The sequence below is a fragment of the Gossypium arboreum genome, chromosome 5, assembly GCF_025698485.1.
Source record: "Gossypium arboreum isolate Shixiya-1 chromosome 5, ASM2569848v2, whole genome shotgun sequence".
Classification (NCBI taxonomy): Eukaryota; Viridiplantae; Streptophyta; class Magnoliopsida; order Malvales; family Malvaceae; genus Gossypium; species Gossypium arboreum.
The window spans coordinates 80,149,862-80,221,950 of NC_069074.1; the positions used below are offsets into that span (position 1 = coordinate 80,149,862).

The following is a 72,089-nucleotide window of genomic DNA, read 5'->3' on the forward strand; positions in this document are numbered from 1 at the left end:
CCACCACTATAAATGAGATGATACACAAATCAAAAGGTCTTTAACAGGGTTGTAATGGGGCTTGGGTTAAAGGTGTGGATAAAGGCTGAAAAAGAGGGCTAGAATCAAGGTTAATGTAATAAATTACCAAACTTAGAAAAATAAAGCTAATTACTGAATTACAAACAAATGCCATAATTAACACTATCCAAAACTAATGAAGTGAGCTTATCTCTCAATAAAATAATTTTAACTTATCCAAGCTCTTTATAATATAAATATAAATATAAATATACTTTTTTTTAAGAATAAGAACAATAATGAAAAATACTTAGTATGGAAAAATTCAACAACTGAAATGAACGGAAAAAATTAGGTAACTAATCAAATCAAATCTCGATAAAAAAAGAGTCAATAAAAATGAAAAAAAATTCTTAACGAATCAAAAAGGGTTAAGTTGTGGGTTAGCATTAAGGGGGAAATCAAGAAACAATGGTTAAGGCTCAAAGGGGTTCACTAAGGGTCAATTATGTGGGTAGGCTTTTTATAGGGTAAATGGGTTAAAATCTAAGTGCCTTTATCATCTCAGTATATTAAATCAAAGGTGTGGTCTTGACATGCATAATCGAAGCAAGTTCTAGAATAACAAATCAATGCTGACACACTCATAACCAATAAAATCAGTGAGCAAGAAAGATATATGCTCTAAAAGGCTCAAAATCTCACAAAAATTATAGGTATTTGATGTCAATCCTGTCAATTCAAAACTTTAAGATAATACCTCAATTCAGGGAAACAACCTAGCAATTTTGATTCTCAAAAGTCAACTTATCATGCTTGATTCTCTAATGCCTTTACAGTTTAAACAATCAATGCACAATTACCCATGATTTACTTCAAAACATATAAATAAAAGTTATAAATCAATCAGAATTCACTTTAATAATAAAATGAGAAAATCATTTGAGAACGAGATAAAAATTCAGGGATAATAAAAATAACCTCCCCACACTTAAGATGTACATTGTCCTCAATGTACAAAGATAGATAATAACAATATAAGCATAATATCAGAAGATGGAGAAAGAAGCGATACTGCCCTGAATTTTGGGATGAAATTCGTGAAATATTGAGAGCGAAAATTGTAGATATGGCCAATGATGTGCATGAGTTTGAGCTACTACAAAGAAAATAAACACAACTATGAAGAGAATTAAAGGGTTACTCGATAATAACCATAAAGATAAACATAGTTTAAAAGTATAAACGACAAGTCTTTTAAAATAAACATAAAATAAAAATAAAAATAAAGTGAAAAATGAAAGATAAAAAATAAATGGACTCAAAAGTGCTCATCAAAAGATGGATCTTGAGGTGGTGGTGGTGGAGGTGAGATGTTGAAGTGCTGGCAAATCTACTACAGAGTCACCTCGATGCTGTCGAACCTCGCAACACACTATTACTCGAAGCGAGTAAGTCGCTCGGATATATCGGTCACGGTGGCAGCAGAAGGTTGGTGACTCGGTGGTTGCAGTGGGTGTGTATCCTCATGAGGGGGAGGGACATCATCAGTAATGTCCTCTGGATCATCATGAGCATAAGAATGGACGAGTATGTATCGAGGGGGGTCAAATCCACGGCGTCACTTTATCATCCTCATGTGGATCATACTAGATATTCCTTGAGGAGACATCTGGCCTACTAGTGTGAGTGTCGATGACATCTCTAGAGTGTCGAAGAGGCCTAAGTGTCGGGCGAGGCGAGTCACGTAGGGGCTAAGTCAAATGGGGCCCTTCCTATGGCGGTCTGTCTGGTGGCGAAAAGTAAGGGCGATAAAATATGCCAAATCAAATACATGACCAGTCATCATGCTCCATAAGAAGTAAACATCGGTGGTGCTAACGACGACGGTGCTCTCTCTCCTCCTAGTCAAGGTATGAGCCAAGATAGCATGGATGCAGCGTAGTGCTGGAGGAAGAGAAATCGCCTTTGAGCGACTTGCGTCATAGGGAACAATACTCGCCGTAAGGTCGATCCAACAGTAGGAGGGCGAGTAGAGTATGTGGCGGCGAAGATGTATAAAATTCTCAGAAGCCATAAACTCTTCCGTGTAGAGGCCCAAAACAGCTCCAAACTCTGGTACACACATGTGTCGTACGAGTCCACCCAGTCTAAAAATGATAGGACCGGCCTTGTCATGGGTATTCATCACATGTTGTAGATGAAAAGTAGTACAAAACTCCTAGGTAAGCTCCGAATAGGTGGGCTCAATAATCGTAAAGAACCTATCCCAAGGGGTAGTAGTGAGATGAAATCGAACCATCTGAGCAAGATGGACCTACTCCAAGGTGGTCCAATCTATGGAAAGGCCCACTCCTAATGGTCGTAATCGAAGAAGCTGAAACAAGTCACCTTGTGGGCTCGACGAAAATCAAATCAGAGGGTGACGAGCTTCGATTGAGGCACTCAAGGAGCTTGCGCCAATACCCTTTATCTTTTTCGATTTGGGGACGACAGTTTTCTTGCCTCGTGTGTTTGTCATAGTATTCTTGAAAAATAGAATATTCGAATATTAGTAAAACAGGAACAAGTATCACCAAGCAAACATAGCTAGCAATTTAGGAGTAGTTATGTGAATAAGACAAAAATGTAATATGAAGGACTTAGTTTGATAAAAGAAAAATGGTTGAGATGTAGAACCTAGTCCTATATGCGCCAATAACCAAACATGCGAAAATATAAAATTGACAGTATGTGAACCTAAATTAAGAGCATATGAATTAAGTGGTCATAATAAGAGTAAAGAGAAATTGCAACTAAGCTAACAAGACAACCCACGGGACCTAATAAGTGAATAGGAAAGAAAATCCTACGATAAGTAACAAACTACCAAAATTAACTAGAAGTAGCATGGTCGAAGGTAGAATAAGAGTGAAACCAAAAACAGATATAACCGATTAAATATAATAATGAATCCAAAACTAAGAAAATTAATAATAATAATACAAAAAATGGCAAGAATAAAAGAAAAATAGAAAATAAATAAGATAAAATAAAAACAAATAAAAGAAATTAGAGGAAATGGGGAAATGAGGTAAACTGACACCGAGATGAGTGGTGGCCGAACGGAGGTGGTGTGGATGGGCTCGGGTCGTGTGGGTTAGGGCGTGGTGTGAGGGTGAGAGTGGTTTGCTTGCAAGGGAGAGAGGGAGAAGTGGCTGCGATTTGGTGTGGGGTTAAGGGTGGACGGTGGTGGCAAAAAGTGGCCGAAGTAGGGGCAAGGTAGGGGCAGCCGGCGGTTTAGAGGGAAAGAAAATTTTAAGAAGATGACCAAAAGAAATTAGGGTTTAGGGGGTTGAATTGGACATGGTCGTGTGAGGCCCGTGTTGGGCCACACGGCCCTATCACATGCCCGTGTGGCTCTAGTTTAGCTTGTATTCGTCGCAAAAATTTAACGACCATTCTTCACACGGCCTTAGACACACCCGTGTGTCCCGTCCGTGTGGTTTACACGGCAGTATTGCACGGCCATGTGCTTTGTTGTGAACTTCTCCCACACCCGTGTGGTATCCCACATGCTCGTGTGTCCGAGCACACAACCGTGTGCCTTACCCTTGTAACTCTCTGACTTGTTTAAAATTTAAAAATTTAGCTCCAGTTTTCAGACGGCCTAAGACACGCCCGTATGTCCAAGCCGTGTGGTCTACATGGTCGTGTCGTAGCCCATGTAGATTTATCACAGGCCATGTGCATGTCAATTTTTGGGAAATTTTAGCTCTGTTTCCACACGACCAAGGACACGTCCATGTGTTCAGGCCGTGTGGGTCATTGTTCCTGCATAAAAAACACGAAAAATAGATAAAATAAACGGGTTATGGTGTTAGTGCTCGGGTTGTCTCCTGAGAATCGCTTATTTAAAGTCTAAGCTCGACTCACCTCATATTTGCACGGTCATGGTGGTTTGAGAAGTTGAGACCCCTCTTTCTCACTGTCAATTCTATTATCCATATACAATCTAGGTTGAATAATATTTACCTTGAAAGTGTCGAGTTTAAAATGATGTACCTCAACTGTGCCGTATGGGAAAACATTAAGTTCCATAAACGGAGTAGCTCTGTTTGTATTGAGCTCTGAAATAGCAATTCTAGGGTCCATTTCATCTAACAATACTTTGTCTCCGACCTTAAATTACTTTGCTCCATCCCTACGCTCATTGTAGTGTCACTTGGATTCATCGTGTACTTTTGGTTTCTCCTTGACATGTGTTCGCATTTGTCTAGTTCATCGATCTGAAGACTTTGTTCTTCGTGAGTCGCTCTATTTTTGTTGCATGGATTAGAATGAGGCTCTATCACGTTTTTCTTATGGGATTCCTGCAAAGAAGTTTGTGCCTTAACATTACTCAAGTTAACAAAACTTAAAGAATCATCTCGATTACTAGATATATTAGCAGAATCACGAGCTTGAAGTTTAATCGTGTCATCTCCTACATGAAGTATCAATTCACCTGTGTCAACATCGATGATAGTTTTAGTAGTTGCTAAAAAGGATCATTCTAAATTTATAGGTGTGTCACTATCCTCATCCATGTCTAAAACAACAAAGTTTACTAAAAATATAAATTTGTCAATTTTTACGAGCACATATTCAATTATACCCCTAGGAAATCTAATGGTTTTATCAACTAATTTAACGCTCATCCTAGTTTGTTTGGGTTTCCCAGGACCTAATTGTTTAAACATTTTATAAGGCATAACATTAATAGTTGCCCCTAAATCAGCTAAAGCATTGTTAACATTCAAACTACCAATTAAACAAGGAATTGTAAAACTCCCTGGATCTTTCAGTTTGTTGGGTAGCTTGTTTTGTAGAATAGTTGAGTAGACTGCATTTAACTCCACATGTGATGACTCATCTAACTTTCGTTTGTTTGATAAAAGCTTTTTTAAAAATTTAACCGAGTTGGGCATCTACGAAAGAGCTTCAATAGACGGTAAGTTAATGTGTAACTTTTTAAGTAGTTTAAGGAATTTACTGAATTGTACGTCTATGTGGTCTTTCCTTTTTGCATTAGGATATGGTACACGAGGTTTATATTCTTTGCTTACCGTCTGCTGTACACTATGATTCATCTCATCCTTACCATTACTTACCATAACTTTGTGCCTTGTTTCAAATTTAGATTCAACTAGCCCTTCTTCGTCGCACACAGTGATGGCATGGAGTTGCTCCCTTGGGTTAGTTTCTGTATTACTATGCATGCTACCTTGTGGTAGTTCTGAAATCAACTTAGCAAGCTGTCCTATTTGAGTTTCGAGCTCTTGAACCGATGCTTGCTGATTCTTAAGTACTGTTTTGGTATTCTAAAAATGAGTTTCTGACACCGAGATGAATTTTGTGAGCATCTCTTCAAGGTTCGGTTTCTTCTCTTATTGATAAAGTGGTTGTTGAAAACCTGGAGGATGTTGTGGTCTTTGATTTCCTTGACCACCCCACGAGAAATTGGGATGGTTTCCTCCAACCTGCATTATAAGTGTTACTATACAGATTATTTTGAGATCTAGAATTATTACCTATATAGTGGACTTGTTCCTCCTCAGTGCTAGAGTTGAAGGATGCATAATCTGTGTTGTGCACTCCTCCTCCATTTGAATCACACCTCATTACTGGATTTACCTAAGTAGAACTATACAAACTATCAATCTTTTTATTTAAATGTTCTACCTGGTTAGATAGCATGACCGCGTCGAGGTTGAAAACACTAGCTGCTTTTGTTGGCTTTGTTCTCATGATTTGCCACTAATAGTTATTCAGTGACATCTCTTCAATAAATTCGTAAGCCTCTTTAGGTGTGTTATTGTTTAAAGTTCCACCGGCAGTTGCATCAATCAGTTATCTTGTTGAGGGGTTCACACCGTTGTAAAAAGTCTGAACCTGCAGCCATAGAGGTAACCCATGGTGGGGGCACCTTCTCAATAAGTCCTTGTATCTCTTCCATGCATCATAAAGAGTTTCTAGATCCATCTTCACAAAAGAAGAGATATCATTCCTTAATTAAGCCGTTTTAGCCGGTGAAAAATATTTAAGTAAAAATTTTTCGGTCATTTGTTCTCAAGTAGTGATTGACCCTCGTGGTAACGAGTTCAACCACTGTTTAGCCTTATTCCTCAATGAAAAGGAAAACAACCGAAGGCAAATGGCATCGTCAGAAATGCCATTGATCTTAAAGGTGTCACAAAATTCCAGAAAATTTGCTAAATGAGTGTTTGGATCTTCGTCCTGCAAACCATCAAACTGAACAAACTGTTGTATTATTTGAATCGTGTTAGATTTCAATTCAAAATTATTTGCAGCAACAACAGGTCTAACTATACTCGACTCAGTTCCTGTTAAATTGGGCTTAGTATAATCATACATAGTATGAGGAGCAGGATTCTGATCTACTGGATTTGCAGCAACCACAGGAGGTAACAGATTATTCTGATTATTAGCCATCTCCTTGGTTGTAGTACGGATATCGCCCTCTCGCTCTTCTTCTATGTATTGTAGGCTTTGCCTTATTTCTCTTCAGTTTCTGCGAGCTGTGCTCTCAATCTCACTGTCAAAAAGTAGAGGTCTTGACAGGTTTCTTCTAGTCTTTAACTATAAAAAAAACTTGTCAGAAGTAAAGAAAAGAAAATTTAGTGATTAAAATAAAAAAAAAAATTAAATTGCAATAATAAAAAATGCCTAAAGTAATGAAAATTAAGTGTTCCTAATGTAACACCCTCTAACCCCGAACCATCGCCGGAATAGAGTTACGAGGCATTACCGGACGTATCAGACAACTTATGAATAATTCATAAATAAAATAACATTCATAGCATAATTTAATTACTAAATCCCTATATTGAACTATTCAAATCTAAATCATACATTTAAGTGAAACGGGACTCATTTAAGTACTCCAATTTTATTATTATTATTATTATTTTATAAATTTCGACAGTATTTCTGCTTATTTTTACATAAAACCCCTGCAATTAAACCATATTCATTTCAAACATAACCAATTCAACCAATTGATTTCACACATTCATTTTCTATTCTAAATGCCTTCTAATCAACTTAATCAATATAATATCAATTTAAAATTATCATTGTACTAATTTGTAACACCCCTAGCCCGAGTCCGATCGCCGGTTTAGGCTATGAGGTATTACCGAGCCAAACAATTAAATTTTTTTTGGTCCATATAATCGATCAACAAAGACAGAAATTAAGCTGAGTACATACTGATCTTTAAGGTATATAAATGCCATTTTCATATGGCTAAAATATTTACAATACAAAACATAACTGTCACCGGCCTAACCTATACATGCCATACCAAGGCCAAAATATAACTGTACCAAAAAGATCGATAGTATGATGAACTACTGATGATCCCCGAGTCGGTGGCCAAAATTGACAATCTATAAAACAAAGAAATAAAATAAAACAGAGTAAGCTTTCGAGGCTTAGTAAGTTTTAAGTGTTTCAAACAATTAAAACGTATCATTTAAAATCTAACATTAAGTATCACAAGAACCCAAATTTAATTTGTAAATTACTTGGCCAAAAACTCATAAGTACATTAATTATAACCTATTGGCGAATATATATATATACATGAATACACAAGAAAATTCTCAAGACATATTTCACTATACTATATGGTTCATAAAATTTCTTTAAGACACATGCTTTTACAATGACATACATTGACCAAATAAGTCATTCTCTTATTCATAAATACGGTATTCATTCACATACATATACACACACTCACATATATATATATATATACCATTCTTTGATACTAATAATTTGTTTTGAAGTCAATTCACTTATGAGTACGTAATACGTACCTTAGTAGGTATAGCATATATAATACTTACTCGCATGGATATTCAATGTTGTAATCATACTTAACTTACTGACACCGGTCCTATCAAGTCTTAGGACTCGAAACACATATCTAGCACAGCCTGCAGGTTTTTAACACTGATGTCATTCCAGCACGAAGCCTGCGGGTCTTTAAGCCCGGATACAATTCCAGCACGAAGCCTGCGGGTCTTTAAGCCCGGATACAATTCCAGCACGAAGCTTGCGGGTCTTTAAGCCCGGATACAATTCCAGCATGAAGCCTGGGGTCTTTAAGCTCGGATACAATTCCACATCAAATAACATGTCTTTTTTTTTTTTAATCGTATTCTAACACATTTTATAGAACATTTCACATTATTAGTAGCCATTGGCTACATTCGGACATGAGCTTCTTATGAACACCATTATTTCATTTCAGCTTAAAATCATGCGTGAATATCACACGTACCTTTCATCAATCAAGCTTAACCCTAATTTACCATTCAACTATAGGTCATACACTTAGATTATTTACCATTCAACTTAATTCAAATAGAACCAAAAAGATCAAAATTCATGTAGTATATATATGTCAAGGCATTATAAATTTTATACTAAAGGCGATTACTCAAAACTTACCTTGTATCTTTCTGAACAAATTTCGGGTTGGCTATTCCGCGACTTTAGCTTTTCCCTTATCCGAGGTTGCCCCTCTATGCTCTTGAGCTTTAATCCAATAAATTTTAAACTAATCATTAATCAATTATTAAAGTATTACTTTCAGAATATAATACATATATATTTGACTTTCACACATACAGATTATAGTAAGCTTATAAGAAATCAATAAGCAATTCGTTTGCAAAATTTTTCTTTTATCAATGTTTACTATATAATCACAATTTCACTATAAGCTGAATTCCTGAGCAACAGTCATTAAATTACTTATAACTGGAGCTACAAAACTCCAAATCAATTTCCGTAAATTTTCCTTGAAAATAGACTCATTTATATTTTATCCATAAAATTTTCATAATTTTTAGTCTATCCAATCAATACCATATTTTTCCTAAAATTTCCCTTGTTTCACTATTTGAAAAATCTGACCATTCTTCACTACGAAATAAATTTCTCATTGTACAGAAATCAAAATATGTTGTCGTTTATTTCATTTGAAACTAGACTGACTAAGGAGTCTAATCATATAAAATTTATTCTATGACCATTTTTATACATTTTATAATGATTTTATAAAGACAGAACAGGGGATCTAGAAATCATTTTGACTCTGTCCCACATTACTTCAAATATTTCATGATCGGGAATTCTTTTACTTTTACAGTTTCTATTATAGAAAACTAGACTCATCAAGATTTAATTACATAATTTATTCAGCTTCTAATTCAACTCCTACAATTTATGGTGATTTTCGAAAATCACCTTACTGCTGCTGTCCCAAGTAGATTATTACCAATTCACTCTTTCACACATTCTTTGCATACATATTATTTAAGCATGTATCTCACCAATCAATTTCATCATATATATATCTATAAATTTACTTATACATAATATCAATACCACATTGTGCTCAAATCATTTTTCAAGTTCAATTTCACCAAGCTTCAACCTAACTTAACCTATAATAGTTCATAACACATTTAAAGCACATACCTTACAAAATTTTATCATAGTCCACAATCAGCCATAGTACATTCGGCCATAGCATAGACACAAATACATTTAACTTGATTTCTTCATGAAAATTAAGGCTATAACCGAATAGTCTTTAACCATTTAAACTACAAAACACAATTTATAACTTCAATTTTACAAGCTTATATCATAAGAGTTTCTCCATTAAAATTTTCAATGTATATTCGCCATAACACAAACACTTAATCTTTACAATTACAAATTCAAAACTTAACATACTTTTATAATCTCAACCAAATAGAGTACTTTTATTGATTCACAACAAAACATCAACATAACATTTCTAAATGAAAAATCCTCTCATGACCGATTGCTCCTATAGCTACCAAAATGAAAATTTGCACATGGGTTATGGAGGAATTAAGAAACTATCCTAAAACACACAAGAAATTTCTATCAAAACACTTCAAACATACCTTAAACAAGGCTAGGAAGGGGTAGTCGAATGTTTGTTTTCCCCCCTTCTCTTCTTGAAATTTTCGGCCAAAGAAATCAAAGGATGAACCAACTTTGGTTTCTCCTCCCCACTAAGCCATTATTCTTTTATTTTTATTCTTTAATTCATTTAGTTTAAATTAATGTTAATATAATATACATATAATATATATGAATCAACTACATGGCCGGCCACTAAAGAAAAATGAATAATTTGACATGCAAGTCCATTTTTTTTTAACATGCATTAGTAGACCATATTTAAAATTACCTATCACATTTCACAATTGTCTCACATAAGTCCTATTTAATAAATTTTACATACAATTGACAAAATTAAAGCAAGAAACTTTCACACATGCAGGTTCACATACAATAAGAATAAGATATAATGGTTAATTATTTTTTTGACTCGGTTTTGTGGTCCCGAAACCACTTTCCGACTAGGGTCAAAAATAGGGCTGTCGCATAATTAAATTGAAATGGATAGAATTTTTCATTATAATTCTTAGACTTGTAATACTAATATTTTAAACCATTTATATTCAAAACATAATAACCTTTACACACATCCTATGTACATGCCACATTACCAAAAGAAAATATATATAACAGAAAAGTTTGCTGAAGTCGGGTCTGGCTTTGGATGCTGGTTTAGTACTTGACTTCTACAACCTGCGCATGGAAACAACCGTACGCTGAGTATGCATATACTCAGTGGTATCACTATAATTCAGTTTATAATTAAATACATTAAATCGCACACATACTTTTACATTACAATTACCATCACTTAATGAACAATTTAATCTTTTTATGTTATCATTCGATTATATATATACCATTATTATTTCTTTATTTCAATTCTCAACTTTCACATATGTCATATCATTCAAATTTAGTTTTATCAGTAGATTTATTTCATTTTTCCCTATTAACTTGACTCGGACTCGACGGATACACGGATTCCAACCAACACACCAATACGGCACAATGTGCCTTAACGGTACACAGTACCTAATCGAGAATCGATAACGGTAGCGATGGCGATATGATAACGATATTCAACACACAAAGTGCTGAATCATAACGATAATAACGATTCGACATAGAAAGTGTCGAATCGGTAACAGTAATGATAGTCAGCCCATAAGTGCCTGATCAGTAAGCCGGCAAAACCCGTACTCTTCCATATCCTATGGCATGCCAACTATATCCGACTAGCCCGACTAGTTAATAAGGTATTTAAATCATTTTTTTCAGTACAATTTCCATTTTGGATTCAATATTAATTATAATTTATCATTTTGATCAATTTTCGCAGTAATCAATAATTCACTTCATTAGAAATTTTAGAGTTCAATGCAATATGCGTAACATTATTCAGTAATTTCAAAGTTCAATTCGGTATTCAAAACAATATTCAGAATCCCATAATTCAGTTCAGTATCAATAACAATTTTAATACCCAATCACAAATTTTATCAGTTCATTAAATACTTACCTTAAAATACTTACCACATATTCATATTAAATTAAACACATATTAATTATAAAGCTTGAGTTATAGTGATACAAACCAGAATTCTCTTCGGATTTAATCCTCGACAATCTTTCCTTTTCCTTTTTGGGCCAATGCTTAAGGCTCGATATTAGCTACGAACAATTAAAATAATTTCACAATTATTAGCATAACACAATTTAAACGTTGAAATTTTTATCTAACTTTTACTTTAATTCCAATTTAATCCCAACTAAACCTTTATATTTTTCTTTCTCAATTCATACCTTTTTGCTACTCAATTTCTTGCCAAACCCACATCTAACTATTTAATTTTTATCATATTTTCATAATTTCAAATTTATTTCAATTTAATCCCTAAAACTCAAAACTTATAGCTTAGTTTACAATTCAATCCTGTATTCAATTCTAACTTAAAATTCATTCAATTAAATCCCTAATTCATTATTTTGCTCAACATGAACTATATTCAAGAACCTAAAAACTTTCAAAACCTTAACTTAATTTCAACAAAACTTTGTTCTAAAGCTTCTAAAACATCAAAATTAACTAAAAAGGACTTAATTGACTTACCAATCAAAGTTTCAAGCTTCAAATCTCTAGTTTTTCCTTTTTCTTTTTGTTTCCCTTTTAATTTCTCTTTTTCTCCACTGTTTTCTATTCTATTTGTTTAGTTTCTATTTATTTTATGCTTTATCTTCTTCTTTTTTTAACTTTATTTAATTTATATTATATTTAATTAATAAATATCTATTTAATAGCAATTATATATATAACAATTGTACACACACATGTTTTACATTTGTCCAATATCACCACCCTACATTTGTCATAATTTTATTTAATTATCACATAAAAATCTTATTTTATAATTATTTAATTAATAAATATCTCTTAATAATAATAATAATAATAATAATAATAATAATAATAATAAATATCTACTAATTTAAATAAAATATAATAATTGTATAAATATTATTATTACATATGTATATTGTTATCACCTTACACTTGTCATAATCATACTTTATTTAACATATAAAAAAATCTTATGATATAATTATTTAATTATCAATAATTTAATTTAATCTAGTAATCTATTATTTTAATATTAAGTAACAAATTATTTTATAACAAGTACACATGTATCTATTTATTACAAATATACCAATATTTTTATTACCATACAATTCTCTACTATTTAATTTATTTAATAATAATAATAATAATAATAATAATAATAATAATATAAAACCATAACAATTAATAATTATAATAATCAATTATATAATATAATATAATATATATAATCTAAATAAAATCTTAGATTTTTAATATGCTTATGCCGCCTCAACCATTACTTAATGGCATATTTTCCATTTTGGCCCTTTTACTTTCTATTGCTTTAGAATTAAACTTTTATCTCTTATTCAATTTAATCCTTTTTACTAATTACTCTAAATTAAGCTAAATTTACTTAATTAAAATCTAATTAGACACACCACTAGACTCATAAATATTTTTAATAATTATTTTCGAACTTATTTCACTAAGACGGAGGCCCGATAACACACTTTTTCGGTACCCATGGATTTTGGGTCGTTACATTTCCTCCCCCCTTAAAAAAAATTTCGTCCTCGAAATTTTACCTGAAAATAAATGAGGATACTGTGATCTCATAGTTTCCTCCGGTTCCCATGTTGCTTCTTCTACACTATGGCTTCTCCACAGTACTTTTACCAGAAGAACTCGTTTGTTTATTAACTCTTTCACTTCTCGAGCTAGTATTTGAACTGGTTCCTCTTCATATGACAAATCTGGTCTAATCTTAATGTTTTCAGTAGAGATAATATGAGATGGATCCGATCGATACCTTTGTAACATGGAAACATGAAAAACATCATGAATTTGTTGTAATTCCGGAGGTAAAGCCAATCTGTAAACAACTGGTCCAACTCTCTCTATAACTTCATATGGTCCGATAAACCAAGGACTTAACTTTCCTTTTTGGCCAAATCTTAATACTTTCTTCCAAGGAGAAACTTTGAGAAACACTTTATCCCCGACTTAGTATTCAATGTCCCAACGTTTCAGATCAGCATAAGATTTTTGTCTGTCAAAAGCTGCTTTTAATCTCTGTTGAATCTTCTTGACTGTTTCTTCTATTTCACGAATCAATTTAGGTCCAATTATCTTCTTTTCATTTAATTCTGTCCAACATATAGGTGATCGACATTTTCTACCATATAGAGCTTCATATGGAGCCATCTGAATACTAGACTGAAAACTGTTATTATAAACAAATTCAGCCAACGGCAAGTAACGTTCCCAACCAGATTCAAAATCAATAACACAAGCTCGAAGCATGTCTTCCAAAATCTGAATTACTCACTTAGATTGCCCATCAGTCTGTGGATGAAATGCTGTACTGAAATTAAGTTTAGTACCCAAAGACTCATGTAACTGTTTCCAGAATCTCGATGTAAATCGAGGATCTCGATCAGAAATTATAGAAGCCGGTATACCATGCAACCTTATAATTTCCCGAATATAGACCTCTGCAAGTTTCTGAAGTGACCAATCCGTTCTGACAGCTATAAAATGAGCCGATTTTGTGAGTCAATCAACTATTACCCATGTAGCATTTTTCTTACTTACAGACAATGGCAATCCTGTAATGAAATCCATCGTAACACGATCCCATTTCCATTCTGGAATAGTAATCCGCTGTAATAATCTAGTAGGAACTTGATGCTCTACTTTCACCCGCTGACAAACCAAGCATTTACTGACATATTCAACTATATCTTTTTTTCATCCCTGGCCACCAGTACAATTATCGTAAATCACGGTACATCTTTGTGCCTCCAGGGTGTAGAGCAAATGGACCGTCATGTGCTTCTCGAAGAATTAATTCTTTAATCTCTGAATTGATTGGAATACAAATCCGATCTCGGTATCTCAAACAATCATACTCATCAATACTAAAATTCCCTGCTGTGTCACTTTGAACCATTTCTTTTTTCTTCATTAGCTTATCATCTTCTAATTGAGCTGACTTGATCGTTTCAAACATCACTGGTTTAATTCTTAATTCAGCCAATAAACCTCCATCATCACTAATACTGAGCTGTGCAAACATCGCTTGCAATTCAATTGCTGCTTTCCTACTCAATGCATCAGGTACCACGTTAGCTTTACCTGGATGGTAATCAATAACACAATCATAATCTTTTAGGAGTTCTATCCATCGACGCTGCCTCAATTTCAACTCTTTCTATGATAAAAGATACTTGAGACTTTTATGATCTATATAAATGTAACATTTTTCACCGTATGAATAATGTCTCCATATTTTCAAAGTAAATATCACGGCTGCTAATTCCAGATCATGTGTCGGATAATTACATTCATGTGGTTTCAATTGCCGAGAAGCATAAGCTATCACTTTCCCATTTTGCATCAGTACACACCCGAGCCCATTTAAAGAAGCATCGCTATATACAATAAAATCTTTTCTTGATTCTGGTAAAGTCAAAACTGGTGCCTCTGTCAGCATCTGCTTCAATTTCATCAAGCTTTCTTGACATTGATCATTCCAAACAAACGAAACATTCTTTTGCAATAATTTTGTCATCGGTAAAGCTATTTTTGAAAATCCATTCACAAACCTTCGATAATACCCAGCTAATCCAAGAAAACTACGTACCTCTGACACATTTTTGGGAGTCTTCCACTGAACGATTGCTTCAATCTTTTTTGGATCCACTTTAATTCCATCTGCTGATACCACGTGACCAAGAAATACCACATCTGATAACCAAAATTCTCATTTACTCAATTTCCTATATAAATGTTTCTCTTGTAACGTTTGCAAAACAATTCGAAGATGTTGCTCATGTTCAGATTCGGACTTTGAATATACCAAAATGACATCAATAAAAACTACCACGAACTGATCCAAGTACGACTAAAAAATTCGATTCATAAGATCCATAAAAGTAGCTGGGGCATTTGTTAACCCAAATGGCATCACTAAGAACTCGTAATGACCGTATCTTGTACTGAATGCTGTCTTTGGTACATCACTTTCTTTCACCTTTAACTGATAGTAGCCCAATCTTAAATTAATCTTTGAAAATACTGAAGCTCCTTGCAATTGATCAAATAAATCATCAATACGTGGTAATGGATATTTATTTTTGATTGTCACCTTGTTCAATTGCCGATAATCAATACACAATCGCATCGAACCATCTTTCTTTTTAACAAATAACACTGGAGCTCCCCACGATGAGGTACTAGGTCGTATAAAATCTCGTTCCAGTAAATCTTGTAGTTGTACCTTCAACTCCTTTAATTCAGTAGGTGACATACGATATGGAGGTATCGACGCTGGATCTGTACCTGGGCATACTTCAATTGCAAATTCTACTTCTCTGTCAGGTGGCAATCTAGGTAGCTCTTCAGGGAATACGTCTGGAAATTCACATACAGTTCTAATTTGACTACACTGACTTCCGACTGAATCAGAATTAATAACATATGCTAGATATGCTGTACAACCCTGATGAAGCAACTTATTAACTTTAATCGCTGATATGATTCGAGCTAACCCACTGGTACGAATTCCATTTACCTCAACATTATCACCATCTTCAGTCTGAACGCTAAATTTCTTTTTATAACAGTCCAAAATTACCCCATGTTCAGCTAACCAGTCCATACCCAGTATAACATCAAAATCCCCAAAAGGAATTATTAATAAATCCACCGGAAAAGTTTTATCATATATCATTAGGGGGCATCTCGGGCACACCTGATTAACTAATATTGTTTGCCCCAATGGACTTGATACTTCTATTGAGACTTTAGACATTTCTATTTTTAATTTCACCGACTCTACTAATTTTGAATTAATATATGAGTGTGAAGATCCAGGATCAATCAAAGTATAAATAGGCTCAGAATACAGAAAAAATATACCTGTCACCACATCGTGAGCATTTCCTTCTTCCTAGGTTCTGACTATGTAAGCTCTAGCTGGAGCTCTGGCTTCAGATTGCTGTGTAGCTATATCACTGCTTCTACCAACTCCTCCTCTCCTCGAAACAGAACCTCCTCTGAACATTTCCTCTACCTTTGGCAGTCGATACCGATTTCTCAGATATGGCAGGTGTACTATTCTGAGTTCTTGGACAATCTTTAACAAAGTGTTCAGTAGAGCCACAGTGAAAACATCCTCCGGTTTTCTTCCAGCATTCACCAAAATGTCTTTTCCCACAATAATCGCATTCAGGATTTTCACTTTCCCGGGGTGGAGCTTTAATACTACCAGTGGAGATAGTAATATGTTTTCCTCTACTTCTGTCACTCTTATCAGACCGAAAGTGAGACAACCCTAATTAGACCTAGTCGAAATGTAGTTTCGGGACCACAAAATCGAGTCACAAAAATTTATTTTAATTTTAATTGCATATATTTATGTATGATAGTGTATGTATGAAAAATTAAATGTTTTAAAATAGTCTTAGGAATGTAAATTTTTCTTGAAATGACTTAGTTAAGAAATTGAGAAAAGATGATAGGTAATTTGTAAGGATCCAATAACAATAAGGTGAGAAAGCTTGGGTTTGCATGTCAATTTACCCTTAATGCATGTAGTGGCCAGCCATGAAATGATGTTACTCCACTAAGTCTAATTAAATACATTTTAATATGGTAAATGATAAAATAAAATTAATTAAAAAAAGGAAGGTAAGAGAGTGTTCATCTTCTCATTTCAAAAGCCGAAACTAAAGTAAGGGAGGAAAGAAAATTTTTGAAGGCATTCAGCCAACTTAGAGGTTGATTAAGGTAAGATTTCATGCTATTTTCATTAAATTTTATGAGAATTTAGTTCATAGTTAAGTTCATATTCCAACCCATATGTTGATTTTCTTTATTTAGTGACAAAATATACATACGGTTACTATGGTTAGATGTTAAGAGATAGTGTTGAGGCTTAGGATGGATATATTAGAAGGTGAAAAATGAACTAGCTAATGGACATATGTGTTTTTGAATAATAGCATGAATAGATGAGGAGTTTTGTTAGTTAGAAATATTTGGTCAATTTGATATGTGGTAAAAAAAAATTAAGTGTTAAATGAAATGAAAATGATATTATATTGGAGTATGTATATTCGACCATATGAGTAAATACATAGATGATGTTAAATTTGATTATGTATAATCGGCCATATAGGGTACACATTTGTGATATTATCTTTAATTCCCTATAATTGATCAAATGGGTGATATTGGCTTATACGGTTGAATTTGATTCATGAATATGTACATTGAAGTGAAATATATCATAGGCTACGTTATTTTGGAAGTAAGAATGCAATCGGCCTTGAGACACTTTATAAGCATTAGTTAAGGTTTTAATGTTTTGAACAATAATGGTTGTAAGATGAAGTGAAAATCAGTAAAATATATATGTGAGTAATTACCAAGGGTGGTTGCCGTGTATATATTATATATATGTGTTTATATATGAGTGTAATTAAAGTATTGATTGGATTATTGTTAATAAAGTGATATTAGGTGGTTGGTAGTCGAATAGCATAAAAGCATAAGGTAGAATGATAAAAATTTTACCGTGAGTTTCTTGTGTTATGTAATCATTAATATTATTGGAGATAAATAACTAGCAAGGTAATTAAACTAGTTAATGTATTTTGATTAAGCTCAAGAACTTAAAGGAGGAGAATCAAGCAAGGGCAAGTCGAAGGACATCGAGTAGCTGATTAGGGTCGTTTTTATTCGAAACAAGGTAAGTCTATAAGCAATTAAGGTTGTTTATTTTATACATAATTGGTATATGCATATCATGAAAGAATTACCCTCATAAAAAAGAAATCCTTTGATTGAAAAGAGTAATGGCCGATTCTATTTAGTTAATTAAATCAATCATTTTGTAATAACGAAATGACTTGGCACTAAGTGTGCGGAAATTATATGGCACTAAGTGTGAAAATTGTATGGCACTAAGTGTGCGGAAATTGTATGGCACTAAATGTACGGAAATTTTATGGTACTATGTGTGCGAATATATATGGCATTGGTGTGTAGAGTTAAACTGTCATTTCGCATGTGGATTTCTAAAGAACCATGTGTGAGAGTTAATATGGTATGATGGGTATAAGAATTTCTTATTCGAGCACTTCTTGTGTGAAGTTGATTATATAATACTTAGATTTAATGGTGATAGTTGACTAGTAGTGAATTGATAATTTAGACATTATGTGAACCTTTTGATATCTATTTTTTTAGTTAGTTAACTATTACATTTCATTGCTTACGACTTACTGAGTTGAATACTCCTATTTAGATGCTCTGACCCATTTTGCGTGCTTTGGACCATCGTCGAAGTCATCACACCAACTTGCAACATTTTGGTACCCTCTTCTTAGTTGTCTAAGTGAACATTATGGCATGTATAGGCTAAAATGTATTTTGTTTGAATTTTGATATGTATACTTCCAGCCATGCGAATATGGCTTAAATATTAAGTTTGAATTTGGTTATGTTTAATCATGGTATTATTCATCTTGGTTATAATGTTTAATACTAAAAATGCATGATATAAAAAATATATATATAAGCTTGAGCGCTGAGAATGTCAGAAATATCGAATTTATGTTTGGAGTGGTTCGATTATGATACATTTATATAAGTGAACAATTGTAATTTGACTATGTATTTGATCTTAGTATTTTAATTTGAGATAGCGTAATGAGTCATCTGGTTATGTTGGAACATAACATCAAATCTTTTAATACGATTGTTATATGTCGTAAACTTATGTGGTGGTTTAAAGTACCTAATGAAATGACTATGATAGAAGTAGATGCATGAAAATTTATGAAAAGGTATTTGGTTCGGTAACATCTCGTAACTCATTCCAGTGATGGAAACAGGTTAGGGGTGTTACAGTTTATTAGTATCAGAGCTACGATTTAGTTGGTTCTAGGACTACCGTAGTACGTATGAGTCTAGATATACATGCCATAATGCTATTAAATGATAGTGTGATGACTTCTGACGGTTGAAATTGTGGTTTTGATTAGTAAATGGAATCCCCTCCGGAAAGAGCATTAGCGGATGATGTGGAGAGTGTAGCTCCTGCTCCCACGCAAGGGACAGCGCCTCTTGAACCTCAACCTTCTGCGAGTAATCAAAATGATGGGGCTAAGCAAGCCTTCTTCACCATGATGAATGAGTAGGTTGCACAATATGCTCGAACAAACCCGGTTGCTCAACCATTTCCAAATTTAAGTAATCCTCCTCCGGTGCCTATAATACCAGCAGCTACTGATCTTTGAGGTTGATTAGTTGATTTGATAAAGAAGCGCGGGACCGAGGAATTTCGAGCCACAGCTACTGATGACGCTGAAAGGGATGAGTTTTGGCTTGATAATACTATCCGTGTTTTCAATGAGCTGTCTTACACACCTGATGAGTGTCTAAAATGTGCAATATCCTTATTACGAGATTCAGCCTACTATTGGTGGAGAACCCTAATTTCGATTGTTCCAAAGGAACGAGTTACTTGGGACTTCTTTCAGACGGAGTTTCGTAAGAAGTATATTAGTCAACGATTCATCGATCAAAAACACAAAGAATTTCTGGAGCTTAAACAAGGCCGTTTGACGGTATCCGAATATGAACGTGAGTTTGTAAGACTCAGTCGTTATGCCCGGGAGTGTGTAGCTAATGAAATTGCCATGTGTAAAAGATTTGAAGAGGGGTTGAATGAAGATTTAAAACTGCTGGTGGGTATTCTAGAAATAAAGGAATTCGTAACACTGGTTGAACGAGCTTGCAAGGCTGAAGAGCTTGGAAAGGAGAAAAAGAAAGCTGAATATGAAGCTAGAGACTTTCGTAAAAGATCGGCGAGTAAAAATTCTTTTTCAGCTGTAAAGAAGTTCAGAGATGATACTAACAGATCAAGGACGACAGCAGGAATTTCTATTAAGGAACGACCATCAACGGACTCTCGAGCTACTTCGGTTGCTAGTGTGGGCAACAATCGGCAAGAAAAACCCGAATGTCCACAGTGTGGAAGACGACATGTAGGTGAATGTTGGGGTAAGTCTATTAACAGAGCCTGCTATAGATGCGGTTCGCGAGATCATTTCGTTCGAGATTGCACGGAACCTGATGAGAAAAATAAGGTACAAGGTGCAAGATCGAGTGGTACAACGATTAGAGGTAGACCACCGAGAAATACTGGAGGTAGGGGTGGTAGTCAGAGAGGGACCTTCAATACGGCTGTTCAATCAGAGACTCGTGCTCCTGCCAGAGCTTATGCCATTCGTGCACGTGAGGAGGCATCTTCCCCTGATGTTATCACTGGTACATTCACTCTCTATGATACTAGTGTACTTGCTTTAATTGATCCTGGTTCAACTCATTCTTACGTATGTGAAACATTAGCGTTCAGCAAGACTCTACCTGTTGAGTCTACTGAATTTGTGATAAGAGTGTCAAACCCTTTGGGTCGGTATGTGTTAGTTGATAAAGTATGTAAGAGATGTTCATTGATAATTAAAGATTTCTATTTCCCGGTGGATTTGATGTTATTACCCTTCAACGAATTCGATATTATTCTCGGAATGGACTGGTTAACCGAACATGATGCTCTGGTAAATTGTAAGCGAAAGACCATAGACTTGCGATGTTCGAGTGGTGAAATGATTCGAATTGAGTCTAGTGATTTGAAGGGGTTACCAGCAGTGATATCTTCTGTGTTAGCTCAGAAATATGTGAGAAAGGGTTATGAAGCTGATCTTGTATATGTACTAGATAGCAAAGTATCGAAACGAAAGTTTGAGACTGTGCCTGTAGTTTGTGAGTATCTAGAAGTGTTTCCTGAGGAATTACCGGGATTGCCACCTGTTAGAGAAGTAGAGTTCGGCATAGAATTGGTTCCAGGTACGACACCTATTTCGATCGCTCCTTATCGTATGGCACCAACCGAGTTAAAGAAATTGAAAGCTCAATTACAAGAATTGACTGACAGAGGTTTTGCGCGACCTAGCTTTTCACCCTGGGGTGCTCCAGTACTGTTCGTGAAAAAGAAAGACGAAACTATGCGAATGTGTATTGATTATCGTCAGCTCAACAAAATGACGATAAAGAATAAATATCCGTTGCCACGGATAGATGACTTATTTGACCAGTTGAAAGGAGCTTCGGTGTTTTTGAAGATTGATTTGCGATCTGGTTATTATCAGTTGTGAGTTAGAGATTCTGACGTTCCTAAGACCGCTTTCAGAACGAGATACGGACACTATGAGTTTTTAGTGATGCCGTTTGGGCTCACTAATGCCCCAGCGATTTTCATGGATTTGATGAATCGGATATTCAGACAGTATTTAGATCGATTTGTAGTGGTGTTCATAGATGATATTCTGATTTATTCTCACAATGAGTCCGAGCACGCTGAACACTTGAGGTTGGTACTTCAGATTTTACGAGATAATCAGTTGTATGCAAAATTCAGTAAATGTAAATTCTGGTTAAAGGAAGTCAGCTTTCTAGGGCATGTTGTATCCGCTTCGGGTATTAGAGTTGATCCGAACAAAATGTTAGCCATTCTTGATTGGAAACCTCCGAGGAATGTTTCTGAAGTTAGGAGCTTTTTGGGACTTGCCGGTTACTACAGACGGTTTGTAAAGGGTTTCTCGATGATAGCCACACCGATGATGAAACTACTTCAAAAAGATGTTAAGTTTGAATGGTCAGAAAAATGTCAGAAAAGTTTCGACCGATTGAAAACCTGTTTAACTGAAGCTCCAGTACTAGTACAGCCAGAATCCGGTAAAGAGTTTGTTATTTACAGTGATGCATCCTAATTGGGCTGGGTTGTGTGTTAATGCAAGAAGGTCGAGTTGTGGCTTACGCGTCAAGGCAATTAAAGACGCATGAGAAAAACTATCCGACCCATGATCTTGAATTAGCGGCCATTGTATTCACTTTGAAAATATGGCGACACTACTTGTTTGGAGAGAGGTGTCATGTTTATTCGGACCACAAAAGCCTCAAATATTTGATGACTCAAAGAGATTTGAATCTGTGACAAAGACGTTGGCTTGAGTTGTTGAAAGATTATGAGCTCGTCATTGATTATCACCCGGGAAAGGCTAACGTGGTTATCGATGCTTTAAGTCATAAATCGCTGTTTGCTTTGAGAGCGATGAATGTTCACCTGTCCGTTTCATCCGATAATGTGTTAGTAGCAGAATTAAAGGCCAAACCATTATTGATTCATCAAATACTTGAATCTCAGAAAGTCGACGATGAATTGGTTACTAAACGAGCTGAATGTGTTTCAAATGTGGAATCAATGTTTCAGATTGACGACAATGATTGCTTGACGTTCAAGAGTCGATTATGTGTTCCAAGAAATTCAGAACTTATTTCGGCGATATTGAGCGAGGCTCATAGTAGTTGAATGTCAGTCCACCCGGGTAGTACAAAAATGTACAACGATCTGAAACGTCAATTTTGGTGGCCTGGTATGAAACGAGACATTTCTGACTTTGTTTCAAAGTGTCTGATATGTCAACAAGTGAAAGCGGAACATCAAGTGCCTTTAGGATTACTTCAGCCTATCATGATACCCGAATGGAAATGGGATCGAGTCACGATGGATTTTGTATCTGGTTTACCATTGACACAGAGTAAGAAAGACTCAATCTGGGTTATTGTTGATAGATTGACGAAATCTGCTCATTTTATCCCTATCCGTATGGATTTCTCACTTGATAAATTGGCAGAATTATATGTTTCCTAAATTGTTCGATTACATGGAGTACCTATTTTTATTGTGTCAGATAGAGACCCAAGATTCACATCACGATTTTGGAAGAAATTACAAGAAGCATTGGGTACCAAGTTGCATTTTAGCACCGCTTTTCATCCCCAGACTGATGGTCAATCTGAGCGGATAATTCAGATACTTGAGGATATGTTGAGATGTTGTATTCTAGAGTTTTGTGGTTTATAGGAAAGATATTTGCCTTTGATTGAATTCGCTTACAACAGTAGTTTTCAATCAAGCATTAAGATGGCACCTTACGAGGCTTTGTACAGTCGTAAATGCCGTACACCGTTGTTTTGGACCGAACTTAGTGAAAGTAAAATCTTCAGGGTTGATTTGATTAAAGATGTTGAACAGAAAGTAAAAGTGATCCGTGAAAGTCTGAAAGCAGCTTTAGATTGTTAGAAGTCGTATGCGGATTTAAAAAGAAAAGACATCGAATATCAGGTTGGAGACAAAGTGTTTCTTAAAGTATCACCTTGGAAAAAAATACTTAGATTTGGCCGTAAGGGCAAATTGAGTCCGAGATTCATCGGGCCGTATGAAATATCTGAACGAATTGGGTCAGTCGCATATAGATTGATTTTACCCCCTGAACTTGAAAAGATTCACAACGTTTTTCATGTGTCAATGCTTCGACGTTATAGATCCGACCCATCACACGTAATTAATCCATCAGAGGTCGAAATTCAATCTGATTTGAGTTATGAAGAAGAACCAGTTCGTATTTTGGCTCGTGAAGCAAAAGAACTACGAAATAAGAAAATCTCATTAGTAAAGGTACTGTGGCTTAAACATGGGGTCGAAGAAGCTACTTGGGAACTCGAAGACACTATGAAGGATCGATATCCTAACTTATTCGCTGGTAAGATTTTTGAGGACGAAAATTCCTTATGTGCGGGAGAGTTGTGACAACCCTAATTAGACCCTAGTCGGAATGTGGTTTCGGGACCACAAAATCGAGTCATAGAAATTTATTTTAATTTTAATGGCATATATATATGTGTGATAGTGTATGTATGAAAATTTAAATGTTTTAAATTAGTCTTAGGAATGTAAATTTTTCTTGAAAGGACTTAGTTGAGAAATTGAGAAAAGATGATAGGTAATTTGTAAGGATCCAATAACAATAAGGTGAGAAAGCTTGGGTTTGCATGTCAATTTACCCTTAATGCATGTAGTGGCTGGCCATGAAATGATGTTACTCCACTAAGTCTAATTAAATACATTTTAATATGGTAAATGATAAAATAAAATTAATTAAAAAAAAGGAAGGTAAGAGAGTGTTCATCGTCTCCTTGCGAAAGCCGAAACTAAAGTGAGGGAGGAAAGAAAATTTTTGAAGGCATTCAGCCAACTTAGGGGTTGATTAAGGTAAGATTTCATGCTATTTTCATTAAATTTTATGAGAATTTAGTTCATAGTTAAGTTCCAACCCATATGTTGATTTTTTTTATTTAGTGACAAAATATACATATGGTTACTATGGTTAGATGTTAAGAGATAGTGTTGAGGCTTCGGATGGATATATTAGAAGGTGAAGAATGAACTAGCTAATGGACATATGTGTTTTTGAATAATAGCATGAATAGATGAGGAGTTTTGTTAGTTAGAAATATTTGGTCAATTTGATATGTGGTAAAAAAAAAAATTAAGTGTTAAATGAAATGAAAATGATATTATATTGGAGTATGTATATTCGGCCATATGAGTAAATACATAGATGATGTTAAATTTGATTATGTATAATCGACCATATAGGGTTCACATTTGTGATATTATCTTTAATTCCCTATAATTGATCAAATGGGTGATATTGGCTTATACGGTTGAATTTGATTCATGAATATGTACATTGAAGTGAAATATATCATAGGCTACGTTATTTTGGAAGTAAGAATGCAATCGGCCTTGAGACACTTTATAAGCATTAGTTAATGTTTTAATGTTTTGAACAATAATGGTTGTAAGATGAAGTGAAAATCAGTAAAATATATATGTGAGTAATTACCAAGGGTGGTTGCCGTGTATATATTATATATATGTGTTTATATATGAGTGTAATTAAAGTATTGATTGGATTATTGTTAATAAAGTGATATTAGGTGGTTGGTAGTCGAATAGCATAAAAGCATAAGGTAGAATGATAAAAATTTTACCATGAGTTTCTTGTGTTATGTAATCATTAATATTATTGGAGATAAATAACTAGCAAGGTAATTAAACTAGTTAATGTATTTTGATTAAGCTCAAGAAATTAAAGGAGGAGAATCAAGCAAGGGCAAGTCGAAGGACATCGAGTAGCTGATTAGGGTCGTTTTTATTCGAAACAAGGTAAGTCTATAAGCAATTAAGGTTGTTTATTTTATACATAATTGGTATATGCATATCATGAAAGAATTACCCTCATAAAAAAGAAATCCTTTGATTGAAAAAAGTAATGGCCGATTCTATTTAGTTAATTAAATCAATCATTTTGTAATAACGAAATGACTTGGCACTAAGTGTGCGGAAATTATATGGCACTAAGTGTGCGAAAATTGTATGGCACTAAGTGTGCGGAAATTGTATGGCACTAAGTGTACGGAAATTTTATGGCACTATGTGTGCGAATATATATGGCATTGGTGTGTAGAGTTAAACTATCATTTCGCATGTGGATTTCTAAAGAACCATGTGTGAGAGTTAATATGGTATGATGGGTATAAGAATTTCTTATTCGAGCACTTCTTGTGTGAAGTTGATTATATAATACTTAGATTTAATGGTGATAGTTGACTAGTAGTGAATTGATAATTTAGACATTATGTGAACCTTTTGATATCTATTTTTTTAGTTAGTTAACTATTACATTTCATTGCTTACGACTTACTGAGTTGAATACTCCTATTTAGATGCTCTGACCCATTTTGCGTGCTTTAGACCATCGTCGAAGTCATCACACCAACTTGCAACATTTTGGTACCCTCTTCTTAGTTGTCTAAGTGAACATTATGGCATGTATAGGCTAAAATGTATTTTGTTTGAATTTTGATATGTATACTTCCAGCCATGCGAATATGGCTTAAATATTAAGTTTGAATTTAGTTATGTTTAATCATGGTATTATTCATCTTGGTTATAATGTTTAATACTAAAAATGCATGATATAAAATATATATATATATATATATAAGCTTGAACGCTGAGAATGTTAGAAATATCGAATTTATGTTTGGAGTGGTTCGATTATGATACATTTATATAAGTGAACAATTGTAATTTGACTATTGTATTTGATCTTAGTATTTTAATTTGAGATAGCGTAATGAGTCATCTGGTTATGTTGGAACATAACATCAAATCTTTTAATACGGTTTTTATATGTCGTAAACTTATGTGATGGTTTAAAGTACCTAATGAAATGACTATGATAGAAGTAGATGCATGAAAATTTATGAAAAAGTATTTGGTTCGGTAACATCTCGTAACTCATTCCAGCGATGGAAAAAGGTTAGGGGTGTTATAGAAAGCTTGATCTCCAACCACTTCTTGATTCTCTGAATCTCTTCGGTAATGGATTAGAACTGGTAGTTCCCACACATTTCTCAGTTGATTTACCTATTTCTGACTTTTTATCCAGGCCTAGTACTTGTTCTATCATTTTTGCTTGCTCAACCAGATCAACAAGTTCAGTGATTCTGAGACTTACTAATTGAATCTTGATTTCATCTCGCAGTCCTCGTAGAAATCGTTTACAACTATCAGCCTCGGTTGGAACATATTCTGAAGCATACCTGCTCAATCTAGAGAACTCTCGCTCATAATCCAGTACTGACATATCCCCCTGTTTCAACACTAAAAACTCTTGTTTTTTCTCTTCGATATACAATTCCCCAATGTAATTCTTCTGAAATTTTTTTTGAAACAAGTCCCAGGTTACCTAATCATCCGACAAATGTCTAACCACAGATTCCCACCAGAGATAGGCTTCTCATTGTAACAGTGATACAACACATATCAGACTCTCTCGGGGAGTGCAGTTTAATTGTTGCAAATTTTTTTTTGTTGTTTCCATCCAATTTTCAGCAGCAGACGGATCAACTCCTTTTAATCCTTGAAATTTCGTGGCACCATATTTTCGTAGCTCTTTAATCGGGGCCTGTCTGATATGTTGTAATGCATCATCTATATCTCTTAACAGTTGTGAGGCATCTCTTTCTCTTCCTACGTTAGGAGGTTGATTATCTAACGGATTCACACTAGGTGTAGCAGATTCAGTTTCTTCAAATTCTCGACTTCCAGTATACATTTCCTGTTCAACATTATCCATTCTTTCATCTGACATTTTATCTATAAAACAAAATCAAATAAATATATTAGCATCCAAAAACCAGACTCAGTTTCGACTTAAATGTGGTATGTACTTCTAGACTCATTTACGAGCTTGATTTAGTTCGAAAATTGGCCAAACCTTAGCTCTGATACCAACAATTGTAACACCCCCTAACCTCGAACCGTCGCCGGAACAGAGTTACGAGGCATTACCGGACGTATCAGACAACTTATGAATAATTCACAAATAAAATAACATTCATAGCATAATTTAATTACTAAATCCCTATATTGAACTATTCAAATCTAAATCATACATTTAAATGAAACGGGACTCATTTAAGTACTCCAATTTTTTTTTATTTTTTTTTATAAATTTCGACAGTATTTCTGCTTATTTTTAATAAAACCCCCTGCAATTAAACCATATTCATTTCAAATATAACCAATTCAACCAATTGATTTCACACATTCATTTTCTATTCTAAATGCCTTCTAATAAACTTAATCAATATAATATCAATTTAAAATTATCATTGTACAAATTAAATTGAAATGGATAGACTTTTCATTATAATTCTTAGACTTATAATACTAATATTTTAAACTATTTATATTCAAAACATAATAACCTTTACACACATCCTATGTACATGCCACATTACCAAAAGAAAATATATATAACAAAAAAGTTTGCTAAGTCGGTCGGCTTTGGATCTTTGGTTCAAGATTTGACTTCTACAACTGCAAGACGGAAACAACCATACTGCGAGTATGCATATACTCGATGGTATCACTATAATCCAGTTTATAATTAAATACATTAAATCGCATTACATACTTTTACATTACAATTATCATCACTTAATGAACAATTTAATCTTTTATGTTATCATTCGATTATATATATACCATTCTTATTTCTTTATTTCAATTCTCAACTTTCACATATGCCATATCATTCAAATTTAGTTTTATCAGTAGATTTATTTCATTTTTCCCTATTAACTTGACTCGGACTCGGCGGATACAGGGATTCCAACCAACACACCAGTATGACATAATGTGCCTTAACGGTTTACGATCTAATCTAATCGATGTCGATGTGATGGCGATGGCGATAACGATAACGATACTCAACACACATAGTGCTAAATCTGTAATAATGCTGATAATGATTTGACACACAAAGTGTCGAATCGGTATGATAATGGTAGTCGGCACATAAGTACACGATCGATGGCCAAGCAAAACCCGTACTCTTCCATATCCTATGGCATGCCAACTATATCCGACTAGCCCGACTAGTTAATAGGGTATTTAAATCATTTTTTTTAGTACAATTTCCATTTCGATTCAATATTAATTATAATTTATTATTTTGATCAATTTTCACAGTAATTCAGTAATTCACTTGATTAGAAATTTTACAGTTCAATACAATATACGTAACATTATTCAGTAATTTCACAGTTCAATTCAGTATTCAAAACAATATTCAGAATCCCATAATTCAGTTCAATATCAATATCAATTTTAATACCCAATCACAAATTTTATCAGTTCATTAAATACTTATCTTAAAATACTTACCACATATTAATATTAAATTAAACACATATTAATTATAAAGCTTGAGTTATAGTGATACAAACCAGAATTCTCTTCGGATTTAATCCTCGACAATCTTTCCCTTTCCTTTTTGGGTCGATGCTTCAGGCTCGATATTAGCTATAAACAATTAAAATAATTTCACAATTATTAGCATAACACAATTTAAATGCTGAAATTTTTATCTAACTTTTACTTTAATTCCAATTTAATCCCAACTTAACCTATATATTTTTCTTTCTCAATTCATTCCTTTTTGCTACTCAATTTCTTGCCAAACCCACATCTAACTATTTAATTTTTATCATATTTTCATAGTTTCGAATTTATTTCAATTTAATCCCTAAAACTCAAAACTTATAGCTTAGTTTACAATTCAATCCTTTATTCAATTCTAACTTAAAATTCATTCAATTAAATCTCTAATTCATTATTTTGCTCAACATGAACTATGTTCAAGAACCTAAAAACTTTCAAAACCTTAACTTAATTTCAACAAAACTTTATTCTAAAGCTTCTAAAACATCAAAATTAACTAAAAAGGACCTAGTTGACTTACCAATCAAAGTTTCAAGCTTCAAATCTCTAGTTTTTCCTTTTTCTTTCCCTTTTAATTTCTTTTTTCTCCCCTGTTTTCGAATGCTTCTATTTTCTATTCTGTTTGTTTAGTTTCTATTTATTTTATGCTTTATCTTCTTTTTTTTTTTACTTTATTTAATTTATATTATATTTAATTAATAAATATCTATTTAATAGTAATTATATATATAACAATTGTACACACATGTTTTACATTTGTCCAATATCACCACCCTACATTTGTCATAATTTTATTTAATTATCACATAAAAATCTTATTTTATAATTATTTAATTAATAAATATCTCTGAATTATAATAATAATAATAATAAATATCTACTAATTTAAATAAAATATTATAATTGTATAAATATTATCATTACATATGTATATTTTATCACCTTACACTTGTCATAATCATACTTTATTTGACATATAAAAAAAATCTTATGATATAATTATTTAATTACCAATAATTTAATTTAATCTAATTATCTATTACTTTAATATTAAGTAACAAATTATTTTATAACAAGTACACATAAATACTACAAATATACCAATATTTTTATTACCATACAATTCTCTACTATTTAATTTATTTAATAATAATAATAATAATAATAATAATAATAATAATAATAATAATAATATAAAACCATAACAATTAATAATTATAATAATCAATTATATAATATAATATAATATAATATAATATAATATAATATAATATAATATAATATATATATATAATCTAAATAAAATCTTAAATTTTTAATACGTTTATGCCGCCTCAACCATTACTTAATGGCATATTTTCCATTTTGGCCCTTTTTACTTTCTATTACTTTAGAATTAAACTTTTGCCTCTTATTCAATTTAATCCTTTTTACTAATTACTCTAAGTTAAGCTAAATTTACTTAATTAAAACCTAATTAGACACACCACTAGACTCATAAATATTTTTAATAATTATTTTCGAACTTATTTCACTAAGACGGGGCCCGATAACACACTTTTCCGGTGCCCACGGATTTTGGGTCGTTACACCTAATATCTTAGTCCCCGGCAACGGAGCCAAAAACTTGATGGTAGCTAAACTAACAAAAAATTTGACTAAGGCAAGCGCACCTATCGAATAATAGTATAGTTATGGTGAGACTGGAAATATCTATCCACAAGGACTAAAAGTACTAGTAATTACCATCTTATTATTATCTAGCCTAACAATTAAAGGAATGTTTTAACTAAGACTAATTATCTAATTAACTAAGATTACGACAGAAATTAGAGTTGGAAAATACTTTTTTGGAAAACCGATGAAGGAGACAATACCCAAGGAAGAATCCACCTAGACTTCACTTATTACTTCTGAACTAGACGATTTATTCACTTGTCTTAATCCGTAGAAATCCTTGATTTATGTTAATATCTCTCTCGAGACTAAAAACAACTGACTCTAGGTTGATTAACTGAAATCTCTTCCTAATTAAAACCCCTATTGTCGCATTAGCTCGATTTATAGATTCCCTTATTAGATTTGACTCTAATTTGGCAGATTTATGTCGTCCTATCTCTAAGATTGCATACAACTCCGCTTAATTATGAAAGATTTACTCTTAAACAGAGACTTTTGCTCCACTGAATAAGCACATCAACAACCTGAATAATATCTTGGAATATTAAAGCAAGGATTAAAACTCACAATTAAAAATAAGAACAAGTATTTATCATATAATTCAAATAGTAATAAGATCTGTCTTAGGTTTCTTCTTCCTTAGGTATTTAGGGAGTTTAGTTCATAATAATGGGAAACATCTCAAAATTGGGAAAACAACAAAACATAAAGAAACCCAAAGAACTTCTAAGGAAATTGAATAGAGATCTTCAATCTTGAAGTAGATCCTGTTTCTGAGCTGATTTCGATGGCTATCCTTGCGTATTTTCTGCTTTCTACTCTGCGTGTCTCCTTTGATCCTCTTCTAGGGTGTTTATATAGACTTTGGAATGCTTCAAAACCCTCAAAATTAGCCTTTTTCGAGTAGAATTAGACTTGGGCTTGATAGGGACACGGCCGTGTGTACGCTCGTGTGAAGGTGCTCAATCCGTGTATAATTCTGAGTTGGTTTTTAGTCGACACGGGCGTGTAGCCTGCCCGTGTATCTCACATGGGGGTGTGTTTACCCGTGTGAATCGTGCCTAGGCCGTGTGAAACACTAAATTAGGCCTATTTTATCCCTTTTTGGCCCATTTCTTACTCTTTTCACCTTCCTATGCTCACCTAAGTGTAAAACATGAATTTAAAGGATTAGGAGCATCGAATTCAATGAAACCAAGGAAAAATCATCCATAAATATGCCAAGAATGGGATAAAAATATGTATATAGTATGGTTTATCAATCAGATAGTCCTCGTATAAACAATTTTAGTCATTCGTTCATTGGGGAAACCAATATAAAAGTTTAGCATCATTTTTGGCCTTAGAAACAGTTTTCGAGCCCGACATTCTGGCATAAGACCTGTGGTTTTCAAGCACAAACAGTGAGTTATACGACCTAGGCACACGCCCGTGTCCTTGGCCGTGTGGTTCTTAAGTACAAACAGTGAGCTACACTGCCTGGGCACATGCCCTTGTCTTTGGCCATGTGAACCCTGTACTAGAATTGGCCATACACAACCTAGTCACATGTATGTGTGGCCGTCCATGTAGCCTTAATTCAGTAAATAGTGAGTTACACAGTCGTTTGCATGGCCTGCCACATGCCCGTGTGGCCCACATGGCCTAGTCACACGCCCGTCTGCTTAGCCTTGTGGTGTCGATAGCCACCATTTTTGGTGATCCAAAACTTGAAAAGTAAAGTTTTTGGTATGCACCTAATTTCTCTTAGATGGAGGAATGTTACGGAGACTACCGGGAACCTAAACAATCAATCATTAATCAATTTCACCACCAATTTCAATAATAGAATAAAATGACCCACCGTCAGACATGTCAAAAAACATTCGATGAAACCCCAACATCTTGCACACTCACCTCGCACGAAATAGAAGAAATCCGACTATCACAACGGACTACCACCTCTTATAATATCTCCGCCTAAAAAGGTAGCCAGTCAAACGATTAAACGAAGCATTCAACCAACTAAGTAAAACTATTTCAACATAATATCGTTAACTTGTCAAAACTCACAAAACGAGAGAAAACGACAGCAGAACTTACTCAATATTTCACAGTCGTCCTAACAGGTAATGAAGAGTTCTCAATTAACAATGAATCGAATCCCGAAAAAGACAAATTGAAGGGAAATAAGAGAAAACTTAGTAGAAAGAGGAAAAAGTAAAAACAAAAAAGAGAAAAAAAGAAAAAAAGAAAAGAAAAGAAAAAACTTTTGATTCAGACAACTTAAACACTAACCACCTTCTTCCAACAATGGCCAAAAATTACTTCCTAATGCATACTATGGGATTCAAACTCGGAACCAGACAGAATATAGACAGATGCTTAACCAGTGAACCAGCAGGCTCATTCTTGTCACCGAATTGCCTAAAATTGAACTTAACTACGGAATGCCTAGATGGAGATTGTTTAAAACAATCACAAAATTTTAGCAATGTAACATGAACTTCAGACCTTAAACATAGAAGTAGCACACAAAACAGAGATACATAATTTATTTACTGCAGATCTCACAATTAAACTCTTAAAAATTTTGGGGCGTTACAGGAAATGTAGTGTCAATGAGGGCACATTGGTTAAGCACTTAGGTTGTATACAATTGGCATGTCTTGAATTGTTTTGAGGTGTATTTGATGATATTTAAAGGGTGATTTTAGGCTTGGCTTGGTAGCCAAGGTAGGTCTGCAAATTACCTTGTTTTGAAAGAAAAATTTGGTGCACACGGCCTGGGGCATGAGCTATCACACGACCGTGTGTCACACATGGCCTATCCATACAACAGTGTGTCTTAATGTTTTTTAGGTGCAGGTTTCACATGGTCTGATATACGGCCTGAGACATGACCGTGTGTCCCAAAATAGTTTATACACACATTTTAGCACACGACTTGCGGCATGGCCGTGTGACCCTACTCCAAATACCCACATGGGTGGACACATAAGTTGGGACACGACCGTGTGATTGGACTTCAAAGGTTCACACGGTCTGAGCCAAGTTGTTTCCAAAATTTTTAACTTTTACCTAATTTTTCTATTTTGTTTCAAATTAACCCCAGAATGTTCCCAAACTATTTTAGGATCCCGTAAACTCGGTTAAAGGCTAATGAGTGCATATTATTATGAATAAAATATGTTACGATTATTATAATAATGCATGTATATTTGCTTCTATGAAATGTTAAATGTGTGAAATGTTCATCATAATTCTTCGTAGCCCAATTTAGCGACGGAGACAGGTTAAGGACGTTTCAGACACGGGCGTGTGCTGGGCCATGTGGGCTACACAGGCTAGCCATCTAAGCTGTGTGAACCCACACAGATGTGTGGGCCAAAAATCAGGATTTTTCCTAGGGTTGTAATCGTCGTTCGAATCGAACGTAGGCCTACTGTAGGGTTTGTATGATCTAAATTCAACAATGAAATTGTTATCTGATGATCTGTTACTGAGTAATAAGTTATTTCTATATATATATATATATAATATGAAATCTGATAAATAAGTGCAATAGCATTATATGAGCATGTTCTAAATCTGTACTTTTGTATATGCATATCTGATATCTATTGAATCTACATCTACATTAGGTTGGGATTGTGAACAGGCGAAAGTTTTGGCAGTTTAATAATATGCTGAATCTGGTGGCTAAGCTACAAACTTATATCTGACTCTAGCTAATTACCACATTCTTATCTGGTAGCTTGATTGCAGTCTCTCTGAAACGTGACATTTAGTCACTATACGGTGTGTAGGGATGGTTAGGTACTTGATACCCTATATGGTGTGTAGGGATGAATGAAGATGGTGTGTAGTGGTTAGGGGTAGGAATCTGCATCAGTATCTGAATTGCTTTGCAATAGTATCTGATATCCTCTGTTTCTATTTCCATATTCGATTCTGAGAATTGACTGATTAATGAAGAACTGAAATCACATCTATTATGTTATTGTTTAATTGAGAAGGTAAGTTACACACTGTGTTGTAAACTCATTAAGTCTGTTTGTTTGGATTACAGGTAACCCACAGACTTAGACAGGTCAACGTGGCAGAAGCTCGGTCATTTCTCTCTAGTTATTTTACTGTTTTTATAAAGTCATGCTATTGTGTGTTTATTTTGGTTTACATTTCGAAAGTTTGAAATTCTATATTTGGTTTAACTAATTACATGATTTCCGAATGTTGAATTTCAAGTAGTTAAAGGTTGGTTTGTTCTAAAATGATTTGGTGTAGCCTCCAGACTTGGTCTTAACGTCTAGGCCAGGTATGCGCTGTTACATTAACTTAATGTTGAATTTCAAGTAATTTTGTGGAAAAATGTTGACGTGGAAGGTTCAGTAAGCAATCCGTTAATGAGATAACAAATGAGTGACCATTTTGAACAAATTTTCTAATGTCAATGACTAAATTGACAAAAATTTAGAGTTACCAAAATAGAAACAACCTTATTTTAGTGTGATGTATAGGGTAATTTGCCTTAAATGAAATTTAAATCATGATCCAAAAATTAAATGAAAATATTTAAACGTATCAAAATATTAATAACCATACTGATAATATTTAGTAGAAAAAATGAAAATGAAATAAAAATAAAATATATTATTCAATTTGTAATAATATGTTGTAAATAATTATAAAACTAACATATTTGCTTATCATGGACTATTTTAAATCATCATAACAAAAAAATCATACAACAAAAGATTTTTGTAGATTAGAAACTTTGTTTTATTTACGTATTGACTCAATAGCTATTGTTTAGTTGTTTAATATTATGATTTATTAGTTTGACGAAAATATTTTACATAAGATATTCAAACATTAAAAATATCAACTGTTTTAAATAAAAGTAATTTTTGGAAAGTTGTTTAATGAAACAAATAACAGAGGTTCAGAACGGATGGATTTTCAGGTAACCTCCTTTTATATAATTGCCTTCATTCAATTGCATCTTCCTATTAAAAAAGTTGTACAGAAATTTTCTTTTTCAGTTTATATTTTCCGCCACCCAGAAGGGGTGGCATGGACCCGACCCCCGAAAATAAAAAATTATTATTTAGGTCTTTTAAAAATTTTTAAAATTTTAAATTAATAAAAATAAAATTATATTTTAACCTTCTTAAAATTTTATTTAATTTTTTAAAATTTATAAAATATAAACTATAAAAAAGTTAAAATCTCACTAAGCCCCCTTAAAAAGTGTTCTGACTTCGCCCCTGTGTAGCCGGCACCTTATGTTGCTACTAGCTGGCCATGTAGTTTCCGGAGCTCTAACAGATTCTTCCACTATAGTTTCATCAACTGATTGGCTTTCCTGCAAAACGAATTAAAGCTTGACATATTACTGTTTGTTTATGATGATGAAAGCAAACAGAATTTTCCCATGATTGAGCAAATGATAATGACATATTAACAACAAAAGAAAATAATAATGCAACAAGGATATCCAGAAAGAACTACTGATAACCAACATAAATTAATTACAGTTAATGTAATTTCATTTAGTAATTAAAGCATAAAACATAATTTCTCTCAGACAACCAAAATGAAAATCTTGCATTAATTCATAGAAATTAAAGACACAGAAAAAGAATTCAAATAGATGAACATTAGTTTTAAAGCTCATTACTGAGTTTGGGAGAGAAATGCACCTGTGTTTCGGCATGCACTGATTGCTCTGAATCAACACTAAACCTTGTGGTTAGGTTGGGACAACCTTTTACGTCTAAATACTCCAAAGATGGGAAAACAAAATGATAACCTACAGGGCCGAAGCTGATGAGGTTTGGTAGCGTATCAAGGTCTAAGTAGGTTAATTGAGGTAGGTGTATCACTTTCTCTTCATCCGTACTCACATTTGCTTCATCTCCTTCAAATACCTGCTCTAATTTGGAGACGTTTCTAATGCTTATTGCCTCCAATTTTGGGAGGCCACCATGGGCAGAAGTAATCGGAAAGAGATATTTCAAGTTTTCACAATCCCTGATACTAACGACGGCCAGACTAGGGAAGCAAATAGGTTGGAGATGATGTTGTGATGACGTTTGATCCTTGTCAATAATTTGTTCCAAATATTCACAATCAGATATATGTAACTCGCTCAATCGTGGCAAATATTGAGCAATGGTAGGTGAGAATATGTATCTTAAGCTTCTACAGTTTCCAACATTCAGTTCAGTGAGATTTTGAAAGTTTACAGCTTGGATGGGACCATTCCATATCACTTGCAATTCAGTTAGTTCCATCAAACTTAGGAACTTCAGGCTTGAAAGATTATAGCTAGAGTCAAATAACTCTTTAAAATTGGAAATTTTTAAATATTCCGTACTGACTGATGATCCTCCTCTCCCCATCATGTTGCTCATTTTCTTCCTTCCTTTCATCATCAGAAGGGTCAATTCCTATAAACATATCATCAGTCATCAATTTCAAAATGTTCAAAGCAATGAACAACTTATCACTCATTTTGTTAATTAATTTTCTTGCATATATTTTATTAATTTTAAAAATTATCAAATTATTTAAGTTTAAACAAATACATATAGTTCAGTAAATCATCAAGAGAGGAAAATAAATAAAAGATTAATGAGCAATTTATAAAGCTTACTTTTATTTTAGCTGAAATGATAAAAGGTGTCAAGTCAGGACAATTCACCACTTTTAACTTCTGCAATGATGAAAGGGTAAGCACAACCTCGTTTCCACCCCTTCCTTTGAATTGAGGTAAATTTTCCAACACAACCTCATTCAATAGAGGAAGACCTTGAGCCATTGAGATTGGAAAAGTGTCTTCCAATTGAAGGCAATCGTAAATTTCTAGATTTGTCAAACTTTTCAATATGTGACCATGGGACAATGAGGCAAGAGATGTCAACTTGTTGCATTCACGTACAAATACTTCCATTAGACTATGGAGACATACGTTGGCAGCCTCTTTTGCTTTGATTATTTCTTCCAATCCAAAGCACCGACTTATTTGTAGAGTTCGCAATCCCTGAAGGCTATTAGCAATAGACATCGGGAAAAGATACCTCAAATTATTGCAGTTTTCAACTTTTATTTCCCTTAAACATTGAAGGCCTATGTTTGACACTTGTGGATCTTGGATTATTTCTTCCAACTGGGAACAGTTCCTTATCTCCAGAGTTTGCAAATTAGACGCACTTAGAAGTTTTGGAAAGCTTCCATGAGCAACAGTGATCGGGAAGAGACAGTTTAAGTTTTCACAATTGAAGATACTAATCAGAGTCAAATTAGGAAAGCAAATAGGTTGGAGTTGATGATCATGTGATGAAGTTTGATCCTTCTCAGTAATCTGCTCCTCTTCTTCACAATTACATATATCCAAATTGCTCAATTGCTCACTTGTCATTCTCCGTAGCTCCAATTTCTATAAACAAATCATTTCAAAATGTGTAAAGAAAGTGAACAACTTATCATTTTATTAATTAATTTCTCTTACAAATCATAAAAAGTCTATTAATGAAATTTTATCTGAGTTATTAAATGGTACTATAGTCAGCTAGCTGTAATTTGGATTAGTTTGTAGACCAAAATTATAAAATGAAAACTACATATCTTTTAAACAGCTATACAAGCATTTGCTCTATTGGGATCACGAATTATTAACGAGGAAAAAAAATTAATAAATCTTACTTGTATTTTAGCCGAAATGATAAGAGGTGTCAACCGCGGACAATCGTCCACTGATAACTCCTGCAACCTGTGACCATGGGACAATGAGGAAAGAGATGTCAACTTATTGCATTCACTTACTCTTATTTTCCTTAGACTTTGGGGGCTTATGTTTAACACTTCTGTCCCTTGTATTATTTCTTCCAATTGTGAGCATCTCCGTATATCCAGAGATTGCAATTGCCCAAGGCTATTATTAGCAGCTGACATTGGGAAGAGATATTTCAAACTGTTGCAGTCACTTATTTGTACAACCTTTAGACTTTGGAGGCTTAAATGATGATTGGGCCACTGTTCTATGCTTCTCAATTCAACAGTGTGGAATAGCATTTGCATTTTACCACATTGATGAACTTGAAGCGCTTCAAGATTTTGTGAAATTGGAATTGCACCAATCATTTCATTGCAATCCTGTAAGGACAAGGTTTCTAACTTTTGTAAGAAACCTTGTGGTTGTGGGCCATTGCACAGCTCTTCTAAAGCAAGCATAGATGCTAATGATAAGCTTCTCAAATTAGAGAATGCAGTGGTTGGCACCTGTTGCTTTGATGCATCAATTAGGCATTTCATACCATCGCAACTATCAAGACCTAGAGAAGTCAACTTACTGAATTCCAACTCCAAGCTTGGAATAAGGTTTGGATAGCCCTGCACTGTTTTTAGGTCAAGAGATTCTACATCTTCAAATAGTTGCTTGCATGCATCTATGGACTTAATGTCAATTATTCTCAAAGATCTTGAGATTGGACAAGGTTTAAATGACGTCCACCAATTGGACCTAATCCAAACATCAAACTTCCATAATTTAGGAAACACAAAGCCATCTGGAAGATGTTGAGGATCCAAATCCAACGATAGAACACCCAACTTGGGCAATAAATTCAACTCTGATAGGCTAGAATAGCATTCGTTTTCAGTTGTGTTCTCAGTCGCCCATTTCATTGACCAACAACCATGAAAGTATAGTTCTTCTAAATTGGACAATCTTTGTATTAATCGATAAGGGATTCTTCGTAGTTCTTTGCAATTTGACAACTCCAACAGTCTTAGATTTTCTAAATCACCAATTTCGTTCGGTAATTCAGAGATACGAGATTCACTTAAAGAAAAAATCTCAAGTGTCTTCAACTTCCCAATCATTGAGATGTCAGAGAATCTAGAGTAACGCAGATTCAAAGTTTTAAGGTTGATTTGAAATTGAAATGGAACTCGAGATATCAACTGATGATCCAAAGCACAAGCTTTTAATGCTTTCATACCCTCAAAGAATTCACTTGAAGTTTCCATGCGATCCTTACCTGTTCCTCTAAGTAAAAGAAATTTGAGATTTGGGAAAACCAATCCTTTGGGAAGTTCACCCAGTTGATCAGTGTTGAAGGAGATTGCCATGAAATGCTTGAAACTTTCATCCATCGGCAATGTTCCAACACTCGCAAAAGAAAACTCCTCTCTGGAGGATGCAATCCATAAAGCAACTTCACGAACCACATCATGCATTTTGACATGCCTTTCTTCGCAATCTAACAACAAACAAGAGTTCTTGAGGATCTCAATCGATGCAAGCACTTCGCTTCTAACTTTTTCAATTGAGTTGATGCCTTTATACAACTCCAATCCCCATGCATATCTCACCAAGTCCTCCACATAAATCTCATGATCTTCGGGATATAAAGAGCACAATAAGAAACATGTCTTCGTCTCCATACCCTTCAAGTAATCGAAGCTCGCCTCAAGACATAGATAAGCATTTTCTTCATTAACATCTTCAATTTCAGTTAATCTACGATCTTTGAGTCTCCGATATGCCGTTTTCCACTCGTGACAACTTTTACCTTTCAAAGCACTTCCCAACGGAACTATAGCAATGGGCAAACCTTGACATTTTCTGATGATTTTAGTTGCCACCTTTCTAATAGCGTCATCAACAGAGCCATTTAGACTTGCTTTCATTGCAAACAAAGTCCAAGCTTCATCGCCATCTAAACAACCCAGTTGTACCACCTTTTGACAATCCGTAGCAAGACATACTTGTTGGCGGCGTGTTGTTAAAAGAACTTTGCAGCCTTTATGATCTTCACCGGTCGGAATTCCTATCTTCTCCTTTAAGTTGATATATGTCCAAACATCATCAAGGATAACAAGAATCCTCTGTTCATTCTTCAGTCTGAGCCATAAATCTTGCACTGATCTTCTTCCTCGTTCATTCTTCATATCAAAGTCTATGTATTGTGCAATTTGATCTTGAATTGCTTCGAAGTTTGGCTTTTGAGACACAGTTGCAATCACAACTTTATTGAACAAGTTCAGCTTTTCAGCTTGATTTCCAACTTCACGAGCCAAGGTGGTTTTGCCCACCCCTCCCATCCCCCACAATCCAATCATGCTGATATTGTCATCTTGTAGGGCTTCAATGATTTGATGGAAAGCAATCTTTGAAGATTCCGAAACCACAAATTCCTTAGAGCATAGGAATTCTATGGTGGGAAGGGTATTAGGAGCACGGTAACCGACTCGTCCAGGTTGACCAAATTTGTTGATCTTCTCCAAAAGCTCAGATATATCCAGAGTTTTCTTCATTGCTTTCTTGCTTAATCGATATCTCCAACTCCAATTAGGACACCAATTGAGACACCTCTTATTCTGTTGAATTTCCATTTCCAAAGTTTCCACATTCGATAGGATTTCCACTGCCTTCGTTTGCAAATCCCGTACATCATCTTCAATATGTAAAAGCTGCCTTTCAGCAAAGTCAGTCTCATGACGCAGACGAGTTCGTGACCTTACAAGTTCACCTTTTTTTTCCACGAGCTTTTCAACATTGTCATGAAAGCGGCGGACATAATCAAGTTGACGTCCCACCGGCTTTACCACATTGTCCACAACTCGTGTTCCAACGGAGTTAGAAAGAGAAGACTCGCAAAATTCATAACCCATTGTTGACAAGCTCTATTGAAGAATACGATTTTCCAAGTTCAAACACTGTAACAAATCATAAGTAATTATATTAGAAAAAAAAATATTAAAGAAATAAAAAATGTTGAAGATGGACATCTATATCTTAGACATACCATGCAAGGTGAAAGACAATTCCAAGTACGAAAATTAATCGGCTTTTATTCAATTCAGTCCAGCTGTAGACAAAACACAAAAAGTGAATACTATGCTAAACTTAATAAAAAAATAGTATTTGAAATCTTATAATTTTATACCGACAGTAGAATTGATATGATGCAAAACTAAAAATAATTTTATACCATAGAAATTTTGTAAGTATGGTACAGAATTGGTGAGATAAGTAGTAAGAAAGAAGACTTAGTTGAGAAGTTTTTATTACATTTTATTTGTTGCTTATCAATTCATACTAGTTGACAAAATCAAATACACGAGTGTAATGCCATCTTTTAGCTTTGATTTGCTTCAAGAAAAAAACAGAATAAGAGATGATTAGATCAATATATATATATATATATATATATGTATGTATTTAAACACAATTTAAGAAATGAAGCATATATAAATACCTTTACCTCAATTGAGAACTTCAAAATCAAACTAGACTTGGTGCTGAGAAAATGCTCCACTAGTTGAAAACAATCAAAAGGATTCGAAGATTAGGTATTTTTTGGAATAAAAGAAAGTAAATAAAACTGAACACAAAAAGCAAACTCGAATTTTATTTTATTTTTTTTGTCTTTATGGAAAGGGGAAATAGAAAAGAAGAGAGATGAAGGTAGCACTAAAATGATGAGAAACCTTGACAAAGAAATTGGAGTTTATGTGCTTGGAAAATTCCAACACTGAAGAATATAAGGTAGGATTTCTTGGTTTTGGTTTAGCCAAAGGGTTTGTGTTATGAGATTACTGTAAATTGTAATTATTAGTATTTGCTTTTTAGTGGATTGGCAAGTCAAGAGGAATCTTAGTGGCTACTGGTTGATTTATCCGTAGTTTTCGCTTGTTTTGTCGGTAAAGCAAACTTAATCAGCGCCACTTGAACATGTTAAGTCTTTGCTCTCACACTTTCAATTTTTCTTTAACATTTTCACTGCATTTAAAAATATGTATTTTCTATTGACAAAAACAATCTATCGTTATAGCAAATGAAAATTAGTTTTCCTTAATTCATTTTTATTCATTGAAAGTGATGAGATTTTTATTGTTTTGTAAAGGTATAATGACAAATTTAATCCTTTACATTTATATTTTTTATCAATTTGGTCATCAATCTTATAAAAGAGTCAAATTTGACATTCAATTATTCAAAAAGAGTTGAATTGTTGTTTTTTTAACAGAAATATTAATTAAAACATTATTTTATTTTATGATGTCCAATAAAAACTACTGTTAATGCACTTGGAAAATTTTGTCCTTGCAAGACTTCAATGAAAGAATAATCAAGCAGTGTTGAAAAGTAACTAATGAGGGGATTTTTTGCCTTGACGAGGTGACATTCCTACCTTAATTGAAGTGGGACCTTATGCTGAAAATAGAGAGCCCGAGCCACATGAAGAGTAAGATCATTCTTGTCAAGTAACCAACTTTCACAGATAACAAATTAAATTCGAAATCCAGAATAAAAAGGACATTATGTAAGAAAATGTTGGATGTTAAAGGGCAACGTTTCCAACATAATGAACACCAACCAAATGGCCATTGGGAAGAATGATAGAAGCATTGGAGATCGTATGGAGAGAATCAAAAATGGATTCAGAAATATAAATGTGCTTCGTGGCTCCATCTCAATTATCTCGTGATTGAAAGGTATGTTGTCGATATAATGAGGAAGCTTACCCTGCATGGCTAAATTGACCGAGGTAGTCGAAAGATCAAAAGTAGATGTTGACTTCAAGTGACAGGTAAGTGCATCCAACAACTACTAACATTGAGAGGATGATAAAGAATAGTTAAATTTTCATATGCTTAGACACGTATTAACATAATAAACCACCGGAATCACTACCTCTCGCCGTTAGGTCCCTTTGATCACTCGTTCCTCCTAAAAGATGATCTTAACCACCTATTCCCTCTTGAAGATGGCTTTAGCCATCTGCTTCCTTGACAAGGCTGCCCACTCAGCAAGTTACCTCATCAGACACTCGTTTTTTAGGTACAAACACTTTTCTTAGTGTGAACACACCTCAAATTTTGAGTAGGCACCATCAAAGAATAACAACCACCTCATACTATCTAGGACCACTACGTCCATAACTCACATACACTATGCCAATATTCCACTATCCATTGCAACAACTTGCTACGTCACACTACAGTACAAGAGGATCCCTCCTATAAATACCTTTCCTGTAACACCCCTTACCTGTGTTCGACGTCGGAACAGGGTACGAGGCATTACCAGAACATATACATGCAATCGTACAAAACCAAGACATAATTTTTACATCCAAATTAAACTTTTCAATTTTCATCACTAAGTCCCTGATATGGATCTATGAGGCCGAAAACATACTATGGAAGCGGTCTGGGACTAAATCGAGAACTTTGGAGAACATTGAAAAATTTCTTGAAAATAAGGGCATATGCCCGTGTCCAAGGCTGTGTCCTTCACACAACGATTCACATGCCACATTTTCCATAATTAGTTATTACACACTCATTCAACCAACTCATGCCTCTTACAAAATGCATCATCATAACATATAACTTAACTAATATTAGCCAACATCGATGGCCTTATACAAAATGAGTTATCAAATATTAAAGGCCAACATTTTAGGCCAAATCAATTATGACATATGACAAAATAACCAAGTCCTCTATACATGCCATAATTCAAAATATGAATTTCAAAATACCAAAAAAATGATGATAGTGTGGATGGATCTCTGACGATTTCCGTACCCGAGCTAGCTTAGTGACACTATAAAACAAGGGAAAAGAAAGGGGGGTAACCATGTAGCTTAGTAAGTAGGTATGTAAATAAAAAAAATATTAACATGCTTTTATAAATCCTCAAAATATGTTTTCAAAATAATACAATCATAACTACACATAGATCCACTATTTACTCAAGTTCAAAACAAGCTGTCTATTCGAGTTACAGTCACTAAATTATTTATATCTGGAGCTATGGAACTCAAAATTAAGATCTGCTAATTTTTCTAGAAACTAGACTCGCATATATTCTTACCATAAAATTTTCAGAATTTTTGGTTTAGCCAATAAGTACAGTTTATTCTTTAAATTCACCCCTATTTCGCTGTTCGACAGTTCTGACCCCTCTTCACTAAAAATTAATTATCTCCTCATTCGAGATTCAGATGATGTTCTTGTTTATTTATTTTGAAAATAGACTAATTAAGGATTTTAAGCATATAAATTATAACCCATAATTGTTTTTGTACAATTTTCATGATTTTCCCAAATCAGAATAGGGGATTCTGAAATCATTCTGACTCTGTCTCACAAAAATTCAAATATCTCATAATATGAAATTCTTTTGCTTACATCGTTTCCTTTATATGAAATGAGACATATCTTATTCAACCTCTAATTTTATTTCAACCATGTTTGGTGATTTTTCAGAGTTGCACAACTTTTGCTGTCCAAAACTGTTTTATTACTAAATTTCACTCTTTCATGTTTTCTTTGTAGTAACTTTCATTGTAACACTTACTCCATATCAATCTTACCAAAGTTCGATCACATATCGAGCACATTGTTTATAAGTTTACACACACATACCTGTACTTATTCATCACATAGTCAAATTCAATTACACCTAGTCATTTCCCGTTGAACACATCGGAATAATAATAGAGACCCGGTGGCCTGCACATAGTACCACCTTTGTAGTTAAAGCTACCTTCTTCATAAAGTTGCCTTCACATAGTACCACACTTGTGATCAAAACCATCTCTTACACATATTGGCCTGCACTTAGTACCACACATGTGATCAAAGCTATCGGGTATGCATAGTAGCTTACACTTAGTACTACACATGCGACCTAACCATCTGGTACACGTAGTAGCCTGCACTTAGTACTACACACATGACCTAAAACCATTTTAAGCACATAGTACTACACATTTGTTCTCACAACGGATTATTCGTATCTTTTCTATTCCGAAGGTCCAATCGGGGAATTATTCACTTTTCAACCTTTTACAAATTCATCCATAATCAATTTCAATTCATAATTTACATCAAGTGATCGTTCAATATGCAACCACATTTCATATAATAACAAAATATTGTAACATAAATAAAAATGATATACTATTTACATACAAACTTACCTCGGTGCAAAAAATATAGTAATTTTACAATTTAGTCTACAATCTTTTCCTTTCCCCGATCAAAGTCAATTCCATGTCTTTCTTGGTCTATAATAACTCATTTGACTTATTCGATGCTCACATTATTCAGATCAGCTAAAAAACATCCTATGGCAAAAATTACAATTTTACCCCTAAAGTTTCACAAAATTACGATTTTACCCCTAGGCTTGAAAAATAATTTTTATTCAATTTCCTTGCATTTTAGGTATAGCCAACCATTTTCATAACTATAGCAGTCCACAATTTGCACTAAATCACACACTTACACACATTTTACAACTTTTTACAAACTAGTCTTTTTATGCAATTTCATCAAAAATAACTTAGTAAAAGTTGTTTATCACACTCCAAACATTCATATTCTTCCATAAAACATCAAAATACATGCATGTAATCCATGGGTAAAATTTTAAATATAAACCCTAGCTCAAAATATTGGTAGAAATAGGTAAACTGAGCAACGAGGATCTAAAAAATGTAAAGAACATTAAAAACGGGGCTAAAACGGACTTACAGTCGAGCTTGGAAGCTTGAAAAACCCTAGCTATGTCTTCCTCACGTGAAATTCCGCCAATGGGTTGAAGATGGACAATAATTGGCTTTTAATTTTGTTTCTAATTCATTTTAATAACTAAATGACCAAAATGCCCTTAATGAAAAACTTTGGAAACATGCCTAGCCATATCCATTTTTGTCCACCAACTTAAAAAATGGTCTAATTACCATATAAGGACCTCTAATTTAAAATTTCATAACAATTGGACACCTCTAGCATGTAGAACTCAACTTTTGCACTTTTTACAAATTAGTCCTTTTGACTAAATTGAGTTCCCAAACGTCAAAATTTTTGAACGAAATTTTTAAAAAATAATTCCATAAAAATGTAGACCATAAAAATATAATAAAACACATTTTTCTATGTCAAATCTATGGTCCCGAAACTACTATTCTAACTAGACCCAAAATCGGGCTGTTACACTTCCAACGATAAAGAAAGGATCAACTCTTTGTGCTCTTAACTTACCTTGAGCAGTCCTTCCTTCTTGGAAGCAACCTATCCTCTTGTCATTTTCCATCTCTCCGCCTCTCAAAGTAAACTGGCCTTACTTAACATCATCATACACTCCTCCCTCTTCCATATCTCTTCCCCTTGTTGTACATTGTATCAACAATTGGTGCAGTGAACATGGACTAAAATGACTTCATCTTAGAATGATGCTACCTTCAACCCCCCAAACCCTTCCAACTCCACCAACTCTACTAACTCCTTTGCCCCGATAAACATCTTCTTGCCAACAACGACCCCCTACAAACCAAACTATCATAGCCAACACCCAACCTGATAAGATATTGTTCACTTTGGGTGCATATGGCCCTCACAGATTTGTTTTCAAGAGCGGCCATAAACCCCCAAAAGGCATCTTACCACTTAAGTGTTACTACCTCTTTATATAGTCCAAGTTTCTCCTATGCTTTGCTGATGTGGGATTTACTTAGGGTGTTATATTCACCCCTTTAGGGACTCAGCGTCCTTGTTGAGGTTTGCCCCACCATTGCCCAATAGGCACGACGAGTGGCTCTAATACCAATAAATGTCATAGCCAACACCCAACTCGATAAGATATTATCCGCTTTGGGCGTACATGGCCCTCACGACTTTGTTCTTGGAAGCACCCACACACCCGTAAAAAGGCCTCTTACCACTTAACTGTTGCTACTCCTTTATATAGTCCAGGTTTCTCCCATACTTTGTCGATGTAGGATTTTCCTAGGGTGTTACATTAAATGTGGTGCTCAAACTCTATCGAAAGGGTTCAACTCAAATCTGAAACATCACATTAGCCACTTACGTGACTCTCCATACTTACCACCAAAACACACCACAGAAGTCGCCATTCACACCATATGGGTACACACTTAATTATCAATAAATAAATGAAATTAAACACGCAAGCCCTAAAACCATGCTCTTTTAGCAAAACCATCAAAATAACATTCAAGGGTAAAATGTCTTTTTACATAAGACACATGAAACATTCATAAAACCACAAACATAAACATACATACATGCTATGGCATATTATTTAAAACATTAATTGGAAGAAAAGACTAGAACCGATAAGTAAAATCATTTAATTTTAAAAATGAAGGTTAATGACTAAATCGTAATTTTGGCAAAATATTCAAAAATTATCCTTTTATAAAATTGGCAGAAAAATTATGAAATTAATCTTATAAAACTTGGAATGGAAATTTTCAAAACATTTTATAATTTTTAAGGACTTTGATTGCATAGTATAAAAGTTAGGACTAAATTGCGATGACCGCAAAACATGCCAAATGTCCTTAATCTAACATATTATATAGCATACATAGAATACACAAAACAAGCTTACAGTCATTAAAATATAAAATAATATGATTTAACACTTCATCTGATTATCTATACTAGCATGCACATACAAGTCCACAACCAATTTGTTTAGCATACCAATTTTGCCTCCAATACAGTTTTAAGTGAATCAAAGGTCCATTTCATAACAATAAATCATTTAAAATTCACCTCAATGTCTAGCATGTTATTTCACCTGCATTTCACATATTAGCCAAATATCTCGCATACGAATTCACCATACATACCACCCATTAATTTTTATACTCATTCAAGCATTTGAAGTGACATTCTAAAACAATCCAAAGTCTCAAAAACCAATTAAATAGTCCATAATGTCTTATTACAACCCTTTAACAAAACAAAAATCTAGTTCCCTCTAAGAATGAGTCCCACATTGCCTTTATTATTTGCAAAATCAAACTAAGTCACCTACTCAAAAGATTGCCTTTTTTTTTTATCACCACTTGCACACTTTCCCCTCCCCACAGAAGCTATTTTTGTAACACCCCATACCCAACCTGGACGTTACGGTTAGATTATGGAGATTACATCGTATAAGCAAAAGCAACAAAAGGGTAATTTTATTATAGAATTCATTTTCAGCGAAAAGAAAAATAAATTTGATTAACTCTTTGTAAAACATAGCAATTTTCAAAATCACATCTTAAAAATATTACTAAATTCAAAACCAATTTATTTGAAAACATTTGCGAGCTAAAATATTTAAAGAATGTCAATTGGTCTTGCAGGGGAGAAACCATATAGCAAATTGTTTATAAAAATGTGGTTTATTAGCTTTAGTCATCTAAGTTAAGCATCATTTAAAAGTTTAAGGCTTATGCGTAATAAATACCAGAATAATCCTAACAACCTAAACAAAACATAAAATGTCCAAAAATAAACAAAACCCAAGAAAGTCCAAAATATCCATATTAAACAAAAATATAGTCCATAGTTCTTAAATCAAAAACATGAAACTCGAGCTCTAGAGTCGTTGTCCAATTCTAAGTCAGAGGATCACTTAAAACAAATCAAACAAGAACGTGAACTTTAAGCCTAGTGTGTGATTAAGCCCATAAAGACAGTACAAGTATTAATAATTAGTAGAACTATTTCACAGCATATTATAATCCCACTGAACCATATTAGGTCATATCATATCATATCGCATCATATCATGTCATATCGTAGCAAAGCATTGCATAACATATCATATCATATTACATCCTACCCCCATCCGCTACACACCATTTCTGTCTAGCCAATCACACCATATAGGACTACAAGAGTCCATGCATTCAATCATACCAAAATGTGGCGATGTGCCACTCATATAGTTGTAGTTGAGTTGCCATACACAAATTTGTGGACTAGTCACTATAATTGCAGTATAAACTGCCATATAACACTTCCTCCATCATATTAAATCCCACCCCTTAACATAAACAAATCATATATCATATATCATACTTGTATGTATCATAAATCATACAGCATGCGTATTTACATAATTTTCATATCAATCATAGCATATCACATGATTAAATGGTACCTTTCCTACTTAACATACCTCCTAAGCTTAACCGTATACTTTTACATACTGAAACTTAGGCTTTTTTGACCCCATACGATGTCTACTAACCCAAATTTTGAGTCCCTCAAACAGCCTCTAATCGGCCCCTAAAATTGGGCAAAAAGGCCCACACGGCGCAAAAACCTAGCCCATGTGGTCAACATGGCCTGCCCACGTGGTCTGCAAAATTTTACAAGGTAGTGTGCCACGCACGGCCTGGCCACATGGTCTACCACATGGCCGTGTCAAAAAACAACCTCTGATTCACGATTTTTGGAGTTTTTAGAACTCACCTGATCGAAAATACAATTAACCACGCTCCTAGAACTCATGAAATCTACAATCATTTATTAAATCATATCAATTAATCGAAAGAAATATCCTCAAACATGACACATCCTTAAACGAAATTTCAAACCTCTAAACCGAAATTTGATTACTTACTTCTTTGAAACATTGTCCAACACCTAACCTACTCCCCTAGAGGAACTTGAGCTTACAACACTTCGCCTACCCAAGAATCACGATACATTTAACATCACTTAGTACAAAAACCAAAACCAAAACTACCCTAGAACAATGAATGAATGAACCACCAACAATAGCAACAAGGGAAAAACAAATGACCACACATATGCTATTAATGGAACTAAAATCGCAACCAAAAGCCAATCAAACGACCCACGTTGAATCGTCAACAATACGTAGGAATCAAACCAAAAAAAAAAAAGGAAAGAAAAGCAAAGAACCCAAGAGAAAGAAACAAAAAAATGTGCTACCAAAATTGAAGAACAAGAAGAAGTAACGTGAAAAAGGGGATGTGGAAGTTTGGACGTTTGTAATTGGAAATAAAATAGGTCTTTGATGAGATTATGCTAAAATAAAATAGAAAATAAATTTGATTCAAATCCTAACTATCAGACCTTTATTATAGAATTCAAATACAACACTAATACCCAACAAAAGCCCACACAAAAATTTTACCACACTCGCGCACCATGGAGCTCAAACATAAGACCAAAGGCAAACCTTTAAGACACTTAACCAACATACGAAATCAAATTACTTGACAAACAAACATGTTCAAAAATCCAAAAATTTGGGGCATTACAATTTTTTTGCAAAATAAATATAATGAAGTGTGAGTTTTTCCAAGCTTAGTGAGTGTACAAGGAATTGCCACAGTTACACATAAAATCTGTAGTTAAAAGAAAACATACTAAATCATGTAACCATGGCATAACACCAAACATATCACAAGGCAAACATAGTGATATATTGGCATAATGTGACATGGAAATATATATAATCAATAATGCATTGGAGAATATTGTTCTCCAAACGATGCTATCCACTGGGGGATACTATCTGCCAGGTGATACTTATTCGCCATTGATAAAAATCTTCCATAGTTGTATGTAGGAGGGTATACGCCCATTCTATTAGCGTGAATCTGCTCGCTTTAACCATAGGGTATGACCTTATAGGTTTTTGTAACATTGGTAGTAATACTTGAACATTTCTAATGTTATAAGCAATGAGTGGCATCTAGTAATGCATCATTACTACCCAAGTTACAAGAAGTCATCATTTGACATAACCTTTATGTGATAAACTTTTCATGTATTATATCTTTTTATCCTTTATACCAAGATTTGACACAAGTTATGGTATAGTCACACTTGTATAGTCCAATCTCATATTCCTTGATATTCTTAATAGACTACAATAAACAAATAAATGTAATATCTCTTATCAACTTATTTGAGCATGTCCATGCATTTCTAGTTTCACTTCATCAAGTGGCCAAAGATATTACTCCCATTATGTACGAGGGATAAATCCTATCTTAATCAACCATATCCTACAACATGGATTGTGGCATATCCAACATCAGTCTTTATAGTCAACCTGTTATGGTAGATGTTTGATTGTATCAAAACATACAACTCATGATGTTGGGACAATGATGATCTCAAGTTTGAGGATCATATACATAGTTATCACTATGAGTAACGTTTGTAACTATTACATGATAATCTAAGAAACATACTCATGGCAAGTTAGTCCAGTATGTTGTTCTAGTCCAGTATGTTGTTCTCTAACACATACTCATGTGATGATTTTGACATCCTTATGTCAATGACAATATTTTGTCATCAATCAACTACACATTAGACTCAATGTATTATTATTGTCCAAGCCCATAATAATACTTGACTAAGAACCTTTTAAGAATAATCATATTATTCTCAGGACTTTATTATTAATCGGTTTATTTATACACACAAAAAAATAAAGTGAAACAACAATAACAATGCCTTATATTAATAAAGAGGTAAAATGAGTATGTAATTATGCTTGCTCAAAAGAGCCATAATCAGTCTAAAACATAATAGTGTGTATAAATTTAGCAATTCTTTTAACAAACAGTCATATTCACATATCACTCTCTTAAATATTTCACAAGCTCACATACAAGTATCAGATGTAATAGGATACAATTCAAGTAGAGTTACTTACTCTCGAACTTATATTATGTGTTTAGACCAACCTAAGCCCCCATTCGACATTAGAAATCGTGCATAAGAGCTACAATTCAAACCACTCACCTAGTCGAAGCCTTCGTCCAACGATCTCAAATGAGCTTTTATTTCCCATTTGCCTTACTCGTAGAAGCTCCCAATGAGTCTGGCACTTTGCATACACATTAAATACATTAAAAGCACATTATTAACAGTTTTAAACTCAAACAAACAGTAGCAAAATCACCACTTTAAGCTCACTTTTCTCATACAGAAAATCAACTCATTTTTTCAGAATATGAGGTTTCCACACTCATTTTTTGTTCCTAAACCTTAATTAAGTTTCTAAACATCCTATTTAACCTATTATTAAAAATATATGTAACACCCTAAATCCAGGCTAGACGTTATGGCCAAATCTGGAAGGTTACAATAATACATAAAAATCTTTGCTTTCCAAAACGTGACTCAATACAAAACCTAAAATAATCATTGATAGAAAAACTTGCCACTCTTAAAATGCTTATGGGACTCCATCAATTACTAACTTAAAGTCCAAAATTTTCTAAATCATTGTGCTTATGTTGCTTGCTTTATAAAACTCGTAATTTTGATTAAAACTTTACATCAGTAATTTTAGAGATGATAATTTGGAAACCGTGATCTTGATAACTGAAAACGTTTAGTTCGCCAATTGGGCATATTCTAAATAATTCGATATAAATTTTCATAAAACCCATTTTAAGTTTGCAACTAAAAGTCCTTAACTTGTTTTAGTGAAAATTGAATTCTAATTTGTTAGCTTGTATGATTTTGCAGTTTTACGTTAAAACTTCTAAAAACCGACAAACAAATCAAAACCCAAAAACAAAACTAAATTCAAAAACATAGTCCAAAACCAAATGTTCAAAAATCTTAATTAACATAAATCACACCATATTATTTGAAAGACCATTCTGAGCTTTCACAAGCTATCCGGTCCTAAGTAAGAAGTTCACCTGAAACGTATTAAACAAACGAGTGAGATAGAAGCCCAGCGTGTGACCCGACCTACAACGAGAAATATCTTGTGGGTTTTGTATATACAATTATTAGATCAGAATTTCATATCATATTACATAACAGAGCATATCACATAATTAGATACATGTATTAGATCAGAATATCATATTTTCAAACATATTTCAGATCAAAATTTTATGTTTTCATAAACACATATATCATACTAGAACAAATGTGGACATAGATCCTATCCCCATCCGCCACTAACTTCGTCCAGTCAATCACACCAAATAGGACTACAAAAGTCCATCCGTCCAATCACACCAATATATGGCGGTGCGCCACTTACAAATATGCAGCTGAGCTGCCATATAAAAATTTGTTTTCTAGCTGCCATATATTTGCAGTAAAACTGCCATGTAACACTTCTTCCATCATATCATAATCCACCCCAATGCATATGCAAAGTCACATTAACATAAATATATCACATAGGTTGTATTTCATGCATACATAAACATATATTAAACAAAACATAACATAACACATAACTTATACAGATCGTAGCATAACATATTACATAGTCGAATCGGATAGCTTATTAGAACGGATAATATATATATATATAACACAAGCTTAACTCATGTACCTACTTATACCAAATCATAACACAATATTATACTTGTCGAAACTTATTTAACATACCTCCAACACTTACCCATGTTCGTTTATTGAAACTTATGCTTTTCTGGGCCTACATAATACCCACGGGCCTACTTTTTAAGTCCTTTAATTAGCCCCTAATCGAGCCTCAAAATTGGCCCGAAAGGCCTACATGGCCATGTTGCCCACACGACCCAGGAACCTAGATCGTGTGATCCACACGGTCCATGTAATTTTACACGGTTGTGTGTTCCATACGGTCTAGTACACAACTTGACATACAACTGTGTGGGGCTGGGCAATTTTGAAAATAGAAACTGTTTCACAATTCTTCCAAATTTCTAATGAGTTTTTTGGGTTAGATCACACACCTGATATCGAAATTGATCAACCATACAACTAGGAACTCACGAACCAACAACTTTTCAAAATCTCAACCAAATGAACATCATTTTATCAAAACCAGTCCCTAAAATGAATTTCTATTACTTCTCTAAAACAAAATCCAAAATTAAGCCTACTCCACTAGAGGAAGTTCATTTTCGATCCCTTCATGCCACAAACGACTAGCGATCCAAAAGCAACAATACACACGAACTAAAATAGAAACACCCAGAAATAATCCAACTAGGGAAGAAAAGAGTTCAAGATGAAGAAAGAAAATAAAAGCAATTGCATAGTATAGGAAAAGAAGAAGAACGTGCAACAAATAGAGGGTGAAAATTGGACAGTTGCAGGGAAAAAATGGATTTGGTCAAACAAATAAATTAAAAATAAAACAAATAAGAGATTTAATCAAATCCAAATCCCTCCTACCATTTTTTTTATAATTTAAATTAAACTCCATAACTAACAAGTGCAAAGAACAAAAACATTACGCTCATGCGCATCACAAGTTTCGAACACAAGACTTAAAGGTAAACTAACTCCTCACCACTAAACTAATAGTCTTATTCTTATCATTAGTTGAATGAAAATAACTTATAGGCCAGATGTTCAAAGACAAGGGTTTAGGCAAAATATAACAAAATATAAGGAAAAAGATTTGAACCCAAAACGACACACACACTACTCACATCCTTTAACCGTTAAACCAGATTAATTACTTGACAAAATTTTCACAATCTTAACTCAAAAATTAGGATGTAACCACTCTTGGTTTCACTAATCCAATTTCTTCTAACTCGATTTTTAAGATGTGACAATATAAACCTTTAATTTTACCTAATCTCGCGAATTTAAAATTTTTGAAAAATCAAGCTTGTATGAACACACAAAAAGGGAAACTTGAAATTCATTAAAATTGGATATTGATCTATCAAATTCAGTTCAAATACCTTCTATTTAGTTTAAAATTGGTTAGAAATCAATTAAAAATAGTAGGTTTACTCATTATATCAAATTTCTCCATTGTTGAACTAAAATTTGATTAAAAAGCTTTAAATATTAAAAACTCTCAAACACACTTGGTTAAACTCTGAATTAGAAAAGCAAAAACCTTAATCTAATGATAATAAGTCAAGAGATTACCTCAATTTAAAGAAAACAAGGTGTGGAGCTAATTTGAAGTTGAATGATGACGAATTTGATAAGGATATAATGATTTTTCTTTAAAATAAAGTGATGAGTTGTTTAGGTAGCTAGGAAATCACTAAGGATGAGTTAATTTTTAGAGAGAATATCATATTTGAATTTTGAAAATTTTGAATGTGAAACTAAAATGAAAGGGAAAGGACGTCAGGTTCTTTTAAAGAAATAAGTGAAATGAATAGATTTTTTAAATTAAGAAAAACTTGCCTTTTAAAAACTCCTAGTGTCTCCTTGTTTTTCAAATCAATCATTAGTTTAATTAAAACACATTTTTTTTCTAAATTATTTTAAATTCAATTTTATTTTTAAAACCCATTTTAAGTTATTTAATAACAGACCACCTAATCCTAATTTTCACCACTTAATTTTATACCCGATAATTATTTTAATATTTTATTATTAAATGCTCTAATCCTATTTTCGGTACTCGATTCTAATATCTGATCCTTTACCCAATTCTAATAACCTAGTTTTTCGGATGTGACAACCAAACTCCCCACCCAAGCCCTAGACAACAAACCAACAAACTATTACTGTAACTCCCCTAACCCGAATCCGTCACCAGAATAGAGTTATAGAGCATTACCGGAGTTACCGATTTATTTATCAAATATTTCATTTCAATTGACGTTCATATTTGGAACCAATTAAAATCAAACATATTGTCCCTTAACGTACTTATTTTTCTCAATATGTTGTACTTGAATTTATTACTCGTCTTAATTTAATTAATTTCCTTGTATCAACGTATCAAAGATAATCACCTATTTACATGTCATGATAAATATTATTTTTTTGCCATTTCTTCATAAACATAAATCAGGTAATTCATTATATCGATATTTCATGCATTTAAAAATACAATTCAAGTTACACTAACTTACCTCGTTACTTGTTCATGTTTATAATTTCATTAATCCGATATATTTTCTTTTCCACGTTCAAGTCTCGTATTCGAGTCATCCGGATCTTTACAAAGAAATTTGATCGTCATTTTCATTTATTTCATGTTCTAATACATTCAATTGATGCTCTAAACAAAATTATCATTTTACCCCTAAACTTTTTAATTAATGACGATTTCATCCTTAGGCTAATAAAAATAAAATTCTTGCAATTTAATCCTTATTTCCAGCTGTTATTCTCAAACAAATTGATAACAACCCACGAATTCTATAAAATATCAGAATTTTCCATAATTTCAACAATTTTTAATTTAATCCTTAAAACATGTTTTTCCCCGGTCTTGAGCTAAATTAATAATTTCATTTAATTTTGTAATTTTAAATAATAAAATAATCCATTTCATGCAAATTGGTCATTTCTAAAATTTTTACAAAATTACCCATAAAGTTTTACTTTTATTCAATTTAGTCCCTGAGCCTAAAACATGCAAATTAGCCATGCTAGATAAGTATTCATACATATTTTTCCTCCTCCTCCTCTCCATTCCACATCCTTAGTGTATATAACACACTTGTAAGTAACATTATCTATAATTTTTATTATTTACTTTTATGAATATTCAAGCTGTCCAACTGTGTCATAGTCACTAAATTATTTATATCTTGAGCTACAGAACTCGAAATTAAGATCCAATAATTTTCCATGAAACTATACTTATGTATCTTATTACCATAAAATTTTCATAATTTTTGGTTCAGCCAATAAGTACAGTTTATTCTTTAAATTCACCCTTATTCTACTGTCTGACAATTCCGACCCTTCTTAACTAAAAATTAATTATCTCATTGTACAGAATTCAAATGATGTTTCTGTTTATTTCTCTTGAAAATAGACTCATACATAATTCTTTTTCTCCAATGTTTTATGATTTTCCAAAGTCAGAACAGAGGAACCCAAAATCATTCTGACCTTATCTCACAAGATTTACTCTATATCACAATTTACAATTTCATTTCTTACACCATTTCTTTTATAAGAAACTAGACTCAATAAGATTTAATTTAATTTTTTATTTAACCTCTAATTCTATTCCCACAATTTTGGTGATTTTTCAAATTTAGACTATTGTCTTTGTCTAAAATCTGTTTTAGTGCAAGGTATTATTTACCATGTTTATAACACCCTTATTTTCTTTCTTTACACTATTTTTCATTACTTTCTCTTATTTTCTCTTCACTAACATGACAAGAACATAAGACCATATATAAGAAAACTCTAAATCAACATCAATTCCATGCTTTTTCAACAATATTAAACTTAAAAATATATTGAAATCTTGATGTTATTACCTTTTCTTATTGACTTCAATCTTTAACTTGATTTTTCTCTCTCCTCCAGCTTCTATTTCTTGAATCCAACTTGATATTCTTGCTCCCCATCATCTCCTTGCTATCTTTCTCTCTTGATGGCTATGGAAATTCTTTCAATTTTTAGGTGAAAATAATGAATTTTTGGTGGAAGGACTAAATTATAAAGAAAGAAAATTTCTTTTCTTCTTCCTCTCTCACGTTTGTTTGCATGGGAAAGAAAAGATGATGATTCTTCATCTTTCTTTCCTTCTATATACTAAATAAAATAATAATAAAATAATAAAATATTATTTAAAAATCAATTTAAAGTATTAATAAACTAATATTTATTTATTTAATTTATCTAAAATATCTCCAACATATCATTGTTTCTAGATTTCTCTCTCTTCCAATTGACCATTTTTCCCTTAGTGATCTTTTAAAATTCCATTCTTGAGTCATCACTTAATTTGGTAAAATTACAATTTAGTCCCTTATAATTCTTCACGTATTCAATTTGATCCTAATTTATCAATTTTTCTTGGTTTCTAGATCATTCCACCCTTAAAATATTTGCACTATTAGTCCTTCAACTTTTCATATTTACACTTTAATCCCTCAAATTTTGAGTATTTACTCTTGGGCCACAAAACTTTTCTCACTTTTATAATTTAGTCCTTTCTTGAATCAATATGTCATAATATACTTCCCAGTGACATAACTCAATTTTTCCTCTTCTTGTCACTTTATTTCCTTATTTTACTATATTAAGGATAATATCTTACTGTAGAAATTTTTAGGGTGTTACAATTACTCCCTTAGAAACTTTTACCCAATTCATGGTATTAGTTAACATGCCTTTCCCTACCACCTCAACCTCCCCTACCACTGTTATACCACCGACCACCCCAGGTACTTAGCCACCGTCTAGAACCTCTTCCAAAATCCTAAGGAACAACTTTTATGAAAAATATTCTCCTATTTGGTAACTCCCCTTATCTCAGCCAACCATTATCGTCTTTCCCCAAGATTAAACCTCCCAACAACAAAAAGCATTTGTATCCCACCACCAAGTCAATGAGATGCATGAAAATATGTAGTTTATGCAAGAGCAACTCTTGGCTTAGCAATACCGATTCTAGGAGTAAAAGGAGCGTCAACGCCTGTTGGACTTGTAGCTTTTTTAATTATCCACTATCTCCTCTATTTCCTCCCATGATCCCAACACTGAGTTGTCACATCTCAAAACTTGGCCTAGTACTTTTGTGTTAGTATGATCGGGTTATTAAACCGATGGTTTGAGAAAGATACAAGAAATTAGGGTCGTAAGTGAATAACTAAAGTACTAAAGTAACGTAATTTTGTTTTATTTTATTAATTACATAAAAAATTTAATTTTTAGGTTTAATTTGGAAAAAAAATGGATTTTAGTTGATTTAGGACTTAATTAGAAAATGGGAGAAATAGGGAGTGACCAAAAAGGTAAATTGCCAATTTTTGAAAATTGGTCTTCTACTTGAATTCACGCCTTCTCCTCTTTCTTAAACCCCAAACTATTCAAAATTTTTCTAAACCTAAAATTAGAGAGTTCTTTTAAAATTAACTTATTCTTTTGGATTTGTTAACCTCAAAAACACCAAAATAACCCCCAATTTCAAAGAAAAATTTGTGTTTTCTTCCCCAAATTTGTCATTAGTATTCTTGAGTTCAAATCTCGAATTCGAGTTGTAGATCGTCTGATGCGTCGTTGAGAGCACCAAAAATATCCTATTCCCTGTAAAATAGTAAAAATAATACTAAAGATAATAGTAAAGGGGAAGTAGGGTCGAATCCTCAGGGAACGGATTATACGAATACTTGTTTCTCGAAATCTTGGGCAGAATCGTGCCCAAGAAAACCTGCGTGAAAGAAAAAAATAAAATAACAGAATTAAAGATTTGATTTGGAAAAAACAAAAAAAAACCAGAATCTAAAGTTGACTGAAATTGTGATTACGAAAATAGTAAAAATAATAAAGAGAGTTGAAGGGAAAGAAATTCTTATTGGTAGATTCCAGCCTCCAGTTGTCTCATTCTGCCTTGGGTTCAATCATCGGCTTTTAAATAACCCTTCTCAACTCAAGTAAGCCAGTTATAGTGGAAGAGGACGCCTACGACCACCAGCTCCAAAGATTAGACTTATGATTTTTAGGGAACCTAACTCTAGCTGGTAATCTATGCTAGATCAACGCTTCTCAATGGCGAATCCCACGCCATTTTGTCTCTTTGGCTCGCCAACCTCTGACGCAGTAAGTTAACGAACCGACTATGCAATCCTTCCAAAACATACATAGCAGCCACCTTTGCATATGCTGAAAAGTTTACTTCTTAAGGGCCATGGCGGAAGGGTCAGCCCGTAGTGCGGAGAAACGTTGAATACTTGGCGAGAAGGCTAAGTGCGGATTGTAGGCCTTAAGAACCCTTTTTGGGGAATATTGACAACTTTCGGCTAGATGGGTTTTAGTGGCTCATGGTAATGGTGGAAAAGAAAATAAATATAAAAATGGAAAAATGAATTTTATTGAAAGAAAATATGAAGAAACAAAAGCCTAGACTTTCAAGGGGAGAGTGTTTACAGAAAAAAATGAACCCTTAAATAGAGTCACTTCACACCCTATTTATAGTGCTAGGGAGATAGTCTAATTTAACTTAAATTCTAAAAAGATAAATATATTTAATTAAAGATAAATAAAGATAATTAAAATAAAATCCTAAAATTAAATAATCCTAATAATTATCTTAATATTAATTATCCTAATATAAATAAAATGGAGTCTTATAAAATAAAATCTCTTCTTTTTGCGTTTTTAGTCCTTGTGTCTTCCATGCTCGCACTTTTGGCACAATCTTTTTCCTGTGTCGCATATCAGCCCATTGTGTCTCCAAATTTGCACTTTTGTCCCTTAATTTTGCTTTTGCCACCAAATCAGTCCCTAAAAGATAAAAAGACATAAATAGCTCAAATTAGTAGGATCAAGCTCAGAATAAACACATGATTAATACATAAAAATACGTTATTCTAGAGCATTATCAAATTCCCCCTACTTAGCCCATGCTTGCCCTCAAGTATGGTTCCTGTCCATTCTGCAAATTAAATCCTGCCATGAAAGAAATACTACTCCAAAGTTTTATAAAAATTAGTCAAAATGCATATGAAAACAAAGAGAACCCTTAGCTTGCTTTAAGTAAAATTGAACAAAATATTCCAATTAACACAAACAAAATTAAGATCGACTTGGATTATTTCATGAAAATTAGGTAATTACCAAACCTATCAAGACACCTTATTTATTTATTCCTTTAGTCCCCAATTTTATTAATGCATATTTATTTATTGTTTTTTTTCTCTTTTTACTTTAATTTCAACTTTATTTATTTACTTTCCTTAGGAATATACTGTACCTTTTGACGCGAAGAGAGATGACAACCCAAGCACCCCACCCCAGTTACTCAACCCAGCACATTCCTAATTTCTTTTATTATTCCTAGGAACATATCGAACCTTTTGACGCGAAGAGAGATGACAACCCAAGCACCTCACCCCGGTTACTCAGCCCAACACATTCTTAGAAATTAATTTCGGTTAGCAGAGTTTTACCTAACACGCCACACAACCTTTTGATGCGAAATAGGATGACAACCCAAGCACCCTACCCCGGTTACTCAGCTAGTCACCTCTTAAGCTGCACTCATAACCACGGAAACATTATTATTAAACAAAATTTTAATTATGGAAGACTTAGGAAAAACAATCAAGTGTCAAAAACAAGTTTCAGTAACCACCTTAATAGTCATGAACATATTTTAAGCATGCAATTGTATTAAGTTTAGACTTAATCAAATTTACCAAAATCAAGATAGGGTTAACTTTATTAATCATAATTATTTAAACTAAAAGAAATAAAACAGTGGAGATGAAATCTATCAAGCAAAATCATAATTAACTCAGTAGATAAGACTCATGCATGTGGGTCAAACAGTGGGCAAGTCATGGTCAAATTCTTGGGCAAGAAAAGAGGCAAAATATGCTTTAAAAAAAATTATATGGGCAACAACAACCAAATCAGCATCTAAAACGACAGAAATAATGAGGAATGTCTCCCTCCTACTTAAAACACATAGTCCTCAATGTGAAATAAATAAATAAATAGGTAGAAGAAAAGTTTAGAAGAACTCCCCGTGTAGTTACTGTCATTCGTGTATTATGGTAATGAGTTCTTCCTATTGTTGCTTCGATTTACCTAGACAAAAGAAGAGAATTTTATTAATATCTGAAAATAATAAAATAATAAGAAAAAATAAAATAAAATAAAATAAAATAAAATAAAATAAAATAAAATAAAATAAAAATAAAAATTGGGTTGCCTACCAATAAGCGCTTGTTTAACGTCACTAGCTTGACACCTCAACTAGTATTGGGGCAGTTCTAGCTGAATTCTTTCATTCTTATAGGTTTGGAAATTCTCCTTTTTTATCACATCCACCATATTTGGGTTTAATCGTCCTTGCGCCTCTTTCATTGGTTTCATATTTTCCTCCAAGGGGTTGATCCCTTTTAAGTCGACAATGGTCTCCTTATTCTCTAAAAATGTGAATTTGAGATGTTTGGGAAGTGGTTTTAATTTCAGATCTGGTGCCTGCACAACAGAAGGTAGAAGTTTAGTATCCATAGGAGCCAATAATTTGTTAACAGATTCAAAATCATCAAACATCATTGTAGATTTATCTCCATAAGATGACTCAAAATTTTTTTCTACTGATGAGTCGATTATGTCGACACAGTTTACGTCTAAGATTTCACTTGGGTGACTAATAGTGCCATAAATGTTAAACTTCACGATCTTCCCGTCAAACTCCATCATGAGGGGTCCGCTTCGTACGTCAATCTTAGTATTCGCAGTACTAAGGAAAGGTCGCCCCAACAAGATGTCTGAAGACCCAGGAGCGTTATCCTCCTCTATTTTTATCATATAGAAATCTGCAAGGAAGATAGGTCCATTAACTTTGACTAATATGTCCTCGAGGACTCCTTCGGGATGCACAATGGACCTGTCTGCCAACTGAATGATAACACCTGTCTTTGTCAAAAAACCCGCGTTAAGTGATTCATAAATAGAATAAGGCATAACATTTATAGAGGCCCCTAAATCACACATGGCCTTTTTGATCCCCAAATGGCCTATTTTGCATGGTATAGCGAACATACCCCTATCTTTGCATTTTTCCGGCATTTTCTGCTGTAGCACTGTGGATACATTCTCACCAACACTTACCTTTTCATTACCTGCTAGTTTTTGTTTGTTGGTGCAAAGCTCTTTGAGGAACTTGGCGTACCGTGGAATCTGTCTGATGGCATCCAACAATGGTAGATTGATCTCGACATTCCTGAATGTTTCGAGGATCTCTTTGTCTTCCTTACTTTTTCGACACTAGTTTAATTGTCCTGGGAATGGAGGTTGGATTTTCGGCAGTGGGGGTTTTGCTTGGACCTGTTCATCGTTTTCGAGTTTTTCTTGGGCAGTTTCTTGACCAAGATTTCTGCCAGGAATTGGTTCCAGTACCTTTCCACTTTGCAGCGTTACTGTATTAGCGTGTTGTCTTGGATTAGGTTCTGTTTGTGACGGCAGCTTCCCTTGCGAGTTTAATCTTTCGATTGATATGGTCAACTCCCTTATGGATGCCTCAGTTTTCTGTTGGAAATCCTTCATCTCTCTTTGGAAATTAAGAGTTTGCTGTTGAAAATCAAGGACATTAGCTGCTAATTTATTGACCATGGTTTCTAGAGAATTACCTAAATCTCGAGGCTGTTATGGAAACCGATTTTGGTTTGACTGGTTAAGTCGTGGGTTGGCCCCATAACTTAAGTTAGGGTGATCCCTCTATCCCGAGTTGTAGATATTAGCGTAAGGGTCGTATCGCCTTTGTGGTGGCTCAGGGAAATTTCCCGCAGTATCTAAATGAGCCACAGTATCATCATACAAACCGGGACATGCATCAGTTGTATGTTCAGGGGTAGCACATATTCCGCATACTCGGGCTGTCTTTGTTTTTTCTGCAAAAAGAGAATTTAGAATATTAGCAATTCTATCAACCTTATCTTCTAAGGTTGAATTACTTAGCTGGTGAACCCTTCTAGGGGGTTCAGGATTGGCTCGAAATTGCTGAGAATTTGGAGCCATTGTGGAGATTAAGTCTCTTGCTTGTTATGGAGTCATGTTGATTAACACTCCTCCACTTGTAGCATCTACCATATTCATCTCCATGGGTTTCAGGCCTTTATAAAAGTACTGGAGCAAAGACTGTTCCGTTATACCGTGTTGTGGACAAGTTGCACACAACTTTTTAAATCGCTCCCAATAGTCGTATAGAGTCTTTGTGTCTTTTTGCCTTATGCCCACGATTTCTCTTTTTAACTCAGTTGCACGCGACGCTGGAAAAAACCTGTTGAGAAATAAACGAGACAGATCAGCCCAAGTCGTTACAGATCCAGGAGGTAAATAAAATAACCATTCCCTAGCAGAATCTGCTAAGGAAAAAGGGAAAGCGCGTAGTTTAATTTGATCCTCAGTTACCCCTTGAGGTTTCATACTAAGGCAAACCATATGGAATTCTTTCAAATGCTTATAAGGATTTTCGTTCTGTAACCCCCGAAAAGTTGGCAGGAGCTAGATCAAGCCTGACTTTAATTCAAAATCAGTATCCATAGTAGGATACGCGATGCATAGTGGTGGTTGTTCTGTCAGCGCTTTAGCCAGTTACTGAATTGTCTGAGCTATAGGTTGAGGTGCTAAATTAGGGTTTACGTCAACCCTAGCATTAAGCACTTCTTCTGGGGAATCGACTTCTACTTTTTCGCCTTCAAAAGTTTGAGTAGGGTTTTCGTTAACCCTAGACTCTGCTTCGTCGTCGATTCTGATTTTTGGCGGTGGATTACTTTAAGTTCCAACCACCGCTGATTGCTTTTTTCTTAGCTTTGTTTCCTTGCGATTGGCTCTCGCAGTCTTTTCAATTTCCGAATCAAACGCAAGAGTTCCTGGAGCAGATCTGGTCCTAAGAAATAAAAAACAGGATTAGTACGTTATCGGTCCCTGGCAACGGCGCCAAAATTTAATACGTCGTTAAGAGCACCAAAAATATCCTATTCCCTGTAAAATAGTAAAAATAATAGTAAATATAATAGTAAAGGGGAAGTAGGGTCGAATGCTCAGGGACTAGATTATACGAATGCTTGTTTCTCGAAATCCTGGGCAGAATCGTACCCAAGAAAACCTGCATGACAGAAAAAATAAAATAACAGAATTAAAGATTTCATTTGGAAAAAATAAAAAAACAGGATCTAAAGTTGACTGAAATTGTGATTACGAAAATAGTAAAAATAATAAAGAGAGTTGAAGGGAAATAAATTCTTATTGGTAGATTCCAGCCTTCAGTTGTCTCATTCCTCCTTGGGTTCAATCCTCGACTTTTAAATAACCCTTCTCATCTCAAGTAAGCTAGTTATAGTGGAAGAGGACGCCTATAACCACCAGCTCCAAAGATTAGACTTACGATTTTTAGGGACCATGACTCTAGCCGGTAATCTATGCTAGATCAATGCTTCTCAATGGCGAATCCCACGCCATTTTGTCTCTTTGGCTCGCCAACCTTTGACGCAGTAAGTTAACGAACCGACTATGCAATCCTTCCAAAACATACAAAGCGGCCGCCTTTGCATATGCTGAAAAGCTTACTTCTTAAAGGCTATGGACGGAAGCGTCAACCCGTAGTGAAGAGAAACGTTGAATACTTGGCGAGAAGGCTAAGTGCAGATTCTAAGCCTCAAGAACCCTTTTTGGGGAATATTGACAACTTTCGGCTAGATGGGTTTTAGTGGCTCATGGTAATGGTGGAAAAGAAAATAAATATAAAAATGGAAAAGGGAATTTTATTGAAAGAAAATATGAAGAAACAAAAGCCTAGACTTTTAGGGGGAGAGTGTTTACAAAAAAAGATGAACCCCTAAATAGAGTCACTTCACCCCCTATTTATAGTGCTAGGGAGATAGTCTAATTTAACTTAAATTCTAAAAAGATAAATACATTTAATTAAAAATAAATAAAGATAATTAAAATAAAATCCTAAAATTAAATAATCCTAATAATTATCTTAATATTAATTATCCTAATATAAATAAAATGGAGTCTTATAAAATAAAATCTCTTCTTTTTGCGTTTTTAGTCCTTGTATCTTCCATGCTCGCACTTTTGGCACAATCTTTTTCCTGTGTCGCATATCAGCCCATTGTGTCTCCAAATTTGCACTTTTGTCCCTTAATTTTGCTTTTGCCACCAAATCAGTCTCTAAAAGATAAAAAGACATAAATAGCTCAAATTAGTAGGATCAAGCTCAGAATAAACACATGATTAATACATAAAAATACATTATTCTAAAGCATTATCATCGTCGTTTTCATCAAATCAAGGTAATATTTTGACTTTTTACTATTAAATGAAGAGTGTTGTTAATTCAAATCAAGTTTTAAATGATTATATTTACATTTGATGTTTTTCAAGAATGCTTGGATTCAAAAGTGACAAATCTCATAATCTTGAGTAAACCCGTGTTTTCAAAGTGAGTTGTCACATCCCAAAAACCATGTCAGAAGAAATTGGGTTAGTGAAACCAAGAGTAATCACATCCAGATTTTTAGTTTTGATTGTGGAAATTATGATAAATATTTTCATTTGGTTCAGTGGTTGAGTATTGGGGTGGTGTGTGTGAGGTTCTAGGTTCAAGCCCTTCCTTTGAAATTTTGTTAATTTTTAACTCAATTCTTATACCTAGCCTACTATCTTAAATCTTATTTCTGTATAAATTTTAATAGAACGAGCTTGCTGGTTTAGTGGTGAGGTGTTAGTTTACCTTTAGGTCTTGTGTTACAATCTCATTGTGTGCAATTGGAAATATTTTTTTAATGGCTGTTTGGTGTGGGTGGGATTTGGATTAAATTAAATCTTTTATTTGTTTTATTTTAATTACATTTTTTTGACTAACTCCCTACTTTTACTCCGTGCACAGCCATCCAACTTCTTTTCCTAATGGTACGTTTTTTCTCTTTTTCCAAGTCTTCCAAAAAAAAAACTCATCTTTCTTTCTTTTTCTTTTGCCTTTGATTTCTTTATTCCTTCCTTTTTTTTCCATTGCTATTCTTGCTTTCCTTGACTGAATCTTGAGTACTGTTACGCTTGGGTCATTACTTGTTCACTATGTAAGTTTCGTTTGATATTTTGTTTCGATTTTTGTTAATGATATTAAGTTTTGGCTCGTTGTTGGACAATAGGGATTTTAGTTTAGTATATGTTCATCTTATGTAATGATTGGGGATTTTTGTGGTTTTTTGATAGGCGAAGTGTTGGGAGTTCGGGATCCCTTAGTGGAGTGATTGTTGTGTAGCTTGCTATTTTGGTGGGTAAGTATCTGAACTTTGGTTTTTGGGGCTGCTTAGTTATGGAAATAATGGTGATATTTGCAAGAGAATTTAGGTTAGAATTACATTTTAATCAATTAGTTTAAACTATTATTGTAGGGTTCGGAGTACGTTAGTTGTGTAGATTATCAACTCAACAATCAGGTGTGTGAAAACTACTTAAAAACTTATAAGAAACTCAATAAAATCATTAAATGAGGTTGTTCGTCGAGGCTGCCTAGTGTCATACGACCGTGTGTGCAAATCGTGTGACTAACTATGTCTCACTACATGGTTGTATGGTAGATCGTGTATCAGGCTGTGAGGGGCACATGGCTGTGTGAAATTTTTGCAGACCGTGTGGTAGGCCGTGTGGACCACACGGGTTAACTTTTTGGGCCATGTGGGCCTTTTGGGCCAATTTTAGGGCCCAATTAGGGGCCGATTAAGGGACTCAGAAATTGGGTCCGTGTGCATTATATAGGCCCAGAAAAGTGTAAGTTTTAGGAAACAAACGTGGGAAAGTGTAGAAGGTATGTTAAATAAGTTTCGATAAGTAAAATAATACGTTATGATTTGTTATAAGGAGGTACATGAGTTATGCATGACTATTTGTAAACCATGTAAGTTATACGTATTCTGTTCTGGTAAGCTATCTGATTCGACTATGTAATATGTTATGCTATGATATGTATAAAATAAGTCTTATGTTACACTTCACATAATATTTGTTTATGTATGCATACCATACAACCTATGTGATATGTATATATGTTAACATGACTTTGCATATGCATTAGGGTGGGTTATGATATGATAGAGGAAGTGTTATATGACAATTTTTATTGCAAATATATGGCAGCTAGACCGCCAATTTCTATATGGCAGCTCAGCTGCATATTTGGGAGTGGCACACCGCCACATGTTTTTGTGATTAGATGGATGGACTCTTGTAGTCCTATTTCGTGTGATTGGTTGGTCGGAGCTGGTGTGTAGAGGATGTGGGTAGGATATGCGTCTGCATTTGTTCTGGTCTGATATATGTGTTATAGAAATATGAGATTCCAATCCGAAATATGTACAAAAATATGAAATTTTGATTTGCTATATGTTTCTGATTATATGATATGCTCTATTTTGTAATATGATACAAAATTTTGATTTGATAATTGTATATGTAAAACCCACAAGAAAATTTTGTTTGTGGGTTGGGTCATACATTGGGCTTCTAGCTTACTCGTTTGTTTAATACGTTTCAGGTGAACTTCTGACTTAGGACCGGACGATGTGCGGGAGCTCAAATTGGTCTTTCAAATAATATGGTTTGATTTTTGTTAATTAAGATTTCCAGACATTTGGCTTTGGACTATGTTTTGGAATTGTTTTTTTTTTTGGGGTTTTGATTTGTTCGTCGATTTTTGAAAGTTTTAACATAAAAACTACAAAATCATACAAGCTAACAAATTAGAATTCGATTTTCAAAACTAAAACAAGCTAAGCATTTTCCTACTGCAAATTTAAAATGGGTTTTATGAAAATTTATAACGAATGTTTTAGAATATGCCTAATTGGAAAACTGTATGTTTTCACCTATCAAGATCACGATTTCCAAGTTATTTACTCTAAAATTTATGCTGCAAAGTTTTATTCAGAATTACGAGTTTTATTAAGGAAGCGATATAATCGCAATGATTTAGTAAAATTTGGACTTTAAGTTAGTAATTAATATATTCACATAAGTGTTTTTAGAATGGCAAGTTTTTCTATCAAAGATTTGTGGCAAGTTTTATAAAACTTTGATTTTCAATTTCGTATTGAGCCACGTTTTGTAAAGTAAAGATTTCAATGTGTTGATTTTAACTCCTTAGATTCGGCTATAACGTCTACGCTGATTTTGGGGTGTTTCATGATTTTTGATTCATTCTAACCTAATTAGAAAGTATTTCACTTCAATTTGATAGTTCATAACCAAATTTTTAAGAATAAAACATTTTCCCCTTTTACATGTTGTTGAAAGCTTGAATTTTTTGAAAATTTTAGAACCACAGATTTAGGCAAAATTAATGGTTTAGATATGAAACTAAATGATATTTAGAATGTTTGAAATTGAAATTGTGGATTAGAAACGAGATTAGAATGCTGAAACGCCAATTTCGACAAAACTGGCTAATTTTTGGTAGTGAGAAAAGAGAGGCTTGAATTGTGTTTTCCCTGCTGATTGGTTGTGTTCAAGGTTGTTTTTGATGAGTTTGAAATGTGTTTTTTATATGTATAAAGTACCGGACCAATCAGGAGCCACAACGAGCAAGTCTAAAGGTAAGGAAAAGCTTGTTTAAGATTTTGGCTAGTAAGCGAAAGCGTGAACGATGTGTATTTCGAAGTCGCTACTGATATGCACGATTCGTAGCATTAATTAGAGCTTAGAAATAACCTAAACCCCTATCCTAAGTTTCAAGTGTAAGATTTCTTTATACTTTTTTCCTTGTTGTGAAATTATGCCTAATGTATGTCGAGTTGTGGAATGCGTGGCTATTATGACTGGTAATGTAGGTGAATACTTGTATGTGACATGTGATAAACTGATTTTAATGCACACATATGTGCTCGATATATGATGACTCAATGAGAATTTTTGTGGCACTTAAAGTGCAATTAAATGTGAATCCGATAAGCATGCATTGTGTATGAGCTTGTGATGTAAATCAATGAATATGAACATAGATTATATGTATTAAAATAGTAATTAAAAATGTGTAATTGTGGATATTTTGGCCTTGTGATCTCTTGAAACCATTGGATATAGTTGGCATGCCATAGGATTGTGAGTACTCACCTTTGTGTTTTGTGATTTGGGCTTTGAGACCCAAGGACAGGTTGGAGAGATAAGGGAATGCCGAGCTAAGCTCCATTCATTGGGACATAGTGTGTTCGAGAGTGTTTAGCTTTACATTACACTTATGGGACATGTTAAACTCTTTGAGTCATTAGTATAATGGAGACCTGTTTATCCAATGTATGGTGATAGAGTCCATCTTTTTTTACATTTCATAATCTCAAGTTGCCAAATTATCATTATTTAGATTATATACATATATAAGATATGTTGTGTGTAAATGCATGTGAGTATATAAGATAGACTTGTGAGATAATGAAGTATGAATATGTTATTTTGACTTGATGAAAATATGGTTGTGGATGTGTCTTAGTATGCTCTTGCTTAACATATGATGTTGTGTATGCTTTGTGGTAATCTGAACATTCACTGAGCTTATTTAAGCTTACACGCTCCACACTAAAATTTTACAGATAAGTGGCTCTTTCAGTGTGAGTGGAGTGACCAAAGAAGTGATCTTAGCAAGGAAATAAACTTTTGAGTAGGTGGATTTTTATTCTTTGGATATTATGAAGAAAGGAAATGTGGGTTTGAGTTTGAGTTTTGGTTTTTGACATTGTTTTTGTTAATTCTATTTTGGTATTGGATTGATGGATTGATGGATTGTTAATGTTGTTAACAAACTTTAACTTTAGGCAATTTGATGCTAAAGATTGAGTTTGATGATGCATGATCGAGTTTGGTGATGCATGATCATCATTCTCGACATAAATGTACAAATATGGCTCGATAATTGGTTAAAGGATGTTAGTAAGTTCCGTTAAATTAGGTAGTAGTGGCATGATGAGTAGGAATATTGTTTGATCGTGAAGTCTACTTTGCTTTGCATAACTTTTAGCATTTTGAGCAGTAGTATTGATACTCGGAACTAAAATATCGGTACCACAAAGTTGGAACATTTTCAAAAGTGGTAGTAACCCAATTTGGTGTCATTACCCAATCATGAGTATCGATACTTGTTTTAAAAATATCGATACCCTTGCCAAGGTATCGATAAAATGTTTTAAATCAAAATTTGGCAGAGAGCTACAAAAGTATCGATTTTTACATTGGTATCAATACCTACTCATTAGTATCGATACCTACGATGATTATCATGATCATTAAACTAAACCTTATTTGCGGATAAATCTATTTCTAATGTTGTTTAAATGTTTAATCTAACCATGAACCTTACCTTTAAACTTTAATTTTAGTAATCGTTGCTCTTAATTAAAACTATGTAGGCATCTGTTTAGGTTACGATAATGATGTAGCGTCTTGTAACTCGAGTTTGGTGATTGGACCAGGTGAGGAGTGTTACAGAGATAAATTTCTCAATCACCCATATTTTCATTTTTTATTTTTATTTTGATCATTTATTCATGCAATTTTTTTTGTGTGAACGAAGCTGATAGGTTTGTTTTCTCATGAAAGAAACACTACATTGGCTACTTTAATGGGTGTGAGTTTTTCGACCATTACTTTCTGAGATTTGTCACAACACAAAACTACGAGGTGCAACCTGCGAATGTTGGGTCTTCTTACTACAACAAATTTATTAATTTGTGACGAGTTTTCTATGTGACGCATGTAGTAACGTCACAAAATATACCATAAATGTGACAAAAACAACTAAAT

General features: G+C 33.7%; 1 protein-coding gene, 1 long non-coding RNA gene and 1 other non-coding gene across 3 annotated transcripts; 1 reads left to right on the top strand and 2 right to left on the bottom strand.

Annotated features, from left to right (window-relative positions):
* Positions 1–5,929: 5,929 nt before the first annotated feature.
* Positions 5,930–6,035, top strand: LOC128293452 (small nucleolar RNA R71). The gene has a single exon (XR_008283635.1). It is a non-coding gene; the product is annotated as a small nucleolar RNA R71 (small nucleolar RNA).
* Positions 6,036–36,015: 29,980 nt separating this feature from the next.
* LOC128292879 (uncharacterized) lies at positions 36,016–37,071 on the bottom strand. Its single transcript, XR_008282848.1, has 2 exons — positions 36,746–37,071; positions 36,016–36,408 (listed from the first exon to the last, which is right to left on the bottom strand). It is a non-coding gene; the product is annotated as an uncharacterized LOC128292879 (long non-coding RNA).
* Positions 37,072–37,175: 104 nt separating this feature from the next.
* LOC108450838 (disease resistance protein At4g27190-like) lies at positions 37,176–41,723 on the bottom strand. Its single transcript, XM_053027599.1, has 4 exons — positions 38,751–41,723; positions 37,702–38,484; positions 37,427–37,495; positions 37,176–37,247 (listed from the first exon to the last, which is right to left on the bottom strand). Exons 1-4 carry the CDS (start codon positions 41,721–41,723, stop codon positions 37,176–37,178), a joined length of 3,897 nt encoding a protein of 1,298 aa, XP_052883559.1.
* Positions 41,724–72,089: the final 30,366 nt, after the last annotated feature.

Coding starts and splice junctions, on each gene's coding strand:
- LOC108450838 (XM_053027599.1), bottom strand. CDS start 41,723: ATGGGTTATGAATTTTGCGAGTCTTCTCTTTCTAACTCCGTTGGAACA. Junction 38,485..38,750: donor TCATTTCGGCTAAAATACAA/GTAAGATTTATT, acceptor ATTTGTTTATAG/AAATTGGAGCTACGGAGAAT. Junction 37,248..37,426: donor TGGGGAGAGGAGGATCATCA/GTCAGTACGGAA, acceptor TGGAAACTGTAG/AAGCTTAAGATACATATTCT.